The 68830-nt window shown below is 59.0% G+C and overlaps 1 protein-coding gene and 1 pseudogene across 15 annotated transcripts; both read left to right on the top strand.

The window, feature by feature from the left end:
* Positions 1 to 19770: 19770 nt before the first annotated feature.
* On the top strand, positions 19771 to 61716 carry ATP2B3 (ATPase plasma membrane Ca2+ transporting 3). 15 transcript variants are annotated; one of them, XM_069464457.1, is made up of 21 exons: positions 19771 to 19978; positions 25106 to 25303; positions 25447 to 25704; positions 26144 to 26269; positions 26880 to 27005; positions 29554 to 29595; positions 31333 to 31497; positions 32010 to 32224; positions 32900 to 33142; positions 33437 to 33678; positions 35453 to 35687; positions 38303 to 38482; positions 38565 to 38652; positions 39108 to 39214; positions 40102 to 40293; positions 42173 to 42386; positions 43680 to 43891; positions 44760 to 44867; positions 47207 to 47389; positions 51938 to 52024; positions 61396 to 61716. In XM_069464457.1, exons 1-21 carry the CDS (start codon positions 19771 to 19773, stop codon positions 61714 to 61716), a joined length of 3750 nt encoding a protein of 1249 aa, XP_069320558.1. The 15 variants fall into 15 exon arrangements, with proteins under 15 accessions (XP_069320558.1, XP_069320556.1, XP_069320564.1 ...); XM_069464455.1 differs by having other exon boundaries at positions 51938 to 52051; XM_069464463.1 differs by having other exon boundaries at positions 51938 to 52091; positions 61396 to 61421.
* LOC138378341 (uncharacterized) lies at positions 47907 to 49233 on the top strand (annotated as a pseudogene).
* Positions 61717 to 68830: the final 7114 nt, after the last annotated feature.

Here is a 68830-nt window from a genome sequence, read left to right as displayed (position 1 = left end):
CCCCGAGTCCCCCTCACCATCTATCGTGTCCCCCTGATCAATGGTTTCCTGTGGCCCTTACCCAACTGTGTGGGCACATTCACTACCCACCGCTCCCTGTTTTGTGGCCCCTCCTGTATCCCCAGTGCTCAGCCATGGCCTGGCACACTGGATGCCCCGGGGCCCTCTTTGCCCAAGGCAAGAAAGGATTCGAGGCTATGTCCAGGCATCTTCCACCTGCCGCGTGCTCCTGCCCCAAGCCCTGAGCCCCGCACCCTGCCTGCTCTGGGGGCCGATGCTCCCTGTGGACTTGTCACTTCTCTTTCCCACAGGCTCAGCCTCCTTCCTGTGCCCCCTCACCTCGCTGCTCACAGATGGAGACAAAGGCCTGATCTGGGCTCAGAGGCCTCCACTGTCCCTGGAGCTAGAGGCCAGTTGCAGGAGCCAGCCTCCCTTCTGGGGTCTCTGTCCACATACGTGTGCGCGTTTGTGCGTGTGGATGGGTGTCTGTCTCCACTTGTGTGCACAGGTGCATCTGTCCCTGCGTGTCCATCTCTGGGTGCCCACCTGGCTGCAGTCTCTGTGTCCTGCGTAAGGGTATCCCTGCGAGAAGCTTTGGGGATCACCAACTTTGACAATCTCCTATAAGCTCCAGCTTCCCTCTGGGAAAACGCCCTTCGATGTTTGTACTCCCAACAGTTAGTGGATGGTTGCAGGAGATCACCAACGCCTTGGAATCCACCGAGGCCCAAGGACCCCATGATACATACCAGCCACCCAGCTAGTGCCCCACTGTACTGTTGGGGAGACGCACCTAGAGGGCAGGGATCTTCTGAGGTAGCGGCAGCCTGGTGCCCCAGCGCACTCGCAGGTGCCACGGGCCCCCAGTTTCCAGCCGCGCCCACCCCCATGCGGCCGGTGCCCTTGGGAGGCAATGCCAGGCTAGGAAGGGCGGGCACCCCGCGCGTCCTGGGGACAGAAGGGCGCGCACCGGGCGCGTGGCTCCGGAGCCCCGCGGCCCCTGCGCCGCGCACCGCCCCCCGCGCCCGCTCCCTCCTCCCTCCCGCCTCCTCCCCCGGCTCCCCTCCCCCTCCCTCCCTCCCTCCCTCCCTCCCTCCGCGCTCAGAGCTGCGGCTGGAGCCGAGCGCGCCGCGTCGCCCGCCGCCGGTGCGGAGCGTGGCGAGCACTCGGCCGCAGCCCTCGCCCGCCGCGGAGGTTGCGCCCCGCGCCGCTGGCCAGGCTGCCCCGTGCCCGGGCCTTTCCGTCCTTGGAGCGGATCGTTGCCCGCAGGGCGCCCGCCCGCAACGACAGCGCCCGCCGGAGCGGAGGCCGCGGCGGCGGCTGTGCCCATGCCCGGGTAAGTGGTGCCCAGGGCGCGCGGGCGCCGCCGGGGTGGGCGCGGGCGCGGGCGGGGGCGGGAGGCGGCCCGGCAGGTGGCGCCGCGGCAGGTGGGGAACGCGGGTCCCCGCCCGAGGCACCTGCGCCCAGCACCCGGCCTGCGTGTCCTTGCGGCTGAGCGGCCGCGCGTAGCCCGGGCCGAGCCGGCGGGCAGCGCCCCGCACCCTGCGCCCCGCGCCCCGCATCCCGCGCGCAGGCGCGCCCGTGTCTGGACAGCCAGGCCGCCCCGAGCTCGGGCAGGGGCTCCGGGCGGCGCTGCGGGGCGCGGGCCTGGGCAGGAGCCCGCCGGTGTACACGCACCCCCCGAAGCCGAGCGGCGCCCCCGCCCCCCAGCCCTCGCACTGTGTCATCCTCCCCCTCACATGTTCCCACACTGTCCCCTGCACGCCCACACAGCCGCCGGCAGACCCCGCGGCTGGCACAGACGGACGGGGCCAGCAGCCAGCCGCCTGGGGCCACACTTAGGTAACTCCTTCTCCATCCCTCCAGGAATAGCTGTCTTACCCCTCCTCACCTGTGTGACCTTGGCCGGCGGGCTTCTCTTGGGGGGGGGGGGCGGCCTCAGTTTTCTCACAGGTAAAAGCTCCAGCTTTAAGATTCTGGAATTTGAAGCGGCTATTGCTGCATCTCCCCGAGCCTGGAACAATCTGCTTCTCTCTCCAGGACCTGATCGCCTTCCTTCTGTCCGCCACTCTGGGGCTTAGTGGCCTGCCCGGCTGAGGAGGGGTGGGAGGCAGGGCGGGGGCCTGGCATCTGAGCAGGCCGGGACTGGAGGGGATCCTGGAGAGCCCCCAGGGTGAGGGCTCAGTGGCGGTTTGGGAGAGAGTGGAAAGGCTCACCGCTCACTCACTCGCTCAAGGGGCAGGGCAGGGACCAGAGGCCCTCAGCTAGATGCTTGCCATTTCCCAGTGAGGGCACTCCGTCTTTCAAAGATGAGGCCCCGGGGCCTCTAACCTAAAGTGCATCCCCGCCTGCTTAAGGGTCAAGTCCGGCCTGTGCCTGGCTGGCCCCCATCCCAGATCTCCCCCGGCTTCCTGTAAGGACTTAGGTGCCAGCCTGGCAGGCACCCCCTGCACACGCCCCTCATTTGCCCACTAGCTCTGTGCCCTCATCCCCTGCTGTCGCCCTCACTAGTCTGTGAGCATCTTAAGGCAGGGACTGGCTCTCACTCTGCACGGGCTGCTCGAGTGCCCAGCACAGGCCTGGCACCGAGTGGGCACTTGATTTCTGTGTGGCATGTTCATGACCTTGACATCAGTGAATCTGCAGACTCACCGGACAAGAGAGGCTAGGCCTGGATTTTTGTCCCCATTTTTCAGATAGGATAATTGAGGCCCCAAGAAGAAAGGGACTAGACCCTGCATTGACTGCATGGGTGGAGGCCCCTTCCTTAGTGAGCAGGTGCCTGGGACATTCCTGTGGACCTGGGGCATCCCCTAATGATCAGAGGCCAGCCCCCCTTCCTGAGCTCCTCCCACATGCAGGCACGGTTCTAAGCATGTTCCTGGACCCCCCGTCTGAGTCTCATGTCAACCACACGTGCGAGCTGCTGTTTCCATCACCCCCTTTTCGCAGATGAGGAAACTGAGGCCCTGTGGCTTGTGAGAGCAGCACAAGGATGCTGAGGAGAGGGCTGGCTGGTCTGTGCCTGGAGAGCAAGCGGGTTGGAAGGGGCTGGGCAGTTGTGGTCCCAGGCATTGATTGTCCCTGCTGCTGGCCTCAAGGTGGGGGAGGGCCAAGGACACAGCTAGGCTTGGTCAGATCAACCTGGTCTGTGCCCAGCACTACCAGGTGGTTTGAGTGTAGGGGCAGGCGTGCTCTGGCACAGAAGGGGGTAACACAGGCAGATGGCAGTGGGGCGGGCGTGGGAGGGGGCTTTGCACAGAGCCAGGAGAGCCAGTCCTTTGGGGAAGGGAGCCCCCGAGGCAAAGAGCACACGGGGAGAGAGCTGCAACGCCAGGCGGGAGATGCTGCGGCAGGCCACCGAGGGCAAAGAAGGAGGCAAACGAGGCTCTCGCGACAGGAGCTCTGTGCCTGATGGTCTTTGTGACCTTGGCCAAGTCCCTTTTCTGCTCCAGATCCAGGGAGGGTGGGGGTGGGCCTCGGCGGACTCTCTGTGCTGACATTTCAGGATTCCGGCTGGAGCTTCGGAGGTTGAATCATTCACGAACAGAGAGAGGCCAGGCCTGTGAGTCAGTGAGCACTCTCCATCCAGAACATCTTCTCCCGGCCCAGAGAGGCAGCCGAAGGGTGCTGGGGTCAGCGTCGGAGGCCCCCCTGAGCATAGCTTGTGGGGAGGGGGCCCTTGCCTTCCCGGTAGACAGGACGAGCGTGCCCCGGGCCCCCAGGGACTTCTGAGAGCTGAGTCCCAGCTGGGACTCTTGCGGCTGGCAAAGCCAGGCCCAGCCTCCTGCCCCCACTTACAGAGTGAGTTGTCAGCACGCATGTACTCCCTTCTGACTTGAAACTGATGGCTTGTGTATTTCACTGATGGCTGCTGTCTCCATCAGAGGTTACTTATCTCCATCAAGTAATGTCAATAATGACAATAGCAATAATGGCAGTCACCTTGTGCCAGACAATATTCTAAGTGCTTCACAGACTTTCTGTCATTTGAGACAATAACCAAATGAAGCAAGTGCTCATAACATCCTCATTTTGCAGATGATGTGACTGAGGCCCAGAGAGGCTAGGTAACTTGCTCAAGGTCACACAGCCAGTAGGTAGTAAAACCAGGGCTGGAACACAGGCAGTCGGGTTCCAGGGTCTGGTCTGTGTACGCAGCCACTAGTTCTTTCGTCTCTACGAGCGTGTCCTGAACTCGCCAGAACACTGCACTGTTCGTGTGAGCTGAAGGCTGAGGGGGTGACGCTGGGGATTCTCGGGAGGACCCTACAGCTCAGAAGCTGAGCCACCTGTGTCCCCGCTACCTATCCACTGTGAGAATGGACAAAAGGGAGATTTATATCAATCCAAAGCAAATTGGGGAATGACTTGATTTTCAGCAAGTCATCCGTGTGGCCCCTTCAGGGCTCCCCTAAGAAGGAGCAGTCTTAGTGTGTGTAAGTGGCAGCTGATAGATGGGGACCTGGGCTGTGGCACCGAAGGCAGACACTTCAATCTGAGCACCCGCAGCCCCGCTAGTGCCGTCTCTAAGATGGGCCCAGGCGCTGGGCTCTTGCTGTTCCTTTACGGCGGCTGGGCATGGCATGCAGAGACCTGGAACGTGCAGATGGCTCCTCCCTGTCCCCCGTCATTTCTCCAGTCTGGCTGAGCTGGCAGAAGCCAGGCCAAGCGGTGCCCTGCTGGAAAGCCTTCCCCTGCCTGGGCTATTGGGTAGGTGGTGCTGGCGGTGGGCCTGGGTGCAGGCCTGGGGAGAAGGGGCTGCGCCACACGTCGACAGACGGAAGGAAGGAGGCCCTCAAATGTAATGGAATTTGGGCATCCCGGACTGCCCAAGGTTGGGAAGGGGACAGGCCCAAGGTAACACGGCTGACTGGGTGGCAGAACCCAAACCAGAACAAGGCAAGGGTGGAAATGCTCTGGGAATCTTGAGACTGGCAAGGGGCTCTTTTTTGGCCCAGATGTTTCTGGAGACTTGGTTCCAAATCAAAGTTGTGCAAAGGGTTCCTATGTCAGTGTCCTCAGAGAGCACCTTATTTAAAGGGGTCCCGGGGCAGCTTCTGTTGTTCTTAGGTGGGTCCCTCAGTAATCGGCAATCATTTTATTCAAATGAGAAGTTCTTTCCTGAGGCCACAATCTTGAGGCACTTTCTAGAGCTGTCCTGTCAGATGTGGCAGCCACTAGCCACAGTGGCCATTTCATTAAAATTAAGTAAAATCACAATTTCAGTTTCTCAGTTGCCCTGGTCACATTTCAAATGCTCAGTAGCCATATGTGACTGGTGGCTACCATATCAGACCATGCAGGTAGAGAACATTTCCATCACTCTAGAATGTTCTGTCACACAGAGCTGCTTTAGAGTGAACGCAGACCTGAAATCTCACATGGACCCTGAAGCCACCCCCGAGTCCCCTACCCTGTGGCACAGGGTCACTGGCATACAGGCTGACTTTTGGCCAGCCCCCAGGCTCATGCTCCCCCAGAACCACCCAGGAGAGAAGCCCCCAAGGACATTAGAAGAATGGTCCTGTGACGGGCCAGGCTCTGGTCTGAGAGCTTGATGACTGGGGACAAAAGGTGCCAGGCTGGGCTTGGGCGCGTTCCCTCCCAAAATGTGGCCGCCCCAGCCACGCCAGAGGCCACATGTATGAGTGTGATGGGTGTTATTTATTCAACCGTATTCACTGTCGACCAGGCCCTGTGTTTGGTTCAGGAGGTGAACGGAGAGGAAAAATCAAAAGTGCTTCCTGCTTGCGCTTTGCTAAGTGGTCCTCAAAGAATCCCCAGTAACCAGAGTAATAGTGCCAACATGGCTGGGGCCACAAACTGAGTCCCTGCGCCACCCTGCCTGGGCGGCCCTGACCGGCCTCGTCAGGAGCCACACGTGGCTGCCGGCTACCATATGGGCAGTGCAGATAGAGAACATTTCCATCACTCCAGGATGTTCTGCCATGCGACATGGCTTTGGAGTGAATGCCACCCGAGTCCTCATAAGGACCCGGAAGCCACCCCAGCCCCCTCCCTGTGGCTCCGTGAAAGGGAGTGGGCGAGGCGGGTGTGGGCCTGAGAGCCAGGGCCTGCGTCTATGGGGGCAGCACGCGGGCACCCACACCAGCAAGCCTGAGGGAGGCGAGACGTGCTGGGGATGCCCGGATTTGTCCTTGTGCCAACTCTGGTGGCCCTAGCAGGCCCAGCTTGGGGCAAACCCAGATCTGGCCACTGCTTGGTCCTGACCAGGTCCTGACCCTGCCGTGTGCGCTCAGGAAACCGCGGGGAGGACTCGGCGCTGGGGGCTGCAGAGGGAGGGCCCGGCAGCTGCACAGATGGGCAAGGCCTCGTTGCTGTGGTTGTGGTGGTTGTTTTAATAACGTTGACTTCTTCCTATTTAAAAATAATGCTGTTACCATGCGTGCTCTTTATAGAAAATTCATAAAACACAGAGACGCTGAAGACATAGTAACCCCTCCCCCGTCCTATCACCCATATGCGAGCCGGCGTTTCCATTTTATTGGACGTGTTTCTTTACACAGCCTATTTATTTTCACATTACTGTAATTATAGCACGGACTCAATTGTGTAATCTATTTTTTACTTTACGTAAGCATTTTCTTTATTAATATAATCCCTTCCTAAATGAACACTTTTTTCCAAAATGGATATAGTTTAATTTTTTTAAGATTATGAAAGCAGTAAGTGCTTATTGCAAAAATAATGAACTTGAACCCTGCAAAGAAGAAACTCCGAATGATCATTCGATTATTCAACAGATATGTATCAGGCGGTCCTCAGTAATTACAATTTTTAATGGCTGAATAATATTCTCTCAAGAGATTATAATTCGTTTAATTATTTGGCTATTTTTGGAAATCCAGGCAGTGAGATTTGTCTCGCTTTTCTGCGTGAAGCTGCGAAACACTCGCCCTGTCCTGAGCAGGGTATACAGACGGAGCATATTTGGCCGAATTGTTTTCCAAAAGGGCTTTTTCAGCGTGGCAGTGTTAGGAATTTTAATCAAAGAAACTGTCATAAGTATCTAGGTCAAAAATATCTACTTTAGTTTATATTTCTTTAATTACTGGTGAGGGTGACCAGTTTTCCCTGTTTATAAATTGTCATTTTTTGTGTGTGAATTATCTGATCCTAAGCTTTATTTATTGAGGTCTTAGTGTTTCTCTTGTGAAGTTTCAATAAACTTTATACATGAAAACATAGTGACAATTTAACATATTTGTTGCAAATAATTTTAACGTCTTTGTTGCTTGCCTTTTAATTTTTTTCAGGCAAAAGGTAAACATTTTTATCTCACAATTGTTTGTGATTTCTTCCATTGCTTCTAGACTGACAAAATCCCTTACAGAAATTTGAGAGCTATTCATTTCTGGATTTAACATGTGTCTGCATGCATGTGCATGCCGAAGGGGTTGCATTTTTAAGATGTTTCACTCTTTAATGTAGTGGTCGGCAAACCTTCTCTGCAAAGGGCCTCACAGTAAATATTTTCCAGTTTGCAGGTCACACAGTCTCTGTCCTGACTACCCAAGTCTGTGTGGCAACATGAAAGTAGCCATAGGCAATATGCAAATGAATGGGCGTGGCTGTGTTCCAATAAAACTTTATTCACAAGAACATTTGGCTGCTAGATTTGGCACTTGGGCCTCGGTTTGCCCATCCCTGTTTAATCCAAGGGAAATTTGTCTTGGGGAATAGCATGAGGTGAGGACCTAGGGTGTGTCCTTTGCCAGATTTCTAACTAATTGTCCTCATTTCTTTTATCAAATAGTTCCTTGGCTAATTTATGAGGCCTCCTGTAGCATGCACTGACTCTGGTATGTAGTTGGGCCTGTGTGCTTTTTGTACCTGGTATCATTTAATATATGACCTGCTGGCCCCACCTCAATAATCTTAAAGCAAAACAAAACCCCTTTGTTCGTCTTGCTTGCTTCTTCGTTGGTGAATATTAGAAGCATTTTGTCAAATCCCCCTTCCTCCTCCTCCCCAAAATAAAGCATGTGTCTCCGCATTCTCTGGACATGCTCAGATGCTCCCTGGGCCCCGCGCTGGCGGGCTCTCTGCAGCTGCTGTGGGTCCGCCTCTCGTAGGCACTGCGTGGGAGGCAGGTGTAGGCACACCAGAGCCTCCTGATCGGGAGACGGGAAAACAAAGCTGGCAGCGAGGACGAGAGCGGGAGATTGGGGAGTCATTGCTGGCCGTGTCCATTCCGGCCGCTGCTGACCTCAAATGACAGAGCTCTGGCCTTTTTCCTGCTCTTTCAGAAGTCACTTCTTTGGCTTGCCCTGAATGAAGAGGTATGAAAAAGAGCCACCATGGCCACTTTTCCCAACTTACCTGGGAACTTCGTCAGTCCATGGGCTGTCCTGACACTCAGAATTCCCTGCCCTCTGCATTTCAACACCAAACCCTGAACGGAGTTAAGACACATGGGGCAGCCGGCTCCTAACTGAACCTATATTTGCTCAGATTGCTGGTCAGGGGCATGGTGATGGCACAGGACGTGACCTCATGGGGAGGGGCCCTTTCTCCAGATTGGACCAGCCTGGCCGAAACCACTCAGTGCCCTCAGAGCGAAGTGTGGGGAATGTGCGCAGCCCCACTTCCTGGGCAGGGTGAGGGTTCTGGGCTGCATTCAGACTTCCACCTGCCTTGCCCAGCACAGGGGGTCCTTTCCTGTCCCCCGTCCACAGGCCTCAGCTCCATTACTCCAAGAAGAACCCAGGACCAGACACCACAAGTCTTTATTTGGAGCCACAAGCAGCTGGTGCGGGCTCCTCTGGCTCCTGTGACGGGGCAGGCCCTGCAGTTAAGGAGGCTGCCTCCCAACAGCGCCGCGCCTGGTCCAGGAGAGCAGGAAGAGGGGTGTGGGCAGACAGGGGGCTGTCGCCCGGGGCTCGGTCCTTGGTGCCTCTTCCATCCAGTCTGGTCTCTTCCCCATGGCCTGTGGCTCACCTGCCCACAGCATTGCGACCAGCGGTCTAGCCTTTGCACTTAGAACCCTCTGTCTTGGGTGGGAACAGAACAAGAGTGCCCCTTTGCAATCCATCTGTGGACCCAGAGGGTAGGAATGGGCTGGCCTGGGGGCCCCCCAGAGAGGCCCACGTGGCTGTCTGTGTAGGCGGGACAGGGTGATGGGTGGGTGGTTCCAGGCAGAGTCAGGGGCAGGGAGGGGGACCCAGAGGAGGGGCTGGGCTGAATCCCCATGGGCTGTGGGACACACTGAGGGGAAACTCAGAAGCCCACTTTGGCATCGCATCCTGACATGAGAGGGACCCTCCTGCCTCTGCAGGACCCCCACTCCCTCCAGGCACCTCCTGGGCACTGCAGGAGCTTTGTGGCACCTCCTGTGGGCTTTGATGGAAATGCTTCTGGATTTGTATACCAGGTTCCTCAGTCAGAAATAGTCTTTTAGGAGCCAGCAGAGCTCAGGCTGTGTGATTCAGACAGCTGCCAAGCCCTGGGTGCCCTTCAGGTCCTGCGGCCACAGCCAGTGGGGGTTAGCAAGGATGCCGGAGCAGAGGCTGGCAGCCTCTCAGGTGACCCTCCCTAGGTCGCAACTTCTGATGCATCCTCTCTCGGGGGCACTGGCTCTTCCTCCGCCGCTACATTTGGCAGTGGGCATCCTGCCTCGCTCAGCCTGGAAAAGTGGCACCGATGCTTTGGTATGCTACTGCTTTGCATCCGGGTCACAGAAGGGCACCTAGACTTGACTCCCATCTGTAGTCTAAACTCACCTTTTATGTTGCACCCAGCACCCCTGCCCCTGCCTCTTCCAAATGAATGCCAAGGCCAAGACCCCCAGCCCTGAATGCCCAGAGTCCTCACATAGGGACAGTCCCACTCAGCTCTTTCTCCACACTGCGTTGGCTCTCTGGGTGAGTCAGCCAGGTCACTGGGCCTGGTTTAACCTCCGGCCAAGCCGGGTTCACTGAGGGACACAAAGAGGCTCCCTTTGCAAGCAGCTAGAGATCTCCCGGGGGGGCCCTAAGTGAGCGCATACATTTCCAGCCCCTCATGTGGAGCCCTACCTTCCAGATCCTTTTATTAGCCCCTGACCTTGACCCCAACGAGTCCCGCCCAGACTGTCCTCCCAGGGACTTTGGCCTGTTTCCAAAAACCAGATCACCCCCACCAAGATCCACAGTGGAGCCCCCAGGGCTTGTTCCCCAGGAGAACACGTGTGCAGCCTGGTAGTCTCCTTATCTGGTCACTGCCTATCCAAGCTGGAAGGACTCAGCCCCAGGCCTGCAGCCTTGTGGCCTCCAGCTGTCTATAATTTCCTTAATTACCCATTTAGGCCTTGACTGCTTCCGGTGCTGGAACTGGCTCCGGGATTGGAAGCTGGCAGGGACGGGCACCGCGGTACCATGGACAGAGCTGGGGAGGCTTGGGGCACCTCTTGTTCTAGCCATGTGTTCTCTGGCTATGAAAGGCTGGGAGGACAGGGGCCCGGCTACCTCCTGGTCCCCAGACAGGAAGTCTCTGCCCCTCTGTGGGCTGGAGTCTTCCACTGAAGCCGGCCAACGGTATTTCTGGGTCTCTGTGCCACTTCCAAGAGCACAGGCCCGGCCATGCCTGCAGGGCCGTTGGGCGCGGGGCGGCGTGTGCGGAGCGGGCAGGGGCATGGGGCGGGGGCATGCGGCCGCGGCTCCTGCCGCAGTGCAGCTCTGCCCGCACGGCTCTCTGGAATTGGCTCATTAGTGTGGCTATGCTTCCTGCCCACCGGCTGCTCACGCTCCTGCGCTCTCCCCCTCTGCTTCTTGGGCTCTTGCCTTCTCTGGCAGGAAACAAATGACTGTCCCCCAACCCTCAGCATAGAGTTGTGGCCTTGGTAATGAGACTTCAAGGCCCCAGCCAGAAAAGGAGCTTCCAACTTCCCCCTGGCATCCAGGTCCCCAGTGCTGCGAAGGCCACCTGTGCCGGAGTGTTGACTTCTCTCCAGAAACATCCTGGGGAGACAGCAGTGACGCCGGGTCCCGGCAGGCATGCAGGTGACCCCTGAGCTAGGGAAGCATCCGAAGAGGCACGTGGGTTCAGCCCCTGGCCAAGCAGAATGTTCTGGCTTCACAGGTGGAGCCTGTCCTGACCTGTGAACCCGGAGGCCTGCTGGGCTGCGGGACAGCTCAGGGCTCCAGGGCAGGGAGAGGGAGGGGCGCGCGGGCAGGACCGGACTCGACACAGAGCACAAAGAGCATTCTCATCGCTCATCCTCGGGGAGAAGGTCTAACAGGGTAATGCGGCCAGCCCCTGAGGACCTGCCTAGGTGTGGGTGTGGGGACGGGGCCTTGTCCTCACACCAACCCAGTGAGGAGGAATGAGGATCCATTTCACAGATTAACAAGTGAAGGCCTAGAGAACGTGAGTGACTGGAGCCAGCTCACATGGCCAGGCCTCTCAGACTCCAGCGCCTGTATTTTCCAGCCCTGAGGTTTATGGGGACAGATTTCCTGTCCAGTCACTCTGTTGAACTCTTTTAATTGGCTCTAATTATGTGTTCGTTGCCTTTCTGGGGTTTTCTGGGCAGTAACTTGGCAGGAGAGCAATATAGAATCCTCTGGAGCCAGGTCACCTGAGTTCATGTCAGCCTCTGCTCCTTGCTCACTGTGTGACCGTGAGTAAGCGCCTTAGCCACTCTGTTCCTCAGCTGCCTCAGCTTGACCGCGGGGCCGATGACCCCGTGCTGCAGGGCTGTGGCGCAGAGCGAATGCAACGACTGTGGCACAGCACGGGGCTCGCTGTTGCCTGTGAGGGGACTGCCATGCTGTCTCTTGCCTGTGGCTCCATCTTTTCCCTTCTGCTTTGGCCAGGACTTCCAGGACAATGTCAAATGACGGAGGTGAAAGAGAGCCCAGCTTCAGATGGTCACATGCCCCAGGAAAATGTGGAGACTTTGTCAGTCCTGGAGACGCTGGGGAGGCCTCCTGGCTCTCCCAGACGTGGGGCTGGATCTGGGATAGAGGGAAGCCTGGGGCTCCTCTCCGTGCACATCCGAACTACTCAGGCCATGGGTTTGCCTCTTTAACAGAGACCCAGCGTAATGGCTTTGATAAGAGAGAAGTGATTTCTCTCTCGCATAAAAGCCTAGGTAGGCAACCTAGGGCAGTTACGATGACTTCTTGGTCAGGAATCTGGGCTCCTTTGATTGCGTTGCACGTGGATTGCATGTGCAAGATGACACAAGATATCTGCTGCAGCTCCTGTCTCCACATCAGCATTCCAGCCAGCAGGAAGGAGAAGGGGAGAACACATTCCTGCCTTTAAGGACACAGTCCTGAAGTTGTGAAGCCAGAACATTTTCCTTGGCCGGGGGCTGAACCCATGTGCCTCTCGGGATACTTGCCCATTTTGGGGGCCATCCCCAAGCCTGCCTTGGCCCCGCATGGCTCCTGTCTCCCCAGGGTGTTTCTGGAGAGAAGTCGACTTTTGCTCACATCCAGTGGGCCAGGACAGAGTCACGTGGTCATGCATAGCTGCAAGGGAGTTGGGGGAATATAGTCATTAGCTGAATGACAAGACACCTAGCTGAAAATTAAAATATGATGTAGGAAGTCAGGGAATAGGTAGCAAGTCTCTGCCACAACCTTCTGGGGTTCACTAATGGCACACAGCACAGTGGCTGGTGCGCCTTGCTTGTATTTTGTATTGTGGTAAATTACACATAGCATAAAATGTACCGTGTTAACCACTGTTAAGTATGCGGTTCAGTGGCAATAAGCACGCAGTGTTGTGCAGCCGTCACCACCGTCCGTCTACAGACCTTGTTTATCTTCCCAAACCCAAACTCTGTCCCCATGGACACCGACTCCCTGTGCCCCTCCCCCAGCCCTTGGCTCCCGCCACCCCCCTGTCTGTCTCTGTGGATTGGACTGCTTACTCTGGGGACCTCACAGAAGTGGAATCATGCAGTATTTGTCTTTTTGTGACCGGCTGATTTCAGTGAGCACAATGTCCTCGAGGGTCATCCATGTTGTAGCCTGTCTCAGAATTCCCTCCTTTTCGTGGCTGAGTAATATTCTACTGTAAGGATGGGCCACGTTTTGCTCGTCCATTCTTCCCTCTGTGGACACTTGGGTTGCTTCCACCTTTTAGCCATTGTGAGTGATGGTGCTGTGAATCTGGACGGACAAATATGTGTTTGAGTCCTTGCTTTCAGTTCTTTCGCATGCGTACCCAGAAGTGGGACCACTGGGCCCTATGGCAATATTACGTTTAAGTTTTGAGGAGCTGCCACGCTGCTTTCCATAGTGGCTGCACCATTTTACATTCTATAGCAGGGCTTTAGCTGGAGAATTCTAGGCCCCCTGGAGCCTCTGGAGGCAGGCAAACGCGTGGTCCCCGTGGACAGGCATCCGGACGCCCTGGGAGTGGAGTGCTTTACAGCACTTCCGAATGGGATGCTCTGGGCCCAGGACTGTGCGTTTTTAAAGCTCCCTGAGTGGGGCGGCCGGGCAGCTGCTGCTCTAGATTAGACTAAAGCACTGCCCATCGGTTAGCAAGGGATGCTGTAGGAGTGCACCCACCTGAAGGTACAGGCTGAATCGGGTAATGTCCTGGGTCCCTGCCACCTCCAGGAATCTAGACTTGTGTTTCTCCGGGTTCCAGAATCCTCCTTGGCTGGACCCTTATTAGCGGGGACTTCCAATGCCTGGAGTCTGTGCATCTGTGTCTGTCTGCTCGCCTGGTTCTGGAAGGGCAGTGCCCCTTTGGCCTTGCCAGCAGCCCCAGTGTGTCCCCAGGGTGGCCCCTCCGAGGGGCAGAGCTTCAGGCAGGTGGGTGCGTGCGTGAGTGAGGAGGGGCGCCATGGTGATGGTTGACCCTTTTTCTGTTGTTATTGTTTTTGCCCAAAGCTGTTCCAGGCGTGAGAACCACTTGACGTGTGCACAGATTGTACCAGGAACAGGGGGAGGAAGGAACGGAGCAAGTGGGGGGGGGGGGGGCGGGGGAGCCTGTCCCTTTAAATCTGTTTTCTCCGGTTTTGTTTCCTTCTCTTTTCCCATCCTCCTCCCTCCAGCAGCGCAAGTGGTGGAGCTGTGAGGGCCCAGGAGCTGCAGTGACGGCGCCTCTGAAATATTAATGAGGCTGTTCTCAGCCTTGGCTCCTTCCCTCCCCCCACCCTGGCTGCATGCAGGCCTCGTCCTTGGAACCCTCCTTTCCCCTCCCCGGTGGTCGGGGTGGTCGGGTCGCCGAGGTGCCTCAGGCGGAGGGGGTTGCCGGGGTGGGCAGATGTGGGACATCAAGGGTTAAAGGGTCTCCCAGGTGGACACTGGCCACCGCTGCATCTACCTGCCCAGGATCGCACCAGGCCCAGGAGAGGGCAGGTGCCTGCCGGCCAGGGTCCCCTCTTCCTGTGCCCTCTCCCCACCTGCTCCCCAGCTGGTCCCCGAGCCCCACCCTGGGTCTGCAGGTGTGTGGCTGAGCCACCCACTGGGGCAGGCCGGGCACTGCCTGGCCTGTGGGGCCCGGGGCCAGGCCCCTCGTTCTATTCTGCGGGGTCTGGCCTGGGCTCAAGGTGCCTGGAGGTGGAGAGAGGATGGGGACTATCACCGCAAGGAATCCCCACAATGAGTCACGTTGCTGAGCGATGGGTACTTCTAGAAGGCGAGCCCTTGCTAGGTGGTCTGTAGGGAGACGCTGATGTGCCTGGGTAGTTCCCTGGGCTTCCGTCTCTTGCCCTCTGGCCCTGGGTTCTGCTTCCTTCTCACCTCGGAGCCACGGTGTCCTGGGCCTGGCTCTGGCATGGGAGGCGGAGGAGGCAGTGGCACCTGGCGGCACGTGTCCCGTCATCAGCATGAGGACACGTGCCCACACGGACCCCAGCAACTGGGCTGCTGCTGCGCTGGGGCAGCACCTGGGTGAATTCTAATGTGACTTGGAGGACGGTGGGGGGTGTTAGCCCCTTTCCGTTGTCCCCACGTGGAGCAGGTGGCCACCTCAGCACAGGTGGCTAAGACTCACCTCGGGCCCCATGGAAGGCAGGGCCAGGGACCAGGCAAGAGCAGGAGCCTTCCTGAGCCTCAGTTTCCTGCTCTGTAAAATGGGGAGAGTTCTCCCGGCCCCATAGAGCGTCTCTGAGGGTGCTGTGAGGGAAGCTTGTCTGTCAAGGATGTTGCAGGTGCTGGCTCAAAACTCAGCAGCTGGAGTGGGGTCCCGACAGAGGGGAGCCTGGGAACAGAGGTGCCCCCATTCAGGAAGTTCCTAGCTTCCTGGAGGGTCCTGGGCTGCCCAGGGCCTGGGGGCAGTCCAGGGGAGATGAAGCTGGGGTGCCGATTGGAGGTGGCCAGGGAGGGACAGTACAGGGGAAAGGGGAGCCCTGGGTTTCTGCTCAGGGGCGTTGAGTTGCTGGAGGGCAGGTGCTGTTTGGGCCCGCGGGGCGGGCAGGGCATCTGTGCCCCACAGGAGGGAAGGGTCCAGAGGTGGTTGGGTGTTGGGCCTAGACTTAGACCACCCGCTTCAATGCTCCAGCCACCCCCGGAGCTAGCAACCTGTTGGCAGTGACACAGCAAGAGTGAGGCGGGCCAGGGAACCCAACGCAAGTCTCTATTCTCTCCACCCCACGATGCTGGCCAGTTTGTGCCAGGAGGGAGCAAATGCCAGAAGGTCCGAGTCCCCCTGTGTGGAGGCTCTCAATTCAATTAAGCCAATTAAAGTCTGAAAGAAGAAAGAGCACAGAAATGGCGTGTTCCCTTTGGTGCCTACAGACCGTTCTCGGCAGCCAGCCCAGGCCGGAAGCTCCCTTCCGTTCTTTGGCCATTTCAGTGATGGCTGCTGTCCTTATTCAGACTGAGGGGCCATTGCCCAGGCTTACAGAGAATGCAGCAGCCAACAGTCACTCAAAATGGGCCTTGCTTTAACTGATGGCTCCTGTCCGCCCTGTGGCCTGTTGCATTGTGAAGATGAGGAAGGTTAGCAGGAGCGCCCCTGCCCGCCCTGCCCTCCAGGAGGCTAACTCCACCGCCATGGCTCCTGAGCGCCTCCTTCGTGAGCCAGGCCCGTCCCCATCCAGGGCTGCCCACACGCTCGGAACCGCATGTGTCAGAGCTTAGGACCCAGCGAGTGGGAAAGGCGTGCTCCCAGGTCACTGCAGTGCCCAGCAGAGTGGCGTAGGAGCGGGTTGTGGGATTATAGACCCAGCAGCAATCAATCTTGGCTGGGAAACAGGCAGAGACTTTCTGGAGAATGTTCCACTTGAATTGTGACTAAGAGGATTCGTGGGAGGTCGGCAGGTGGAGCGGGGACAGAAGGGCATGCGGTCAGGGCTCGAGCTGGCAGCGCGTGCGGTTGGGGCAGGCGAGGGCAGGAGCGGAGCCGGAAGGCACCGGGAAGCAGGCTGGCCTCAGCTCCATGGGGATGGGGGTTGAAACGGCAGCGGACTGTGGAAAGAGCCTTCTGTAGCAGCAGGGTGGTGACCGGGTGCCCGGCTGGGGGGGCCTATCAGGTGGTAGACGGGACATGGGGCTGGCTTGGTGGGGGATGAAGGATCCTGAGGTGGGGAGGGCCAGGAACCTGACCCCAGGGCAGTGGCAGAGGGGCAGGAGGGTCTCGGCTGCAGGGAGGGGACACAGCTAGGCACCATCAGAAGTCCAGGCCTTGCTCCCCACCCAGTAGCCATACCATGAGTCACTGCGGTCCACTCAGCATCAGCCAGGGGCCACCAGGCCTCGGTGACCTTGCCACCGGCCTCAGGGCAGCCCTGCTCTAAGGAGCAGGCATTTCTATCAGGCCCATGCACCATCTACGAGCCCACCCAACGGGCCATTCACTCTGTCACCCCTTTGAAGCCCACCGGTGCCAAATGGGTGGGACGCCACACCACCTCGGCTTCTAATCCAAGTGGGCGCAGAGGCCAAAAAGCAACGAGATCATCCAACTGGCTTCTCTTCGGAAAGGCCCTAGGCGGCTCGGTGGAGGACGTGCAGGTGCTCTGCGCAGAGGCCTGCCTGCCTACGAGGGCGTCACAGCCTGGGGACCCTGCTCGTGCTTCCACTGGATGGCAGCCCTCGCGCACGGCCCATGCCTGCCTGGGGCCCGCGAAGCCAACTCCCAGGGGGTTTTGTGCCTGCTGGTGACCCTGAGGCTGGCTAAAGCCAGTGTCTACACAGACGAGCCAGATCCCTCCGGTAGCCAGTAAGCAGGGTGGCTGGGGGACAGAGCCTGAACCCGACAGTTGCAGCGAGTTGCTATGGCACAGGGCAGCTGGAGCTCGGGGCTGGAGGAAGGAGAGGGAAGGCGCTCCCGGCAGGGGCACCGTCCTAAGCAAAGGTCCTGGGGTGAGGAGGTGAGGCTGTCTGGAGAGGACGAGAAGTGCAGGTGGCAGTTAAAAGCTGCCATTGTTGCATTGCGCGATCAGAGGTAGAGGACCCAGCTGTCCTCTTGTCTCTGCCACTTCCCTGGCCAAGCCTCAGTTTCCTGCACTGGTGAAAGGGAGAGCAATTCACGCCGCTGCCACCAGGGTGGCTGGGCCACGTGCACACACCGCGGCTGAAGGAGCCCGCGCTGCCTGCTTGCTCAAGCCAGGAGAGCCACGGCCCCACCATCCGCCATCCTCTCCGGGCTTCTGCCCCTCGCCGGCCCCCAGCCCCTGCCCCCACTCCTTCCAGAGAGAGGGATCTAGTCCGTCTCGCTGAAGCCCTGTCCCAGCACACAAGGCCAGCGCCAGGCACAGAGGAGAAGCTCGGTCAATATTTGTCAGGTGGCCAACGGAGGAACGGGCAGGGAGAGATGCGTGGGAGGGGACAGCATGGAGCATTCACGTGTCTGCCATTTTGTTCCCACATCTTCCAGAAGTGAAGGCTGCTCCGTGTGGAGAGTTAACACTTAGGTGCCCAGACTTTTAAAACATGCGTCACTTTGGATGGACATTTTCTGAAGCGCCTTCTCTGCCCCCAGACCTCATGGGCAAGGACTGCCATAGGTGTGCACACCTTTTCTTGACAGCGGAGGCCTCTGCAGGGGCGCATATGGGGAATGGCCCATTGTGTGCCAGAGACTCTGGTCCCAGGTGGCACTCTCTGCTCCCAGCACCCACGAGGGGCTTGTAGGATCCAGCCTGCTGGGCTCGCAGTGACAGGCGTGGGTCTCTCCCGACGGCAGAGGCCACGGACTTGACCATGTCTGTTTTGGCTACCCAAGGGCTTCTCTACCTTTCTTTGGGGCTCTGGGTTATTTGTTTCCGTGGAGAGTTCTAGATCAGAGACCTGGATTGGTGGCTAAGCTCTACTTCCCAGAGGGTCCTTCTGAGCCAGGAGCTTCACCAAAGGTGAGGGGTCGGGCCCACTGAGCCACTCTGGCTGATGCGGAGTCCAAGGCCATGTGCACTGAGACTAGTTCAGTTCCACAAGGACGTGGGGAGCTTAGCACGTGGCCTTGGGGGCTGCGCCCACTTACGCGCAGGCCAGGAAGGAGCTGTGGGGAGAGCAGCTGGGGAGGGCCGTGGCCCAGGCAAGGAAGGACACAGGCCCAGCTGGCCCCACGGGCACCGCCAGACCTACAAAGGCTGCAGGGAGAGCAGCCTGGGCACCGGCAGCTCCTCGGGTGAGGTGAGGGGTGTTGGCACGATGAGGGGGACAGTGAGAGGGACGACAGGGTTGTGATGCTCTGCAGAGGGGGGAGGCGGTGTGGCCTGGCAGCGGGCTGGATGCCTCCAGTGTGGGGAGAACTTAGCTCCTTACTTTGTCATTGGGAGGGAAGAAGCAGGGCTGGGGGGAGGGGGGGGGTCACAGTGCTGTGGGGCAGAGTTGCCAGTGACCTGTGGCTGCTTTTGGCTTTCTCCTGTGTGCCGTCCCCTCTTCCCTCCCCTTTCACTCCCTCTGTCCCCTTCCTCTCCCTCCCTCTCTTCCTCCCTCCCTCCACCCCACTTCGTCCTTCCTTCCTCTCTCCCTCCATCCCTCTCCCCCTCCCTCCCTCTCCCCCTCCCTCCCTCTCCCCCTCCCTCTTTGCCTCTCTCCCCCTCCCTTTGCCCCTCCCTCTGGGCCTCCTCTTCCCTCGCCCCTGGCCCCCCAGGTACCCTCAGGGCCGCAGAAACCCCCTGCACGCTAAGCCTTGACCTGGAGCCCGGCTGGCCCTGCCCATGGCTCGGCCGCTCCCTGGAGCCCTGCGCAGCCCCGGCCTGAAACTGAGCCACTGAGGCCATCCCAGAAGACCAGCAGGGACTTATAGCATGTCAGCGGCACAGGGCGAGTCTTAATCAGGCAAGAGCAGGGAGTAAGACGGGGCACACAAGCGAGGAGCTGGTGGTGGGCACGGGCGTTCGCAGGAGAATCTAACCATACCGGGCACAGCCGGCCACCGATCACTCCCAAGACGCCACCCTCCCTCAGTGTGGGTTCTCAAATGGATCTGGGGGCCCTGAGACCCTCCATATCCCAGCTGGCCGGTGCTGGTGGCAGCAGGGTCCCGACAGGAGGCACCGACACTTGCTCCTTCCCCACCTGGGCAAGCCCTGCCAGCTCTGGGTGCTCACGGTGGAGCCTGGCAGGGCGTGAGAGCCGCTGGCCCAGCCTGGGCGGTGAATTTTGCACTTGGTGAGTCATGGCTCAGGCTGAGCAAAGATTTGCAGAGAATGGTCTGGAAGACTAGACCTCGGTTTTATCCCAACCAAGCCCCCCGGCTTCTTGTCACCTCCTTCTCCCCAGGTGTCCACACTTAGCCGCATCCCCCACCACCACTGCACCTTCCCTGGGCACTGGAACCGCGGGTGGCTGCCTGTCCCTAGCTGCGGCTGAGCTGAGGCTGCGCCTGTGAGAAGGCCCGACAGGCAGGATGGGCGACATGGCCAACAGTTCCATCGAGTTCCACCCCAAGCCCCAGCAGCAGCGGGAGGCCCCCCATGCGGGTGGCTTTGGGTGCACGCTGGCTGAGCTGCGCTCCCTCATGGAGCTGCGAGGGGCTGAGGCGCTGCAGAAGATCCAGGAAGCCTACGGAGACGTCGGCGGGCTCTGCAGGCGGCTGAAGACCTCGCCCACGGAGGGTAAGGCTGTCACCTCCTCCCAGCCGTTGGGGTGTCCTCAGCGCGGTCCTTAGTGCTGAGGCAGGATGGGCTCCAGGGCTCTGCGGCCACTGCAGTAGGTCCCTAGAGGGCTCTGTGGAGAGGAGGCCCCGTGACCCCTGCCCGCGCCCCTCCTCCCGGCCACTTCCCGTGAGTGGGGGATGCTCCGTGCCGAGTGGGGAGGCTGTTGTCCTGGACGGGCGGCTGTTCTCCACAGGGGGAGGGAGGAGATGGGAACTCCGCCAGGCGCGTGAAGGCGGGGTGGGCCCCAAACTGCAACCCCAGAATGGCTTCTGAGGAATGGGGCGGGGCAGGCAGCCTCCTGTTGATGGAGGAGGAAGACACAGCCCCTGTCTGCATATTTGGGGGTTCCCTGTGCGCTCAGCCCTGTGTTCAGTTGGGGGTTCAGAAGAGAAGACTCGGTGCAGGGTTGCAGGGGGCCTCTCCCTGGCACAGGGCCATTTGGGCCAAAGCTGGGGCATTGGGGGAGGCCCCAGAGTGCTGATCAGAAGGGCAAGCCTGAGGCAGCGTAGGTGTCACTGCTACAGTGGGCCTCCAGAAAGCCCAGTGAGCACCCTCTAGAAGGATCTGGGGTGGAGGCCTGACTGCCATTTTTGGTCCTGTCTCTTCCCTGGCTGCTGGGGTCTGCTGTGAGGCAGAGACCGCTGGGGAGCCGGGCCCAGCCACAGAGTCCAGGAGCTGGAGTGTCCCCTGACCCAGCTGGCGCTCGCCTGGCAAGGCTGCTGGGGTTGTCCCAGCCCGGTGCCAGGCCTGCTCCCCGGCCAGCGAGAGTTGACTTGATCAGCAGCCCGTCTCGGTGGCACCTTGGCCCACCCATCTCCTCTGCTCCTGCCTGGGCACGGCCCCCAGCACCTCCAGCCTCCTGCCCTGCCCCCGCCCTGCTTGGAGACTGGATGCTCTGGCCTCGGGTGTCTGTGCGCTGGGTGGCGCGTAGGCCGGAGGGAGGAGTGGAGAGGGAGGGGTGGCCCGTGGTCCAAGCCAGGAACCCGAGGTGGAGTGGCCTTCCCAGGGTCTGCCTGGGTCTCCCTCGCTTTGTGCTGTGGAGCTAACGCGCCCACGGACACCCTGCCTCACCCGCCACGCGCGCCAGCCGGGTGCAGCGTGCTGTCAAGGCAGATGGCTCGGCGCCGGGCCAGAGGATCTCTTTCCTTCCCTCCTCCTTGCCCGCCCCCTGAGGACTCGAGCTCGGAAGAGGCTAGGGTGGAGGGCCATTTAGCCACAAGGGCTCTGGCCGCTCCCAGATCAAAGGAAGCAGATGGGCTTCAGCTGGCAGCCCTTCCCTCGTCTGTCAGGCCTTGTTAAATATTTAAAATGTCAAGGCCCCTGGGAACCTGCCCGATGCTGCCACAGAGCGGGAGCTCGCTCGGGCCTGTGGAGGGGGCGGGCACGGAGAAGGGCAGGTGCACAGGTAGGCGCCCCAGGCCCTGACTGGCTTCTGAGCACCCGGGCGCCCGTGGCCACAGTGGAGGGAGCCACCAGGCCTGGGGCTGCTGCCTGAAGAATGAGTGGCACGAGGACCGGCCCCTCCTCTCTCCAACCCTGGCGGCCCTCAAGGTCCTCAAGCCCGAGCTGTCTGGGTGCCAAGAGCAGGTGACTCTGGCTCCCCATATGCCCTCGGCCCAACCACGAGCCTGAGGCAGGCATGGGGTCCTCGACAGGCCTGCTGCCTTGGCCCCAGAGTTCCCCCGCAGCCACCGGCCCCTCACTGCTGCTCAGACACAATGCACCCGGGCCCTGCGCCAAGCCCCTGGCAAGGTGGGCACACTTGGGGGTGCCCAGGAGGCAGGCAGGCACCCCCATGTAGGTGCTTTACAGAGGGCAGGAGGCCAGGGAGGTGCGTGGGGCATTGCAGGAGGGGGACTTTGTCTTCACATCAGTCCGCTCCGCCCAGCCTTCGTAAAGAGATCCGAGAGGGTTCTAGAAGCCATCCTGAATTCTCCTCCTGTTGGCCAGGAAACCTGGGTCTTAGGCCGAGCCCAGCGGTGGGCTTGCCAGGGGGACCTGGCCCCCACCCCTTCCCCGGCCTGGTCTCCACAGGCAGTCATGGAAAGCAGGGGGCGGATTAGCTGGGATCCGACACGATATGGTCCTAATCCAATTCCGATGGCATCTGGCCTCTGCTCTGGGCAGGCTGCCCATCTGTGTCCAGGCCAGCCGGCCGCCCCCGCCCCCACAGCCTGGACCCGGGCGGCCCCCAGGCTGCTGAGCAGGCACTTGCTTGGAAGCAGAGGGGCCGCAGCTGCCTTTTGCCCCCCACGGTGGGTGCTGCTTCGGCGGCAGCTGTCAGGAGCCCCGAGCCCACAGGAAGACCGAGGCCACAGGACCTGGCTGAGGGCAGCTGCCTGGTGTAGGACAAGGAGGGAGAAGCCGCAAGGGCGAGTCAAGGCCAAGGCAGAGGCTGATGGAGGGGCACGGAGGGAGCTCCTGGTGCGTGGCTGGGGCACGCAGGAGACAGACTCGCATGGTGCCGTGGGGACCCGTGGGCTCTCTAGAGGCTGCGGTGGGCCTGTGTCCCTCTCCGCGGGCTCCAGGCTAGAGCAGCGGAGGGCCTGGGTGTCTGGGAGACTGAGAGTTTGGGTGCATCTCTAGCGCCAACCCCACCTTTCACAGTCCCTGCGGTTCAAGGAGACAGGCCCCAATCTGGAGTGAGCCACAGGCCCTGCGGTTGGGCCCCTGGTCCACAGCCCCCTCTCCTGCCACCTCAGGAGGTGAGGTCCCTAGTTTCTCCCAGATGCCCAACTGAGGAAGCTGGAGAGACTGCGGGCCTCCAAAAAGAGGCCTTTGGCCCCCGCAGAAACCCGAGCCGGCCAGCTGGGCCCAGGTACAATGAGGCCAGTGGGAGAAAGGCAGGGACAGCTGCGGATCTTCTGGGTGGGGAGGACGTGCCAAGGCGGAGCCGGCCGCGGGCTCCTGCCTGTCAGTCTTCCCACCTCGGCAGGGCCCTGCCCCTCGCCGCCCCAGAGCCCCACGGTTAGCACTTCCTCGCCCCCCATCATCTGGGGCTGGGTCTCGCGTGCCCTCCCAAGCCTGCGGAGAGCACCCCGTGGGCCCGGCCAGGCCCTTCTGGTCGCTCCTGTTCCCACAGCAGGTAGTAAGGGTAACGCCAGCTACTCAGGTCTGGGAGCTGCAAGCTGCTGTCCGCCCACTAGGGGTCAGTGTAGGGCTGGTCCCTTGGAGGGGACAAAGAGGCAGTGGAGCACTGCGGGCTGTGGGAGCACGGAGAGGGTGAAGTCTGACGGCTTAGGACAGGGCCAAGGGATGGAGTCCAGGCTTGGAGGCCCGTGGCCCGGATGCCAGTCATACGTGGAAGCTTCCAGTACCTTCAGACACGGTGCCTTGGTCCAGGCCAGGGTAGACTGAGAAGCTGAGCCCCCTTGTGTGTGTGGATTCTGAGCCCCTCTGAGACCAGGCCGTCACAGGCCGGCTCACCAGCCTCAGCGCAGAGCCCCAGGAAGGGAGCCTGCCGCCCCAGCCCTCGCAGCCACGACATCCGCCCGGGGTGCGTGAGTGGCCTCCTGGGGCTCCAGAGCTATGGTTGAGGCCCTCTCAGCCCCTGGGAGGTTGCATCGAGGTGCCTCGTCTGCTTAGCACTCAGAGGGACCCACTGGAACTGGCCACCCCACCCTTCACCCTCTTTGTCCTTGACCTGGGGTTGCCGTGCCATCAGCATGAACCATTGACAATCTCATCAGCCCCAGCCTCCCCACCCCTTGTCCTCAGGGATGACAGGTGACAGAATTAGGTAAGGAGGGGTGGTTCTGATTGGGAGGCCAAGGCTAATTTGGGGACTCCTGAGGAAGCTGGTCACCAAATCTGCCAGAGTGGCTCTGGGTGTAATTCAAGTCACCGTTTAGATGCCAGCCTAGGGGGGTTGGTTCCCCAGGCACAGCTGAGAGTGAGATGTCACATGACATGGTGAGGCCAAGCAAGACCCAGAAAAGGCTGCAAGAGCTCTCTCAGTCCCCGCCCTCACTGCTGTGACTTCTGGTTCCCCCTAGCCCAGGCTGTGCCCGTCTCCTCTCCTCACATGACACATCAGTCCCCCTCTTTGGGTCTCTGAACCCAAGAACTTGCATTCCCCTGCTAGCCCTCATGTTCCCTCTCCTCTGCTCCTTCCCTGAGAAACTTCTGGAAAGCAGGCCTCCACTCCCTGTCTCCAGCAGCCACTCCTCTGTCCTCCTCAGCAGCCATGGGCACCATGGGCCGCTGCACGCTTTTGGAGACTCCCGTCGCCCTTGGCCCTGGCCCTGCCCCCCTTCCAGGCTCTTCCCAGCCCCGCAGGTTATACTGCGTGACCCTGCCAGTATTTGGGTCCAGCTGCCAGTGGCGGTGGGGGTGTGGCCAAGGCCCGGCGGCTGTCCAGTTCTCAGGGTGTCCGTGTCCTGGAAGCGCATTCCCACCGTGCACACCCACTCTGAAGAAGATGTGGAGCCCGGATGTTAGGAGCCAGACAGATCTGTCCCGACAGGAGGAAAAGCCCCTTCAGAGAGGGCCCTGGCCAAGTCTTTGGCATCTGGTCAGAAGCCGGGTCGTGCCAACCCCACCTCCCTTGACTGGTGGCCCTCCCACATCTCCACTAAAGTCCCCCCGACACATGCTGTCCCTCGGGGGGTGGTTGGCTGCTCTTTCTCCTGTCCGGTTCCCTCCGCGTCCCCCATCAGCTATCATCACCTTCCTCCGAATCCCCCTCAGAGGTAGTCTGGAGGTGGCACAGGACAGCGCAGAGACTGGGAGCGTGGATGAGGGAGGTGCGTGGCCTCGGGTCAGGTCCCAGCCGTAGTCGGGTAGCCTCCTGGGCCTGTTTTCTCATCTGTGTGTCAGGTGGAGGGTGGCAGCCCTTCCACCCCAGCTAGCAGCCCTACCTCGTGCCAGGGGCTCCCCATGGTGGCAGCCGGAGGGGCCGCACGCTCTCTGCGCGCGCACGCCCCCAAGGCTCTGCAGAAAGGCTCGCAGTGCCAGGCCTGTGCGGGTGTCGCCCTCTTGGAGCTGACAGTCTGGGCGAAGCAGACACTGGCCAGGAGCAGGGCGCCTGGCACGCAAGGCCAGCGGGCCCACTGTCTCTTTCTGTGCTTCTTGGGCGCCCCGCAGGCCTGGCGGACAACACCAATGACTTGGAGAAGCGCAGGCAGATCTATGGGCAGAACTTCATCCCTCCCAAGCAGCCCAAGACCTTCCTTCAGTTGGTGTGGGAGGCCCTGCAGGATGTGACCCTCATCATCCTGGAGGTGGCCGCCATCGTCTCCCTGGGCCTGTCGTTCTATGCACCGCCCGGGGAGGAGAGTGAAGGTGAGGGCAGGGGCCTGGCTGGAAGGAGGGGGAGGACTGAGACCTAAGATGAGGGGAGGCTCACAGGATGTCCCAATCCCAGTGGCAGGGCTCGTGGGCTCACATGATTCTCCACGTTTTCCTTGCCTTGGTCGTCGGCACAGCCTGCGGGAACGTGTCAGGTGGGGCGGAAGACGAGGGCGAGGCTGAGGCTGGCTGGATCGAAGGCGCTGCCATCCTGCTGTCTGTCATTTGTGTGGTGCTGGTCACGGCCTTCAACGACTGGAGCAAGGAGAAGCAGTTCCGAGGCCTACAGAGCCGAATTGAGCAGGAGCAGAAGTTCACGGTCATCCGGAACGGGCAGCTCCTCCAGGTCCCTGTGGCCGCACTGGTGGTGGGGGACATTGCCCAGGTCAAGTACGGTGAGTGTGCCAATCTCCACCCACCCTGCCAAGGAAGCCTGCTCTCGGTTCTGGGAGGGTGGCCCGGAGGAGACCACCCCAGTGCAGGCTCTGTCCCCAGGGGCATGTGTGCCTTCACCTGCAGGAGGCCGGAGCCGGGGCGCATGGGGAGCGTGAGGCAGGGCGGAGAGGGGGAGTTTCAGACACGACAGCACTCCAGCAAGCGGGCTGTTCCCGCCACGAAGGAGGCAAATGTCCCCATTCCCTGGGAGCTGGATGACACGGTTAGGTGGGGGTGGTTGCCCCCAGAAAGGCAGAGGAGGAAGGAAGAGGTCTCCCAAGTCCCTTTCCCGAGTGGCCCATAGATCAGGTGGGACCTGCCCGGCAGCGGGGGCAGGTGGTGGGGAGAAAGGCCCCACACACCCACGGCCTCTGGTCCCGGCCGCCGGCCGTCCCTTAGGAGACCTGCTGCCTGCTGACGGCGTGCTCATCCAGGGCAACGACCTCAAGCTGGACGAGAGCTCCCTGACGGGGGAGTCGGACCATGTGCGCAAGTCCGCCGACAAAGACCCCATGCTGCTCTCAGGTGAGGACCACCTTCCCGACCGGCCTAGCGTCAAGTCGCCTTCAAAGCCATTTGGCCCAGCACCCGAGTCCAAGCCAGCCTGCCAGGCCGGCCTCAGCCAGGGCCTCCCTGAAAGCCCTTCCAGGCAGGGAGTCTGAGGACTCCACCCACCGCGAGGCCTGGCAGCGGCAGCTCCGGCCACAGGGCGAGGCAGTCGGCCTTCTCAGCCAGGGGGGCCCTTGGTGCTGACCGGGAAGCCCCAGGAGGAGAGGCTTCCTGGGGGTCAGCACAGTGCCACACTCCCCCCAAATCCAGAGCCTGCGGAAGACCCGTGGGGCAGTGCTCCTCCCCAGAAGGCCCTGACTTAGCCCAGCGTTTATCCCCGTGGGAAAGACAGTGGCAAACAGGACAGGATGGCTGGAGGCCCTAGGTGGGCCCCAAGAACGGCTCCTCATGCTTCTGAGTGACCCCCTCCTTCTCTGTGGGCCAGGGAGGGCCTCCAGCCTAGACTTTGGGTCAACACGGTGTCTGGTGGCCTCTGGTGCGGAGTCCCTGCTTCTGTGGGTGCTGAACATGTCTTCCACCAGGGGGTGCAAACTCCCATCTCACTCTCTCTGTGTTGCTCCGCCAGGCACTCATGTTATGGAGGGTTCTGGAAGGATGGTGGTGACGGCCGTCGGTGTGAACTCCCAGACAGGCATCATCTTCACCTTGCTTGGAGCTGGTGGAGAAGAGGAGGAGAAGAAGGATAAGAAAGGTACGACAACACGGCTGCCTGTCGCCACGGCCTGCGCTCAGTGGGTAGGAGGCCACGCCCTGTCTTCGAGCCTTTTCGGGGACTGCTCTTCGGAGGTTTCCCCTGGGGAGCCAGCAGGCTGGGCCCCCCCCCCAGTTCTGTGTACGGGTAGCTTTCCTTAGCCCACTGTCCCCCTAAGGCTTTGGGAGCACGTGCCTGGGGCAAAGGACCGTGCCCCGCCTGGACAGGAGCGGGGCCAGCGCCCACTGGGGAGCCGAGGACCCCAGGCCTGCATGGCAGCCAGGGAAACGGGCCCGGAAGTCAGAGGCAGAGCCGCCCGAGCGCGACGAGGACGGGCTGGGGCACAGCAGTGTCTGGGGGCTGCCTGCAGCATGCCCCCGGGCCCCCTTGCTCTGGCCTGGGCTTGCCCGCAGGCGTCTCCCGCAGCCGGTACCAGGTAGGAGCAGGTTTCCATATGTGTGCCCCGCGCGGGAGAGCTCTGCTTCCTGCCCGAAGCCTCCAGCGGGCACCTGGGCCGGTGAGCTGGGGAGGGGTCATCAGCCAAGGTTTGGATGGGGACAGGCGAGCCTAAGGAAGGCTGGGCCCTGGGCCACCTCGAGAAGCTTCCTCCTCCTGGAGGCGGTGAGGGAGGAGCTGGGTAAGCTGCTGTTGCCTAGAAGTTTCCGTAGGCTCTGCCTCCTGGCAGCCTGGGCCTGTGTCTCCCTGCGTGGGCACCTCTGCCACACAGCCCTCTTCTTTGTCATCCCAGCCCCCTGTCCCTGCAGTGAGTGCCCTAGGGGTGCACAGGCCGATAGGCAGGCCCTGGGCCTATCTGGCCCTCTGGGCTGGGCTGGAGTCCCCGGGCCTCTCTCTAGGGAAGCCCAGTTGACCCTGCCTGGTGGCCTCATCCGCAGCTGGTTGGCAAGGAGCCTCTTCCATACCAGACCCTCCAAGGCCCTGTCCCTTGGCCTAATGGAACCTATACTCTCAGTGGCTCCTGCACCTTCTTCCCAGTCTCCTCACCTCCTGCTCTGTCCCTTAAATGCTGGTGTCCTTCCCACCTTGGTCCCTCTCCTCTTCGAACGTGACCAGACCCATCCAGCCCCTCCTAGGCCCCTTCCCCGCCCCAGCACCCTCAGGCAGGGCGGGTCCTGGAGAGGGGCCCTGGAGGAGCAGCAGCAGCACGGGCAGCTCCCCACTTCCCCTCCCCGTTGTGGCCTCCATGGCCCCTTTCCACCCGCTACCCCTTATTTCTTACCTTTTGACCTTGACTCCTATGTACCCTTCTCCTCCACGTGTCCTCCTTCGCCTCGTCACCGTCCCTCCGCTGCTGCCCGCTCTGTGCCAGGCCCAGTCGTCGTCTTCCCCCAGCGCTCATCGCACACCCCTCCCTCCTCCAGAGCCCCCGCCCCCCGCCCACCTGCAGGCGGGCTCTGTAGTCCCTCCTTCCTCTGGGCCCCATGGCCAGCATCTCCCTTGTTGTGCTGGATTGTCACTGTGCTGTCATCATATGTCTATGGGTGTCTTCCCTGCCCCCCAGAAGTCTCTTGCACCTTTGAACTGCCCCCCTCAGCCCCTACAGGGGCCCTGGGCATCTCCCCCTCCCTGACCTCTCATGCCACTTGGGTCCCCAGGGACATGAGATATTGGGTGATGACTGACAGGTCAGCCCATAAGCCCCTCCTGCTCTGGCTGATTCATCTCTGGATCCAGGGCCATTGTAGACGTGGCCCCCGAAGAGCTCCTCTAACTGCAGCCCTCAGAAGGGCTGTCCAGCACCATGGCCCCTAGCAGGGCTGCGGCCACCACCGAAGCCCCTGGGCGGGTCCCCCTGGTGCCTGGCCTGTCCGATGCGCACACTCTCTCCAGTGCTGCGGGGCACAGGCGCTCAGCCCTGCCCTCCTGCGCAGTGCCCTGGGCTACAAGGGAGCTTTGCCCTAGTTAACCAATGGCCTAGGGGGACCTGGCAGGGGCCCGAGGCCTAGCAGAGTCCCAGGTCTCATTCCTTTATCCCTTCAAGGCGCACGCTGAGATTCCCGCTGGCAGTGGTTGCGGGGAAATCCAGTCCCTAGGCTAGGGTGGCAGGGTGCTGGCTGCCCAGCTATGGGGACTTAGGAACCATTTAAGCGAACCCCTTGAGCAGGCTCTGGGGAAGCGACATCCCGACTGGAGGAGGACCCTGCTTCTTGGAAACCTCCTGCTACCAGCCACACGTGACCCTGGACCTGTCAAGGACTGACTTTAGGGGTTCTCTGTGGGGCTGGATCAAGGCCCAGGGGCAGCCCCAGCCAGCGAGCTGTCTTGCTCAGGAATCCTGGAGCTCTGTGGGGACTGTGTGTGGGGAGGTGGTGACAGGATGAGCCTGGAGAGGACAGGGCATTGAGAAGGTGCCACCTTGGGCGGCAAGCAGTCAGGGCCACCAGCAATCAGGCCGCTCCTTCTGCTCCCTCCCCCTTTGCCACGTGGCCCCGAGGCTGTCCTCCGTGTGTGCCTGTGTGTGTATGTGCGCATGCGTGCGCCACGTGGATGTTCTCAAGCCTTCGTGTCTGTCATCCCTCTTCCATTGTAGGCAAGCAGCAGGATGGGGCGATGGAGAGTAGCCAGACCAAAGGTAACGCGCGCCGCTGCTGGGGCGGCCGCTTGGAGCCCTGGGGGTGGGGCTGATGGGGGGGAGGGGCCGCCAGCCTCGGTGGCAGGAGCAGCACTTGGAGACCAGGTGAGTGGGCTCCACAGTCCCATCTTGGCGCAGGGGGAGGAGAGGGCACACCCCTGGAGCTGCTCCAGGCGTCCCGTCCACAGACACTGATGGAGGCTCAGACCGGCCACCTAGAGGATGGCCGCCCGTCCATCACCGTAGCCCAAGTGTCTCCGTGCCTTAGCCCAGCAAGTGCATAGAGATCACCTGTACGTGAGCACCCTCGGGCCACTTTGGCCAGATGAGGAAACTGGAGTACAGAGCAGGTGACTTTCCCCAAGCTCTGCATCCCAGTCAGTGGGGCCAGAGCAGGGGGACAGGTCGGCTCCCCTCCAGCTGAGCCTGTGGGCCAAGGAGACAGAGAAGCCAGCCAAGGGTTAGAGGCCTGGCTCTGCTGCCAGCCCGGCTGCCTGGCAGGTGTGGACACTCTGTGGACAGGCCTGTGTCCGGCTGTGAGACACAGGCAGCAGAAGTGGCTGGATGGCAGGTGGTGGCCCACGGAAGACAGAAGATGTCAGGTCAAATCAGCGAGCAATTCTAGGTACGGAGAACCCAAAGATGGATAAAGCATGGCCCAGGCCCTCTGGAAGGTCGCAGCACAGAGAGAGGAACACAGGGACGATACTCAAGTGTCGTATGCTGTGGTCTCACCCAGGGACCCAGGGACCATAACAGGGTCAGACAAGCCACTTGGAGCTTAGAGGATAACTGGGATTGGGAGGGTTAGGGGCAGGGGATGGCCTAATGGCTGGAGCCCTGGGTTAAGGGGGGGTGGCCCAGCTGTGTGGGGCCAGTGTGTCCCTGAGGCGCTGGGAGGAAAGAGCCATGGTGAGTGGCCTCAGGCCACCAGGTGAGGAGGAGACAAGAGGTGAGGGCAGTAGTGCCAAGTGCCCCATTGGGCGGGGCACAAGGACAGGACGGGGAACCCCTGGGTTGCCGGCTGGGGCCGGGGCACAGGAAGCAGGTAGGGGCGGACATGATTACTTCGGCAGTCGTCAGGACCCTGAGGCTGTGGAGTTGGTGGGGAGGGAGGTGACAGAGGCAGAGGGGTGGGGAGGACAGGGGAACAGAGCTGGGGGACATGCCACTTCAAAGGCAGCAAGGATGAGGAGCACAGGACCCTCAGGGCAGGAGTGAGGGGGCCGCCTGCTCTAGGGGAGGCAACCGGACAGGCAGGCGAGGCTTGCCCAGGGGGAGACTGCTGAGAGGAGAGACGGCTTGGAGGCTCCTAGGCCCCTCTGACTAGAGCGGACAGGTGGCTTGGACACCGGTGGGCAGATGAGTCAGCTCAGGATTCTGGAACATTCCTTGGGCTACAGGCCTCTGCTCTCAGGTATTGAGATTGGGGTGTTCCAGGACTGGTCACCCTGTCTGTGTGCCCAAGTACCTGGTGCTCGTGTCTGCCCTCCCTTCCCCCGAGAGAACCGTCTCTCTGTCCCACCTAGGACAGCGCTGGAGCCACCCCATCTATCCCGGGAGGGCCCGGGCTTGGGAGGGAGAGAAGGAAGCCGTGTTTAACTTGGAAATTAGAGAACACCATTGAATCCCGTGTGCTCTCATACGGTGTGGCATGTCTTTCCCCATGAAAGCCCCTCGTAGTCTCTTTACCCCAGCCAGGCCCTAACCTTGGCCGTGGGATTCCTCTATGTGCAGCTAAGAAGCAGGATGGGGCAGTTGCCATGGAAATGCAGCCCCTGAAGAGCGCGGAGGGCGGGGAGATGGAGGAGCGGGAGAAGAAGAAAGCCAACGTGCCCAAGAAGGAGAAGTCGGTCCTTCAGGGGAAGCTCACGAAGCTGGCCGTGCAGATCGGGAAAGCAGGTAGGGACCGGGCGTGGAGGTCACCAGGCTCCTGCAGGTGAGCTGGAAGGGATGTGGCAGGTGATGTGTGGGCCAGGAAGCCAGCGGGGACAGGCTAGGGCCAGAGATGGCCATCAGGGCCTGGCCCAGCCCTCCCCGGTACACATAAATTCCAAACCCTCCACTAAGGCCCCGGGGCACACGCATCACTCACGTGACCGCCCACCTCCCCCCCCACCCCCCCCCCCCCCCCGGGCTCCCCACCCCAGGCTCCAGGCTCTGCCTGGGGCACAGTCAAAAGGCAGCCAGCTGTCTGGCACCCCGACTTCTGAGGGTGGGTCGAAGCGTGCTGGCCCTCCCCAACCATGCTTCTCCTGCCATTTGGGGACCCCAGCAGAGGCAAGCAGGCCCCTCGCTCACCCTGCAGAGCCACGTCCCTCAGCCATTAGGAAAGGCCCTGACCTGGCTCGTACCTCTTCTTCCCTCTTCCTCCCTGCCTCCCTCACCCCTTCCTGCCCCACCCTCTGCGGCAGGGCTCGTGATGTCCGCCATCACCGTCATCATCCTGGTCCTCTACTTTGTGATTGAGACCTTTGTCGTGGACGGCCGGGCATGGCTGGCAGAGTGCACACCGGTCTACGTGCAGTACTTCGTGAAGTTCTTCATCATTGGTGTCACTGTGCTGGTTGTGGCTGTCCCAGAGGGCCTGCCTCTTGCTGTCACCATCTCCTTAGCTTACTCTGTCAAGGTAATAACAGTACTTACAGCTGATACCATTATACAGGCCCAGAAACTGGGATAGGAAGTGGGTAGGCACTGGGGCCGCAGTGAGGACTGGGGACAGTTTGGGATCCCACAGAGGAGGGGAGGCGCTGGGCAGGGACTTCAGGGGCGCTTGCTACTCCGGTAGCACAGACGCCTTCCCCTCCCAGGTTCCTGGGCACAGAGAGATGAGCCTGGAGTTTGGCATCTGAAGATGCAGGCAGGGGAAAGACGGGCGCTGGGGACTTGAGGGTGGAGGTCGAGGTGCCAGTGCTGCTTGCAGAGGCCGGGCAAGGAGGCAGTGGGCAGAGTGTGTGGGGGCCGGGCTGGGGTTGGGGAGCCGCAGGGCCAGCGGGCGAGTGACAGGGGCTCTGGGCAGGGGAGGACCCAGGTGAGCTCCCCCAGGTGGATGAGAGTCCTGAGGTCTTACAGGCCCGTGCCCTCGGTTTGGCTGCCACCCTGCAGCCAGTCCGTGCAGTGCCTTCCAGCCTTGCTGTCAGCCCCGTGCTGACTAAAGTCCCCAATGGGCTGTTAGTGCCCCACGTGGAGCTGGCTGAGCAGAGCAGAGTCGCCCCCGATGTCTGTGTTGACCGTCTCTTGCTCCACCCACCTGAGGAGTGAACAACCCCAGCACCCCCACCCCCGTCTGCGCCCTTTGCAGAAAATGATGAAGGATAACAACTTGGTACGCCACCTGGATGCCTGCGAGACCATGGGCAACGCCACAGCCATCTGCTCAGACAAGACGGGCACACTCACCACCAACCGTATGACCGTGGTCCAGTCCTACCTAGGGGACACCCATTACAAAGAGGTTCCAGCCCCCAACGCCCTGACCCCCAAGATCCTCGACCTCCTGGTCCACGCCATCTCCATCAACAGTGCCTACACCACCAAAATACTAGTGAGCCTGGCAGGGGTAGGGCTGGGGGGGCGAGGGGCTCACTAGCCTCCCTTAAGAACCCTTGCCCAGTGCCACATGGTCTCTGGGGTGCTGGGCACCCCCCTCCCCATCCCTGGCCTGCAGATTCTGGAAGGCCCTTCCAAGCATGTTGAATGATGGGAAGGCTGCCCATCCAGTCCGCACGGGAGGCCCTCCTCTGCTCCCTGCTCCCACACCCTGAGCCGTGCGGGCCCCGGGGGCAGCCGGGGATGGTCTTGGGGGCCCGGTGCCATGCTGGCTCTCCTCGCCCCGCAGCCTCCGGAGAAGGAAGGCGCTCTCCCACGCCAAGTGGGCAATAAGACGGAGTGCGCTCTGCTGGGCTTCGTCTTGGACCTGAAGCGGGACTTCCAGCCCGTGCGGGAGCAGATTCCGGAAGACAAGCTCTACAAAGTGTACACCTTCAACTCGGTCCGCAAGTCCATGAGCACGGCCATCCGCATGCCCGACGGCGGCTTCCGCCTCTTCAGCAAGGGGGCCTCAGAGATCCTGCTCAAAAAGTGAGTGGTTGAAAGGAAGGGGCCAGGGCCACGGCTGGGGGTAGGTAGCCAAGGGGCATGTATGCAGTTTCTTTGTTTGTTGTCCTGGTGGAATAAATGGTCAGAACAATGACCAGTTTCACCACTTTAAAGTGGACAGTTCGGTGGCATTAAGTACATTCACAACGTTGTACAGCTGTCACCACCATCCAATTCCAAAACATGGTCATCACCCCAAAAGCAACCCCATCCCCATTAGCAGTCCTTCCCCATCCGCCACCCCAGCTGGCACCCAGTCATCTGCTGTCTGTCCCTAGGGATTGGCCCATTCCAGACATTTCATGGAAATGGAGTCACACACTATGTGGTCTTTTGTGCCTGGCTTCTTCTTAGTGTACAGTTTTCAGGGTTCACCCATGTGTCAGCACGTCATTGCTTTTTAAGGCTGCATCCTATTCCACTGTCTGCACGGCCCACTTTTTGTTTATCCATCTGTCTGTCCATCCGTGGCCACTTGACTTGTTCCCACACTTACGTTATTGTCAGTAATGCTGCTGTGAACATGCTTGTGTGACTTTCTGACCGAACACCCGTGTCAGTCCCCTCGGGTATGGAGCCAGGAGTAGAATTTCTGGGTCATATGGGAACTCTATGTTTAACTTTTTGAGGCGCCACCAAACTGTTTCCCACAGAGGGGACACCATTCTCCATTGCCACCAGCAACGCACCAAAGGCTCCAGTTTCTCACCCTCATCAAGACTGATTTTCTGATACTATGACAGTGGTGCTAGCAGTTGTCCTAGTAGCTGTGAGGTGGCATCTCATGGTGGTTTTGAGTTGCACTTCCCTGGTGACTAATGACATTGAGCATCTTTTCATGTGCTTAGTGGCCATTTGTATGTCTTCTCTGGAGAAGTGTCTATTTAAGTCCTTTGCTCGTTTTTGAGTTATTTGTCTTTTCATCGTTGAGTTGCAAGAGCTCTTTACATGTCCCGGACACTAGGTCCTTATGAGATATGTGACTGTGGGCTGCCTTTGCACTCTCACGATAGCGTCCTTAGATGCACGCATGCTTTAAAATTGCGAGGAAGTCCAGTTGATCTATTTCTTGCTGTTGCTTATGTGGGTCTTCTTTTAGAGGTGGTGGAAACGTTCTGGAATTAGATAGCAGCGCTGGTCGCACCGCTCTGTGACTACATGAAAACCCATTGAATTGTCCACTTTAAATGGGCAGGTTGCGTGGTGTGTGAACTATACCTTAATAAAGCTGGTAAAACAAAGGGAGGGGGAACAAGCAACGTCACCTCCCGGCACCTGGCTTTTCCCCACTCCATCTCATTTCCTTCTGCCCCAGCCCAGTCACGCCAGCTCCTTCTTCAGCAGCCTGGCACGCCAGCCCCATTCACTTCCCCTATCTGCCTCTCGGGCCCTCAGCTCCCTTGTGCCCTCCTGTCCCCATCTGAATCCACCCAGTCCGGCCCCATCTGAGAGGCTCCTGGGGTTATCAGAGCTGCCTTGTCACGTCCCCACTCCATGGTGACAGCTGATTGCCTATGTGCCACACCCTTGTCCCAGTGAGTCCACGGGGAGCTGCCATGGCCTCGCTTAGCACTCCTTGGCTTGCAGCTAAATCTCCCCAATCTGCCTCTCGCCACATGGCCCTGTCCCCACGTCTCTCTGTGTCCTCTCCTCTTTTTACAAGGATACCGTCATTAGCTAGGCTCACCCCTAATCCAGCGTGACCGGCACTGTTTCCTCTTGTTCTCTCGCGGCCTCCGGCTCGCCCCCTACCTAGGTGCACCAACATCTTAAACAGCAACGGTGAACTCCGAGGCTTTCGTCCTCGGGACCGGGATGACATGGTGAAGAAGATCATCGAGCCGATGGCCTGTGATGGCCTCCGCACCATCTGCATCGCCTACCGGGACTTCTCTGCAGGCCAGGAGCCTGACTGGGACGACGAGAACGAGGTCGTGGGTGATCTCACCTGCATCGCTGTCGTGGGCATCGAGGACCCCGTGCGGCCGGAGGTAGACAGCCCCTTGTCTGTGAGCGTCCCTGGTCACTGTGCGCTCTGCTGGAGGTTGTCCGGATGGGTGGCAGGCGCCTTTCCTCACGTCCGGCTTCCACAGTGGGTATCTGGACACAGAAATCAGGGAGGGGGCGCCCCTCCTCGCCTCCCCAGCGTCATAGTAGAGAAAGGCTAGGTGTGGCGTCAGCGGCAGAGCCTCGGGGATCCGGGGATCCGGGGATCCTCCAGAGGGCGTGGCCGTCGTGCCCCAGATGAGACCCTCCTAGTGCACTTGAGCCCTCTTCCTGGGCGCTCTCACCCTGGCACCCACACAGAGCCTCTGTCCTGTCCTGCCCCCTCCTGTGTGGCCTATGGGCCCAGCTCAGGCTCCACCTTCTACCAGGCAAGAGAGGGTGGCAGTGGGAGCGATTCCTGCAGGACTGATGGGCTGGCGGGGTGGAGCCCGAGGGGCACAGGTCAGGGCACACGGTGGGCAGTTCCCAGTTGAGGGTTTTCTTGGGGCCACGTGAGGTTCAGGGCCTCCCTGTGGAGGTGTAAAGTGGGCAGGCAGGAGTGGAGAGCTCAAAGCAAAGGTCCTGGCTGGAGAGAGATTCCGGAAGCATCTTTCTATGGGTGAGATCCCCAGGGCGGGCAGCTGCAGCAGAGGCCAATGCAAGAGCAGAGCAAGGAGGACAGGTGAGGCCGGTCATGGCCTTGACATCAGGAGGTCATTTTCTTGTGCTTGAAAGATGGCAGACCCTCGAGAGGGCAAGAGCGTGCAGGGCAGCAGGCCTGGAGGGAGTGTGAGGCGTGGAGCTGCAGACAGCTGGCAGGAGGGTACACAGGCCACGGTGCTTGGAGGTGCGGGATGGCCACGGCCACAGGGGGCACAGGAAGCCTGGCGCCCAGGCTGAGTTCGTGCCAGAGTGGGGACTGTTGGCAACTTCTCCAGCACCCAGATGAGAAAGGACAGCGTGTCCCCTGAGGGAGAGGTCGGAGAGGTCGCTTCTGGAGGTGGGGGCCTTTGTGTCCCCCAGAGCTGCTCAGCCACTATTTTCGGCGCAGAGCCCCTGCTTCTCAGGCTCGTCATGGCCACTTGGTGGCAGCAGAGGGCGGCCTCCGGACGCTTCAGGGACTGGTTCAAAGGGGAGTCGTCTCCTTGTGGCTCATGGTCTTGCTGTCCAGCACCCCAAGATCCTCAAAGGGCAGAAAGTGTCCCTGTGCCGGAAGAAAGGACACACGTTCCGGGGTGCGGGTACAAGTCCCTCACGGCACCCGGGCTCTTCCCGGGCAGTCTTCGCTGAAGGATCACTGGGTCACTCTGTCACAGCCTGAAGTGGGCCCCCCCCTTCTCGCCCACACTCTCTCCCTGGCTGAGATCACATTCCCCCGCCAGCCTCGGGGGCCACCAGCATGCTGGGGACTCTCAGGTGACTGTCCTCCCCTGGGGTCTCCCAGCTACCATCCTCAGCCCCCCACTGCCTGGCTCCTGCTCCTGCGTGTCCCCTACCTGCCTGGGCTCCCTGGGCCGAGGGCTGGGCCCGACCTCCTAATCCACCTCCCGAGGCCTGAACCTCCTCTCCCTCCTCGCCCCTCCCCTCACTGTCACTTCCCCCTCAGTGGCATCATCTGCCCCACCCTGTCTCGCTCCCCTCTGAGCCTGAAAAGCCAAGTACCTCCTCATTCATTTGGGAACCGTCCTCCCCATCCCTCCATCACTGAACAGGGCCACCACCTCCGGGCTGGTCTCCGGGCTTGCCGCTCTCAACCCACTTCAGCCTGTTTTCCACTCAGCGCTAGTGGGATCTTTCTCCTTCCCTTGCTCCAGAATCTAACATGATACAGGTGGCCCCCAACTTTCTTAACGACTTTTGACTCGGTGGGCGTCAGTGCTCCTTCAGTCCCTGTGTGGCCGTTGCTTCCCGCTCAGTAAATCGTACGAGATATTCAACACTCTGCCACAAAACAGGCTTTGCATGAGATGATCTCGCACCACTTAGGCTAGCGTAAGTGTTCTGAGCACATTTAAGGCAGGCCGGGCTAAGCTGTGATCTATTAAATGTGTTCTCCAGTTCTGATGTTTTCAACTGACGATGCTTTCTCAGGATGTGAGCCCGCCATAAATTGAGGACATCTGTATTTGAAAACCGAAATGCATGTTGCATAACCAAAACAGTGCTCCACTTTCCCTGCCTTATCATGGAAACCTACAGCTCTAATGAAAAGATTAATTCTGAGAAAAATACCTTAGGTTTTATATTGTTAAAAAAAAATGGAGGCAAGTGAGAGAGGCGCCCCAAGCTTGGCCGCAAGCCAGGTGCTTGCCCTGAGTCGGGGCCCTGCTGGCCATCGGGGCGCCGGCGCGGTGGCTGGGGCGGGAGGCACCTGCGTTGCTCTGTAGGGCTGACACAGCCACCTCGCCGGCCTGCCGGGTGCGCCGGGTGCACAGCTTAGCACTGTGGCTAAGCTGCGTGGCAGGGCAGCCCCGTCATCCTCTGTGCTGCCTCGCTTTAGCACCACTGTCACTCTGCTGGACCTCGGCCACCCACAGATCCGAGTGGAGGAAGGGGTGCAGCCTGGATTCTACACATATGTGGCCTTGAGGGCCCCACCCACTTCTCTCGTCTCTTCCAGGTCCCTGAAGCTATCCGCAAATGCCAGCGTGCTGGCATCACGGTCCGCATGGTGACTGGGGACAACATCAACACGGCGAGGGCCATCGCGGCCAAGTGCGGCATCATCCAGCCCGGGGAGGACTTCCTGTGCCTGGAGGGGAAGGAGTTCAACCGGCGGATCCGCAACGAGAAAGGCGAGGTAGCTCCCCACTGCGCCCAGACCGGCCCCCCCGCCCCCCACCCCCCACCCCAGCGCTGCAGCCTCCGTGTGCCTCCCCCAGATAGAGCAGGAGCGGCTGGACAAGGTGTGGCCCAAGCTGAGGGTGCTCGCCCGCTCGTCTCCCACCGACAAGCACACTCTGGTCAAAGGTAAAAGAGCCTCTTGCCCTGACCCTGCTGCTCCGGGTTAAGGGGCTGAACGGAAAATGCCCAAGCAAGGTGGGCCCACAGAGGCTGGCCCCTCCTCGTAACAGATGGGGAAACTGAGGCCCAGGAGCAGGAGACACTTAGCCAAGCCACACGGTGCTGGGTCCCTCCCTTCTACCAAATCACACACCCAGTGTCATCTCCTATCCCCTGAACAAGTGAGCCAGTCTCACTGGGTGACAGGGATGGGGGAGGGGCAGAGGGACGGGGCTGTCCAGTTAAGGCCTGGGGACTTGACACCACAAGCGACAGGAAGCACAGAGTATTGGAACGGTAGCGCAGGCAAAATCCCAAGGGGTTTTCAGAGCCAGCCCCAATCCCCCAGCTCCCTGGGCTGGGCCACGCAGGGCTGCGGTGACAGATGGCAACACCCTGCCCTGCCCCACTCTGTGTTCCAGGGATTATCGACAGCACCACCGGCGAGCAGCGGCAGGTGGTGGCTGTGACCGGGGATGGCACCAATGATGGGCCGGCCCTCAAAAAGGCGGACGTGGGCTTCGCCATGGTGAGCCACACGGTGTCAGCCCAGCTCCCCGCAGCGGGTGGGCCTGTGTCCAGCTCGTGGCCATTAGCTGTACCAGAAAGTGGGAGCCAGTACTGGGGCGGGTTGCAGAGTGCCAGAATGTTCTTTCTCTCACACCCTGTCCACTAGGGCCTGTGTGGGCTCTGCCAGTCAGGAGACACGTGTGCCGTTTGTTTAAGAGTATTTGGTGTGACGCCCAAGGTGACGGTGGGGCCCAGCCGTACGGCACAGGGGAAGGGGAGCAGCGGGCGGGGAGCCCCTCTCCCCACCCTACCGACAAGGAGCACCCCCCACTGGCCACAGTCAGCTCGGCCCCTTCCCAGCACTCATACCCAGGGGCCTGTGAGCACCAAGCTGAGCTTCGTGGGGCTGGCGGCTGTCACAGGGCCAGGCCTGGGGTGGGGACAGGGCTGAGCGCTTTGCATGGCTGTAGCTGCACTTGCGTCGGAGTGTTGGGCCGGGGTCCTCCTGCAAACGCTGTGTGGACCAAGAGGACAGGTTCCTCCTCGCCCAAGGCATCCGCGTCCAGGACTTCCAGGGGCTCCTTAGGTAGCAGCCTCTCTAGAGCACTAAGAAGGGACTGCAGGCTGCTTGGTGGCCACGTGGCAGCAGCTGGGCCTGGTGTGTGAGTCTGTGTTGATGGCCATGTTGTCAGCACACTGTTTATGAGCAAAGCCTCCCTGTGACCCCCTGCTGTTTGTGGTAGAAAACACGTTGGATACACACCAGTGCTGTTCTCAGCTGGGGGGCCTTATTTGGAAGGGAACGGCAGGGAACCAGGCCAGGTGGGCTGGGTGATGGAGGGGGACTGGGGCAGGGGCCCCACGGAAAATCTGTGTGTGTGTGTGTGTGTGTGTGTCACCGCCCAGGGCATCGCAGGGACTGACGTGGCCAAGGAGGCCTCTGACATCATCCTGACTGATGACAACTTCACCAGCATCGTCAAGGCGGTGATGTGGGGCCGCAACGTCTACGACAGCATCTCTAAGTTCCTGCAGTTCCAGCTGACGGTCAACGTGGTGGCCGTGATCGTGGCCTTCACGGGCGCCTGCATTACTCAGGTGGGCATCGGGAGCTGCTGTGGCCTGACAAGGACAAAGGGCTCCCGCCCGTGGCCCAGTGGGCCCGCAGGAGGCCGCTGGTTTCCAAAGGCGGTGACTGAGGCTAAATTGCCCAGGCCTGAGGGCCACGTTGGAAGAACGAATTTTTTTCTTTGCTACAGATTTTTTTATTGAGATCAAATTCACAGACAAAAAATTTACCATTTTAGAGTACACAAGCCAGTGGGGCGGTAGTATATTTACAGTGTTATGCAGTCATTATTTCTATCTAGTTCCGGAACATTCTCCTCAGTCCCAAAGGAAGTCCCATCCCCATTAGCAGTCACTCTCTAGTCCCCTCTCCAGCCCCCGGCAACCGCCAATCTCCTTGGGACATCTAATAGCAGCAGGCCGAATAGTGTGTGGCCTTTTGTGTCTGGCGTCTCACGTAGCACAGGCTTTCAAGGTCCATCCACCTGGTGGCACAGGCAGAACGTCATTCCTTTGGTGGCCACATCACGCTCCATTGTATGGATGTGCCGCATTCTGTCTACGCATCCAGCAGCCAGTGGGCACGGGGTCATTTCCACCTTTTGGCTGTGGTGACTGGTGCTGCTGGGACGTCGTGTATGGGTTTCTGTGTGGAGGTGTGTTGTCAGTTGCCCTGGCCCGAGACCTGGGAGTGGAGACGCCAGGTCACGTGGGAGCTCTAGGGTGCAGCCTTGGTGGAGCCTCCCCCGCCTTTCTCCCCACGGGCCAGTGCCCAGAATTTACTCGTCCCCCATTAGAGAGGGTTAAGTTTGTGGTTGACAGGTAGTTAAATTACTTACTGATCAACTTAGTCCTTTCAAAGATTTTTTAAAATTGAGATAACAGTCACATAACATAAACTTCACCATGATAACCATTTTAAAAATCTATAATTGAGGCTGGACTCAGTGGCTCACGCCTGTAATCCTAGCACTCTGGGAGGCCGAGGCGGGAGGATCGCTCGAGGTCAGGAGTTCGAGACCAGCCTGAGCAAGAGCGAGACCCCATCTCTACTAAAAAGAGAAAGAAATTATCTGGACAGCTAAAAATATATATAGAAAAAATTAGCCGGGCATGGTGGCGCATGCCTGTAGTCCCAGCTTCTCGGGAGGCTGAGGCAGGAGGATCGCTTGAGCCCAGGAGTCTGAGGTTGCTGTGAGCTAGGCTGACGCCACGGCACTCTAGCCTGGGCAACAGAGCAAGACTCTGTCTCAAAAAAAAGTCTATAATTAGTGGTTTCTAGTAAATTCCCAGCGTTGCCCAACCATTACCCCATCTACTCCTAGAACACTCTCCTCACTCCAAAAGGAGGCCTTGACCCCATTAGCAGTCACTGTCTACCCCCGTCCCAGCCCCTGGCAGCCACTCATCTGCTTTCTCTCTCTATGGATTTGTCAGTTCTGGAAGTTTCATGGGAATAGAATGGTACAATACATGGCCTTCTGTGTCTGGCTTCTGAGAGGCTGATTTTTAACCAACAACTCAGAGGAGCTGAAGAGAAGGAAAGTCCAGTTCAGAGTTTCTGCCTCCTTCTGCCCCATGGGTGTAGGGAACAAGGAGAGCACCCCTCATTCTGTCCCAGATCCAGAGCCCCATCGTCGGGCTGTTTTGTGGCTTGGGGTTTTTCACCTCCCGTGAAGGGTTTGGAGCACACCTTGTAGATTGCTGCCTCCAGCTGAGACAAGAAGGGAGGTGACATTGGAAAGCCCAGCAAACGCCTCCGCTCTCCTAAAGACAACACAGGGATGGAGACGCCATGTTTTTATGGATGTGAAATTCTGGTGACACTGACCCCACGCTGAGTTTCTCCGGGAGCTGCGGGGTTTCCGGGCCCAGGCCTTCCGGAAGGGTGACTGCCTCCTCTCCACAGGACTCTCCTCTCAAAGCCGTGCAGATGTTGTGGGTGAACTTGATCATGGACACATTTGCCTCCCTGGCCCTGGCAACAGAGCCGCCCACCGAGTCGCTGCTGCTGCGGAAGCCCTACGGCCGGGACAAGCCCCTCATCTCTCGCACCATGATGAAGAACATCCTGGGCCACGCCGTCTACCAGCTCACCATCATCTTCACGCTGCTCTTCGTCGGTGGGTGGGCTGTGCACGGTCCATCGCGATCGCGGGCGGGGGGTGGGCATGCAGGGGGACTTTGGGTGGGGCTGGCTGGGGAGCGGGAAGGAGCAGGAGAGCCTGCGACCCTCAGCGCTCGCCGGCTGCGCCATCCCGGCTCCCTCACAGCAGGGAGCGGTTCCAGTGTCCTGAGATCTTGTCCACTGCGCAGGCAAAGTGTCTCTTCCTCCACCCAGCCCCAGATCCACTCACCCGCGCACCCCAGGACTGTCTCTCCAGGGACAGTGACCGGCGTGCTGTGCTGGGAGTTGTGGGAGGACGAGGGGAGAAGAGGGAAAGGAGAGAGTAAAGGAGGGGGAGGGGGAGGGGGAGGGAGGGGTGGCCAGGCTCCAGGTGAGGTGGCCAGGGGCTCAGGAAGCAGGAAGGGGGGGCAGGGGAGAGACGGGATGGAGGATGGAACCCTGGGAGAAGAACGGGGACCCCAAGCCCTGGCCACTGGCCTTGCAGACCGGCCAGGGAGGGTGGAGGGTGCACCGCTGAGAGAAGCAAATCCTCTGGCGCAACGTTGTCGCCTCCTTGGCTGCCTCTGGCCTCTGCCAGCACCGGTGGTGGCTCTCCTGAAGGGCGGTTTGTCAGTTTGCTTGTGGCCTTATGTCAGTCAGGGGCGCTGTCCAGTCTCTCGTGACCCTTGACTGTGTGGTCCCATATCCACATGAGGCTCTTAGAAAGGGCTGGAATCGGGGGTCATCTGTCACTACCCTCTGGGGCCTAGCGTGGCTCAGCTTTCAGGGTGCGTCCCGGGGTGTGCAGGGACAATGTCTGCGAAGGGGCGGGACCCACAGGATGAGGGGGACCCAGATGTCAGTATCTGGGGCTCCTCTGGGGAGCCCCTTCTCTGATTTCTTGGAGCGGAAGGCTCCCATCGCCTGCCCAGGGCCTAACTCCTGCTGCCCCGTCCCAGGAGCCAGGCAGAGCTGAGAGATTTCCTCCGGCTCGGGTCTGAATGTCCTCACTACCGCCCTCACGGTTTCAGTGCCAGCACCCTGGGTCCAGCCCCTGGCCTGGCGGGGTCTCGGGATTCTGCTTCAGTCTGGGGTCTGGCTTCCTTGGGCCTCGAGCTCGAATCTGTCACCCTCTGGGATGAGGGACTCACGTGAGGAGCCACACAATTGTCTTGCTCCGGAGTGATGTGGCCCCGGTCACGCGCTGAGACAACCGTGCTGGGAACATGGCGCGGCGCCTGCCGGGGGACGCGGGCTGGGCTGCCCCGCACCGGCCTCCGCTGCCCTCACGCGCGCCCTCGGCTTCCAGGGGAGCTCTTCTTTGACATCGACAGCGGGAGGAACGCGCCCCTGCACTCGCCGCCCTCGGAGCACTACACCATCATCTTCAACACCTTCGTCATGATGCAGCTCTTCAACGAGATCAACGCCCGCAAGATCCACGGCGAGAGGAACGTGTTCGACGGCATCTTCAGCAACCCCATCTTCTGCACCATCGTCCTGGGCACCTTTGCCATCCAGGTTAGGAGGGCAACTCCACTCTCGGCCCCGTGTCTCCCCCCGAGGTGGCTTCCCTGCCCCTCCTGACTTCCCCTCTCAGCGTTCGTCTTCCAAACGTCACCGGGCTTGCCCTGGCGTCACCTGGCTGCCTTCGGCACAGCCAACTCTTCTCATAGGTGCTGTAGGGAAGGCCAATAGATCAGGAGGCGCAAACCACTGAAAGACAGTTGATTACTCACAGAGCCCACAAGGAGGACGCATGCCACAGCACGGGGGCCACAGGGAAAGCAGCAGTTAGGAGGCAGGACTGTGGACAGGAGCCTTACTGTGGCTTCCTCAGGAAGGAATGGGTAAGGCAGGAAGCAGGCTCGGGACTGGCGAGTGTGCGTCAGCGCAGCCTGTCCTGGGCATAAGGGCACTGCCTGTGTGTGAGAGTCTGGCAGGAGGTGGCTGCGGTGTGGGCTCCGGATTGGGTGGTTTGCAGTTGAAGCAAGGAGGCAGGAGCCCGAGGCTGGGTGACTCGGGCATGTGCTGGGGTCTCCAGAACAAGGCGTGCCTGGCCTTTGCACGCAGGGCAGGTGTCAGTGGGTGCCTAGCCCTGGCAGGGCAGGGACGCCGCCGAAGGGGCTGCAGCTGCTCCATCCCGGCACCCTCGGCCTCGGGTCAGCCCGTGCCTTCCTTAGGCGCTTGCCAATGGGGAGATGAAGGCAAAGAGGCCAGAGAAAGGACAGCCAGGCCCTCTGCCTGGGAGCGCCCATCTGCCCCAGGGAGCAACAGCCCTCTGACTCCCCCCAGGACGGCCAGGCCTCCAAGGGGCAGGGCCGGCCTAGAGGACGAGGGCGGCCTGGGAGCCGCTGCTGGACCTGCCTTTCCCCACCGTCCTCTGCAGATTGTCATCGTCCAGTTCGGCGGGAAGCCCTTCAGCTGCTCCCCGCTGTCCACAGAACAGTGGCTCTGGTGCCTGTTTGTTGGTGTTGGGGAGCTGGTCTGGGGACAGGTGAGTGTCTGCCTGGTCAGCTTTCTCCACCCTGCCCCGCTTCCGGTCTTCTCTGCGGGCGGCACCAGCGACGGCCCCATTGCCCTAACTCCTGCTCCAGGAGGGTGCACCGCGGGCTCAGGCCTGTGATGCACCATGACCCAGGGTGGCAAGGCCACAAGTGACAATATCAGCAGAAGGAATGCAAAGGACACTGGCCAGGACGTCACAGGGCCCCAGAAAACCAGCCACCACTCCCCTTTCCATGATAGAAGCCAAAAATCGACCCTTCAAACTGAGTGGCTTAGAAAATCCCCACGTATTTGACATTAAACAACCCCTGCTAAATAATCCACGGGGCAAAGAGCAAGTGTCTCGAGGAATTAGGAACTATTAACGATCTGACGGAAAGTGACAGAACCGCACATTCAGTCCCGTGGGCCGCAGCTGAAGCCACACACAGGGAGAAGTTTATAGACCTGTTAGATCAGGAAGGAACAGGCTGGTACACGAGAGGCCTCTGAAAGCATTTCTCTGGAGTTCTAGAAAGTTCTAGAAAGTTCTAGGAAGCTGGGTCCAGAATCCACCTCTCTCTGTGTCTTAATCACCTTGGCTGCCATAACAAAATACCATAGACTGGATGGCTTAAACACCAGCATTTATTTTCTTGAAGTTCCAGAAGCTGAAAGTCCAAGATCAGGGAGTCAGCAGGGTCAGTTCCCAGGGAGGGGTCCGTGCTGGCTTGCAGACTGTCGTCTTCTCACTGTGTGCTCTCTTAAGGGCGCTAACCCCGTCAGAGCAGGGCCCCGCCCTGATGACCTCATTTACCCTGATCACTTCCTTACTCCACATACAGCCACACTGAGGGTTAGGGCTTCAACTCATGAACTTAGGGAAGGACACAATTCAGTCTGTAGCATTCTGGGTTTTGTTTCTCCATCCGCTGGTGTTCCCCTGAGCCAGCCATAGGGGCTGCTGCCCTCTTGCCGGTCCCCAGCGTTAATGTCCTCATGGATGGCCCACCTCGTTCCTCCGTGTCATTTTCAGAATTGTCCTCTTTCTGTCCACCACTGCACACACCTCACCTCGCAGCCACACTTGGACCTGGTCACTCCATGCAGTCCCCTCAGTTCCCACAACCTGGGCTCGAAGCACAGCTCGGGGGAGCCAGCCCACTTCGTGACCGTCAAGCTCCCAGGCCACAGGCCTTCTGGTTCCACCGGGTCGCCTGGCCTCCCCCCCAGGAACATGGCACCAGCCTGGAGCTTGGCCTCTCAGGACTATCAAGTGGTCCTTTTAGTTTTTTAACTCTTTTCAACTAAAACAATAAAACATGTTCAAGTGGAAAAAACTCAATAGAAAGGAATCTCTGTGAACAGGTCCTCGAGTCCCCTGCTGGCCACATTTGATGAAGACACTTGCTCAGGCACATAAGATGGACAGGACATTTTGTTCTAGAACTCTAGGTGCCTGTCACCCCTTGCTGCGGCTTCCCCTGTGTCCTTCTAGACTGTTCCCCTCCTTCCCAGTGGCCTACAAAATGCAAAGCCTCTCTTCACTCCTGTGGGGCTCTTCCTGCCCCTGCCCTTTCCAGCTGTCACCCTCCTTGTCACCTTGCTCTTCCTCCCCAGTCCCCAGCGGGCCCTTCTCTAGGCCTGTCTTCCCCCAGGAGATGCCCTCTCCAGGAGACACCGGGCAAGAGCTTCCAGGTTTCCCCTCCCGGGGGAGTTGTGAAGACAGCGCTTAATTCTCCGGGCAAGGATGTGGGACAACACGCATGGAGTATTGCCACCCAGGGAAGCTCCCCTGGGCCGAGGTGTCCTTGGCTTTCCTTGGGGTCAGTCACAGGGGCATGCAGTGCTCACGTGGCTGGCCTTAGTCTCCAGCCCTCTGAAGGTTGAGGCAACACCCCAGGGCCCAAGACCCCCACCATAAGTCACACTGTTCACGTAGACTGTGGGTCACAGCCCAAGGCCCCCCAGTAAACAACGCTCCCCTCAGGCAGCATGTTCTAGGGGCTTGGTGACCCCCTCCCGGGAGCCGGGGGTCCTCGGCACACACTCCTGGGATACGCTGCCCAACCCTGAGGCCAAGTCCCCGGGGCTGCTCTTGCTTTGCTTCTTTGCTGGACTTGAAAAACAACCCCTTCAGAGGAAGGAGGCGGAAGGTGGCACCGGGCAAGCGCAGCCTCGGGGGTCAGGGTGGGGTGTCCCATGCCTGCGTCTGCGATGCCTGGGGGTGGGTATGGATGCCGGCCTCAGCCCTCCATGGAAGGAGTTGGAAGTCTGGGTCCCTCCCCAGCCCCAGGCCTGCTCTCACAGCCACCTCTGCTTGCTGTCCCTCGGCTGTGGCTCCCCCAGGTCATCGCCACCATCCCCACCAGCCAGCTCAAGTGCCTGAAGGAAGCGGGGCACGGGCCCGGGAAGGACGAGATGACCGACGAGGAGCTGGCCGAGGGGGAGGAAGAGATCGACCACGCCGAGCGCGAGCTCCGCCGGGGCCAGATCCTCTGGTTCCGGGGCCTCAACAGGATTCAGACGCAGGTAAGCGCCGCGCCGCCGCGAGCGAGCACGAAGCAGAGATCGGGCAGGCTGAGCCCGGGCCCGCCCTTTGCTCTTGCGCCAGGGTGGCAAAAGCAGTTGCTAGTCTGCCCTCTGCCATCTCCAGGCGTGCCCGCCGGTGCCTGTCCCTGACACCTCCCTCAGAGCCCGGGTGCCCCCCGTAGCTGGTGCAGGTGCCAACTAAAGGCCAGTGACTAGTGACTGTCTCTCAGGGGCACGGAGCAGCACTGTCCACAGAACTGCCAGGCCTCGCTGTACTTGGTGGGAGCTGCCCCAGGTCATAGGCAAGTGACGTTCTTGGGAAGAGATGCTCACGTCCAGTAGCCTTTGGCGAGCTCGCTGTTCGCTGGATTATACCGTAAATACCATGGACAGACTTCATTTGGGACGTGGACTCCGGCCACCGAGCTGGTCCTTTCTGTTCATCCAAATCTCTAAACACTGGGGCTGCTCAAGGCCGAGGCCGTCAGCGACAGCCCTCTGTAAAGTCCGAGGCCACATGTACCGCCCAGCAGCAGGCACTGGCGAAGGCTTCGCGAGAGCCCACGTGCCAGAACTACCCCTGCACTCTGGCCCCGTCTCTTCCCCGCCAACCTTCTTGCCGGAATGTTCCAGACTTGCTGTCTCCCCACATCCTTCCTTCTAGCTCCCTCATGATCCCACTACGGACTGGCCTCTGCCCACCCCTCCCCAGAAACGGTCCTCATCAGGGTCTACAAGGCCTCCTTCCGGCTCCTGGGGCTGGGCCGTCCTGCTGTCGTTCCTGCCTGCCGCCATCTTCCCTTCTGTGTCACTGCTCCTTGTCCTTGTCGCCTGGCGCCGTTGCTCACCCTGCTGCAGCCTTTACGCGCTAAAATTCCTGGTCAGGAGGAAGAGCCTGCGGGGGCCCCCCCTGTGCCCCAGGCCCTCTCCCGCTGCAGCCCCTCTCCTGGCAGCCTCCGCACACCGCCTCCTCCTGCAAGGCCTGGGCCACCTCCTCTCAGGGACACTCGTCATTCCCTGCCCCTCCATGCTCTGTCCAGGACCCCCAGTCCCACTTCTCCTCCCTGGGGTCCTGCCAGAATGAAGGCCACCACCATGCACCCAGCCGTGCAGCCCAAGCCTGCTTAGGCCACCAGCACCAGCTAAGGTGGGACCACCCAGCTGCCCCCGTTGGCAGTCTGTGTAGGCAACTCCCTGGGGCAGGATCTGAGGCCACACCCCTCCTTAGTGTCTGTCTCCAACCTGTCCGTCACACATCGCCAATAGCTTGTCCCAAGGAATCTTCCGCGCGACTTGCCCAAGGCTGTCCTCGGTGCCCTGGGTCCCGTGTTCCCTCCCAGTGGTCTCAGCAGGCCCAGCCTTGGGGCCTCCCTCCTCTCCTCCCAGGTCCCGGCCTCCCACCTGCTCTGCCCCTCCATGCCACCCTCCACACTGGGCCCCTGTAGCCTCACTCCGCTGTCCTGAGGATGAAGCCCAGACTCCCGAGCATGGCCCGCAAGCCCCTGCCTCCTGGCATCACCCACTCCTCCCACAGCCCTGCAACCCTGGCTGCCTTTGCACATGTGCACCCTGCTTGCCTCCGTGCTGGCCACCGCCTGGGCCCCAGGCCTCCCCAGCTCCCACTGTTTCCCCTTGGGGCCCCCTCCTGACACTGCAAAAGTCTGCTCAAAGGCCGCCAGCCTTGCGAAGCCTTCTCAAGCTCCACTCTCTCCTGCCACCATGGGCCATCTGTGCTCCCACCCCAGGAGCACTGGAGTCCGGCCGTATCAGAATGCCCTGGGGAACTTTCCAGAGCTGCAGAGTCCTCAGGCCCACCCCCAGAGACCAGGATCCTGCAGGGCTAGGTGAGGTGGACCAAAGAACTCCATGTTGAAGGAGCTCCCCAGGGGTCCAAGGGCTTCTCCAGCTGAGATCCAGAGGGGTGGGCATCCTGAGCACCTACCCTGGCGTGGCCAGGGAAGGATGTCTTAGATCTGAACTCTGAGCAGCGTTGCCTTAGCCCTGGCCGGGCCGGAACTCAGAGAGTGCCCAGGAGAAGAAGGGAGCAGCCTTTGCAGCCACACAGCCTGTGTCTCCTCTGCCAAGGTGGGGTGCTAAGGCCTCGAGCACAGTGTCTGGGACAGGCCAGGTAGTTTCTCCTAGTTACCTGCAACACACATTTATGTGCTAAGTCTAAAACACGTCCCCCCCCCCAGTGCCCTCCTGACTGCTCAACTGTGCCATCTACGAGACTGTGCCTGTGAGCCACCAGCTGCCCCCCAGATGGGCTTTCGTCCCTCTCACCCCTGTCCTGCTGCAGAGCTGCCCAAGCTGGAGGCGGGACACAGCAGGACCTTGCTCCTGGCAGACCATTTCACTTCTGTCGATGCAGCCTAGGGCCGCGTTGGCTCTTCCAGCAATTGAGACAGCAGCCCTGCCCTGATCTGAGGCCACCTATGTTGTCTCGTGTCTTCTGTGTGCTAGTAGAAGTGGGGTCCCATCAGTTGGAGTTCCAGGCTGTTCCAACTGTCAGTGCCCACGTAGATGCTGGCTGGTCGGGTCCCTGCTTTACATAGGAGGAAGGGGGCCCAGAGAGAAGCGATGTGCCCAGTGTCACACAATGAGAGCAAGCGCTGGCCGGGGCCCCAGTCTGCTGTGTTCCCAGAGCGCACTCCTCTTCCCTCAGGAAAGCCACGCTGATTCTTCCGTGGGATCTTGAGCCCCATGGCTTTTCAGTTTGACTTTGTCACGTTGAAGTCACTGTGCTTCTCAAGAATTCTGAACCAATCAGTTATTTTAGCTCAACTTTTTAAGAGCGCCTGCTCTCTTTGATTCAAAATACCTGCTTGAAAAACATGAACAAAGCCAGGGAGAGAGTCCTCAGGTCGTATGTGTGCCCCAAGCCAAGGAAACATTTTCAAGGCAGCTGGCCCCAGATTGCTGCACATCGTGACCCCCCAAAGCTGCTCCCCACATTTCGGAGGCATTTTGTGACCTGCTACCTGCTGTCACCACCGTCCCATACTAACATAGCAGCACACCAGACTGACAGGGTTTCATTCCAGAACAGAAGAGAGTCCTTCAAACCCAGAACACATAGCAGCTTTTGGAAGTGCGCATGACTCGATCTCTTTTTTTGCCTTCCATGACAAGCCAATGACAAGCTTCATCGGCGACTGGGCCTCGTTGCTGGCCCCGTGTGTGGGCTTCTCGGGGTGGGGGGAAGTGGCGATTGCAGTGTTTCCACAGCCAGGTGAGGCCAATGTGATTCCAAGGCGGGAAACCATCTTTCCCGTCCCTCATCCCTTTTGCCGCAGTAACAGTCCTCTCTCGAGGAGACCTGTGTCCGTTGCCTTAGGAACATCTAAATCTAGACAGGAATACCCCCCAAGAGACCGCGACGCCATCGCATCAGTCATCCTCCTTCCATGCGCTGACACCCTCGGCACGGGGCTAAGCCACCGCGCATGCTCAGTATGCGTTCCTCACTCGCAGTTGGTGGCCGCGAGGTTCCCCTTGTCGCCAGCGAGCAGGATGTGCCGGGCGGAAGGGGGCTGGCTGGGCAGTGCGTCCGAGGACTGCAGTGGTGCACGTCCTCGTTCAGTTGGTGTGGGGAAGTCTGAGCACTCGAGCTGCCTTCTTTCAAGAAGCTCTGGCCCGTGTCAGACACCCGGCTGAACCTGGTGACTGCCACGTAGCCCCTGCCCTGCTTCGCTGCTCGCTTCATCCGGTGAGGTCCCATGCCGGTCAAGGGCGGGGGCGGGAAACCCAAAGACACTGGGCCAAGGGAGGCAGGTTCATCCACAAGGCTCCCCCGTGGGTCGCAGTTTCTGCAGACCCACTTCCCTTTCAACTTCTAGGAAGCTTAAAGAGTGGGGACACAGCAGAGGCCACCTTGGCCCCCCAGTCCTTTCTCCCTCTCTGCCTGTGGGTCTGCGGGAATTTCCTTCTAAGTCCGTTCTTTTGCTGAGGCTCTAAGGGGCACCCCCCATCCAGTGAGTTGGATGGGCTGCGGAAGCCACAGTGGTGGCGCCCCTTCCCGCAGAGCAAGGTGGGCCACCTCGCCTAGAATGACCGAGGACAGTGATTCCTGACGGGCCCAGGGAAGGGCCACCTGCGCCCCGTGCCACGCACGGGGAGCCTTGTTTCTAATGGGAGCATGTCATATCCCTCAGGTGTGTTGGGGCGGAAAGAAAGGTTGAGAACTACGAAGTAGGATAACAAAGTATGGCCAGACACAGGTACTTCCTGACGAGTGGCTTGTCATGAGCATATCGTGAATGCAAATGACTCGGAAGTGTTTGCAGTGTGCCCCCGATGTGTAACACCCCCCAGTCTTGTGCCCACTAATCATTTGCTCAGCAAACCCTCTCTTGGCGGATGACACAGGCTGGCCTCGGGCAGGGCCCTGTCAAACGCACGCCAGCTCCCAGCGAGCGGGGCGCGCCCACCTGGGGCTTTGCTGTCACGATATGTGCCCAGCGTGGCCCCGTCCTCACCCAGCCCTCCCCCGAGCAGTAGCCCGGACAACAGTGCAAGCCGAACTTTATCTCATTTTCTCTCCCACAGATGGAGGTAGTGAGTACCTTCAAGAGAAGCGGTTCATTTCAGGGTGCTGTGCGCCGGCGGTCGTCAGTCCTCAGCCAGCTCCATGACGTAACCAATCTTTCTACCCCCACTCACGCGCTTCTCTCCGCCGCCAATCCCGCCGGCGCTGCTGGGAGTGAGTCTTGACTGCCCTCTCCTCTCATAAACGGCATCTCTGGGGAAGAAAAGGCCTCCCCACCTCTGCCTTCTCTCTTTTCCAGTCTCGCATTTCCGCTCACCGTGGCTTTTCCGCTCTCTCTTCACCGCCCTGTCCAGTCCTTCCCGCCCAGACGGTGTTGTCGCTCCAAAGCCATACTCTCTTATGAAACGTGCCGGCCCGTGGCACTTCCGGACCTCCCGTTCTTTGCTTTGTTTGGACTTTTGCTTTGCGTTTAGTGCTCCTTCTGCCATTGGTTTTCTTTTCTTGAACTTGTCTGCCTTTGCTGATGGTTCTTCATGAACTTCGGCTGCTCCTGGTGGCGTGTGGTGTCGGGCTGGGGCCTTGCTCGGCGTTCTGTGGTGCAGGCCGCCCTCCCGGGGCTGGGGGGGGACGCACGTGCCCTGCCGGCATCATTTGCAGGGGAAGAATCCAGCCCACTTACTCGGGGACTAAAGTGGCAGCTTCCAGCATTCTCCTTGAGGTGGTTTCCAAAGGATGCTGCTGTCACCTGTCCCCATGGGGGCTTGGTGCTGGCCAATTGCTCCTGCACAGGTGGTGCCTGCCCCATAGGCCCTTGTCCCGAGCCACCGGATGTTAGAGATGTCCTGGGAACTGGAGCTCAGAGGCTGCTCACGCCCCCTTGCCACTTGTTCCCAAAGCACCTTCGCTCTTTCCAAACAGGCCTCGGGACTGGAAGGTCTTAGCCTGATCTGGTCTGCCCTCCCCTCCTTCCTCTGAGAAGCCGGGAGAAATCCTTTCCCTTCGATGTGGTTCAGTGAAAAGTTGCCACCACGCTGGTCACATTATAGAGAGAACACAGGGAGCATCCTAAGGAGGTAGAGACGTCCACAGTTGCTCACATCTTCTTACGGAGACAAGGGACGGCCACTAGACTGCTGAACCCGCCACCCCACTGTTCCTCCAACAGGAGAGAACGCAGGAGGCTGCGTGGGCCCCACGCGGGGTGGCCTGATCTTGGTAACACACTCAAGAGATTTTAAAAACCAAACAGTCAAGCTTCGAGTACGAGCGCAGAGCCTTTGCGGGGATGTGGGTCCTTTCCTTCCAGCCCCGCAGCTCTCTCCCTCGAGAGCGCCAGCGCCTTCCCCATCGCACTCTTCGCGCTTGATTTCTTTCTTTTTTCATTTTGGTTTATTGGCTTTTTTTTTTTTTTTTTTAGGAACTGGTGAGAGGTCCCTGGTTGGGGGGGCGTCCCTCCTCTTGCTTAAGCTGTCGTTTCACGCCACTCTGCCCTTTAAGGAAGGGACAAGATCTGCCCCATCCCTGCGGGGCAAGCTTGTCCCCCTTGGGAACACGTGCACACACGCTCACCCCTTCCCCAAACCACAGGCCACGCACACCTCCAGCTTGCTTCCACACTCACTGGGCCACCCACCCAGCTCACAAATATTGGCTGACACCGTCGCCATCGGGCTGGCGAGCACACAGACTGGGGCCCAGACGGGCCTCGCCGCCACCCTTTCCCCCAGAGAGGCTGGCAGGGCCCAGGTGGGCAGCATCACTCTCCTTCCTCGGAGCAGAGGGGCGAGAGCAGGCCCGGGTATGCCCCGAGGGATGCACACGGATCTGCCCGCACCCCTTCCTCGCCCTTGACTTCCTCCGTGTGTTTCTTTGCCATCTCTCTCTGTGCTTCCTGTCCGTCTATCTGTCCATCTGCCCGTTTGTTGAGTTAAGGGGAAAAGCAGCCAACATGGCCCTGCTCCAAACGTCCCTCAAGCCTTCTGCACAGCTCTGGCCTTGTCCCCACCCAGGGCCAGCCCTGCATCGCTCCCATGAGGCCTGTGTCTCTTCGCTGCCTCGGGATCCCTCCCACTCCCTCCCACTCCCTCCCTGGGGGTGGCCATTCTCTCCTCTCTTCCTCGGCTCCTAGGACTTCCTTCCTCCCTTGCTTCCTTCCTTCCACGGCCATCTGTCCCCCTCCTCCCCATCTCCGGAGCCCAGCAGTGCCCGGTAAGTACAGTGGCAGAGACACCACCCTCCTGCTGTTTGCAAGCCATTCCACGGGGGACCCAAGCAGTGGCTGGCCAGGGGGAGGGCAGCTGTCCCTTGTACAGTGTGTGCTGCCAGCAGAAGGCACAGGACTGACAGAAAGACTCCCCCGGTTGAGCGGCAGCACCTCAGAAACACTCTGCTGTGGAGGAAGATGCTGGTTGGGGACCCTGGCAATGCCAAGGGGGATGTGCCTGCTTCGAGAAGCCACCGACCAAAACTGCTTCCTGCCGTCATCACTGGGCAGCAGATTGGTTTAGAACTCAGAACCCAAGCCCCACCGTAGGCAGCCAGGCCTGGCAGTGTCAGCCCTCACCCTCTCCCTGGGCCTTTCTAGTGGACAGGAGCTGCTCCGAAAGAAGGCAGGGTAAAGGCCATGATGGAGCTGCCCTAGACAACAGGCAGCACTGTGCGAGATGCTGTGGTCACAGGCTGCCCCACCTAGGCTGGAAAGTTCCTTACGTCATGAGGTTTCCTAAGGAAAACCTGTGGTTTTGTACATGTGGAATTTTCCATCCTCTTCGCCTGCTCCCGGGCCTCTCTGCCTTTCAGCCGCCAGGAGTCAGGGGGCCTTTCAGGGATCCGAACCTGCAGCCGTCACCACCCTGGAGGGGCCTCCTATTCGAAGCCATTCCCACTGAGGACCTCAGGCTCTCCAGGTGTTGATAGGTGACAACCTCAGGGTCAATGCAGGAAGTAGCCAAGGATGTCCCCCGAGCCCGGGATGAGTAGGACCCTTGGGGCTCAGTGCTTCCAAATTCGAGGCCTCCCCGCCCTTCCCAGCCTCCCACGCCACATGTGCACACTCGCCTTTGCTGCTCCTGAACTCAGAAGTCCCAACACTGACCCCACTTCCTCCTCTGCCCCCACTGTGGGACTCGCAGCTCAGAGCCATTTGTCCTCCCCTGCCCAGCCTGGTGGCTGCCCCTTCACGGCCGTTTTGTTTCCCATCCTTCCCGCCCAGGGTGTAGTGCCTTCCCCTTCACAGCTGCCACGTCATTTCACGTGACCTGGGCCCTGGCACAACCACTTTAAGCCTTTTGGAGACTAGGGGCGCAGAATCCGCTTCCCACGCAAGCGCACACGCGCCGACGCTGCAGCAAGCCCGGCGGCGCTCACGCAGCTGGACGTGTCTGCGGCCGGGTGGGAACGGGAGGGTGCGTGATCATTTGGAAAACCCCACTGAAGCCTCTTGAAAGTGCTTTTGTGTCTGTTTTCCACTGGGACACACAGACACACCCCAGCCCTTCTCCAGCCATGCACCCGAAGTCTGTTCCCCCCCATTCCAGCCGGCTGCCAAGCCCGGCCTGTCCTTCCTGCAGTGACGCTGCACCTCCATACTCAGATGTTCACTGTCGCAGTAATTCACAAGATGGCCCCTGACCCGCCCAGCAAAGGGGTAGGGGCAGGGGACTGGCCATGAGTTTGGTCCAGTGTGGCCAGAGGGGGTCCCTCGGGGCCATTTAGTTCTGATTAACCATGCCGGCAACAGGTGTCAGCAGCCGCTTTATTTCAACTGGGTTTTGCAACATGAAAACCTGGCGTCCGAAGGGGCCAAGCTGGCAGAGTGAGCCTTCATGGCTTCGACACAACTTTCCAGAGCCCAGGGAGGGGGGTTCACTACACACGCACGGCCCCACGGTGGCAGGAGCTTGGCGAAGTGAAAGCAGTCTTGTTCTCTGCAGTTTGCTCCTTTCTCAGGAAGTTTGTTCACTTTAAGCCAAATCTCCCTACTTGGGTTTCTGGAAATAGTGTATTGGCATTTGCCTCAGATAGTTAGTGCATACAGTGCCTGGGCCCCTGCACTGAGAACCCTGCCCTGCCCAAGCCGTCCTGGAACCGCGGGCTCTGCTACAGGGGAGCGACATCCAGGCAGTCCCTAAAGCACACACCAGAATGCAGCCCCAGGAAGTCCCCGGAACCCCTGATCCAAGTCCCTCCCCCATAGACACTTCGAGTGCCAGGCTGAGAGCCAGGGCAAGGGCTTGGGGGGCTTCCTCCTACGTGCTCTTCTGTGCGACCACCTGAGACTTGCCGTGCCCGGGTCGGAGAGCGGCTGGGGTGCTGCTGCCGGGAGCGCGTGTCTGGGCTCGCACGGGCCGGGCGCTTGAGTGTGCACACGGGTGGGCGTTTGCTGTCCCAGCTTGCCAACATACACAAAGCCGTGTGTGTGGTTTCCGCTTTGTTGTTCGATCCCTCGGTGAAAGAGTCAACTCTGGAGTTTGCATTTTTATTTTTCCTAATTCAAGCATGGGACATCCCCAAGGGGAGGAAAGGGGCCTTGCACACAGGGAAGTGAGGCCGAAGCCGTCTCTTCCTCAACGTTCAGCCTTTCTATGCTTGGCTTCTCGTTGCCTGAGTGGACTGACGTATCGTATCGCCACAGGCTCTTGCGACACCTTCTTATGTGGCTTTCACGTTGTGATTCACCCCCACACCTACAGGGAGTGTTTCGGCCTTAGAAGCCCTACAGTTCCTGGCAAGCAGTTCCCGTGGTCTCTCTGGCTGCTGTGTTCATAATTTGCTCTAAGTTCAACACCCAGATGCCGGGGAGCTGATGAGCCCCCGGCTCCCGAGGAAGGTTCTGGACTAGTGGTTGGTGCGGAGCGGTGGGAAGGCAGGGAAGGAGCTGGCCAGAAGGTCCCCCCGGCGTAGCAGCAGCAGCCAGGGCTTGTTTCTGCCGGGGAGTTGGAAGGGGCGAGACGGTGTCAGGCACTTTCCGTTCTTACTGTTGTCATCATGGTTCAGAAGCCTTTGCTTTTACTTTTCTCTTCTTTTCCTTCCCTTTTCCATTCCTTTCGGCGGGGTGCTGCTGCCCAGCCCCTCGCCTGTCTCCCTGCTTCCGCAGCCCTCTGCACCCCTGCGTCCCCGCCCGCACTGCCAGCTGCAGCGCCCGGAGGCCTGCGCAGGGCACTAGCATGCACGTGCACAGCCGCGCACCGCACCCTTCTGCTTCGGCTCCGCATGGCCGGGGATGGGCCCTGCTGTCGGTCTGCAGCGTCACCCGCCCTGCGTGAGGCTCAGAACTGCTCATCTGTGCAGGTCAGGAGCCTGGGCCAAGGCCACAGCGCCCAGCGCGTCTCCCCGGGCAGCACATAAGGAACAGAGAAGCGAGCTAAGTGCAGACGGCCACAGCCTCAGAGGGGACGCAAGCTGGGAGCGGGGCTCGGGCTGGGGGAGGGACGGGCTACGCAGGGAAAAGGGCAGGCATCATGTCCCCAGGGGGATTGTGTGCCACTCAAAGGAGACAGAGGAGGGATTGTAGGATGTGTGGGACACTTGAAGGGAGAAGAAGAGGCAGAAACAGCTGCCGGGTGCGGGGAGGGGGGCTCCTGAGCGGGAATGTGCCGAGGCTGCGGGCATACGACAGGACTGCGGGGCCCCTCTGAGGGCACACGGCTAGAGGGGGCTGGCATTGGTGGAGGCCGTGACATGCTAAGAGCTCAGGCCGGGCTGTGGGGGTGGGGGTGGAGTGGCGGGCCCTGGATGGCATCTGAAGGCAGTGACAGAGGCCGGGGCCTGTGGAGTTTGACACACAGCTCAGCCACCCGAGTCTGGAGCTCGAGACGAGAGACGCCTTAGCCGACAGGTGGCATGGACTGAGGGGGCCTCTCGTGTTGGGGGCCGGGACAACGGGGGCTGCAAAGTGGCTGGAGCAGAGCCATGATAGGGAGCACAGAAGTGTGGCAGAGGGAGATGGCAGGAGGCTACTAGGAGGTGGGACACTCAGATGAGATAGGAAGCCACTCAAGAGTCCCCTGGCCCAGCCTGGCCCTCTCTGTCTCCCTAGATGCCTCCTCCATAACCCGGGGAGGGGGCATATTTCCTAGAGCGTGCCTTTATCTCTTTGCTGTTTAAGTTGTCCTTCAGTATGATGGCTTTCAGGGGTACAGTTTGATGAATTTGCGCACAATCAGGACCCAGGCCAGTTTCATCAGCTACTAGAATGTTTGGAGCAGGTGGAGGAGCAACAGGGACTCAGCAGCCAGAGCGAGCTTGGAAATTCCATCTGGAGAAGGGACGTCAGCCCTGCAGTCAGGTGTGAGGAAGGATCGGGGGACCAGGCAGACAAGGTCTCTGAGGGGGCTGTGGGTCCCCAGGGGCCTCCAGGACCCGAGGTGGGACATGGCATCAGCAGTGAAGGTGAGGAGAGGCCCAGGTGTGGGCCCACAGGACACAGTGACGTATGGCACATAGGGTCAGGGGATCGAGGTGTCTCTGAGGTGTGGCCGGAGCCCTGTACTAGGATGGGAAGGCCGGCGAGGAGCAGAGTCAGGCCAGGGCCACACTAAGAGTCCTCCTCAGGCCTCCTGAAATCGGAGAGGTCACTTAAGCCGCCTGCAGGTGGCGCCCAGGAAACAGCGGCAGGCGCAGCGATCTGGCAGGCCAGGCAGAGGTGGGCCCCGGCTGCAGACACAGAGCTGGACGTGGTGCACACGGTCTCTGCGGTGTCCGACAGCTTGAGGGTGGCAAGGGAGCCCCAGGCTGGGGGCAGAGCTGGAGGTCATGCAGGGGCCCGAGGAGAAGAGGCCAGTGCCCCGGGCAGTGGGACAGGTGCGGGCTCTGCTTAGGCTTGGTCGTGCTTTTGCTGGAACACGCTAAACTCTGGCTGGTGGCAGGATGGAAGCCTAGGGCCATGGGGGTGCCCTCGAGCACCCGTAGAGGAGCTCAGCCCTCCAGGACGGGCCTCTCTTAGAGATGCTTGCTGGTTTCCATGGAACCAATTTCCCAGAAATTGACTGGGCCTCTCAGCGTTGGGGTGGGCTGAAGACACCCCATCATAAGACCGAAACCAACACGTTTTCTAACAGTGCAAGGTCAGAATGCGAGGAAAACAGAAGCCGGAGAGAAGCCAACTCACAGTGGCGCAGGCCAGGCTTAGCACCCGGACAGCAGGGTGTCAGAGGGGTCTTCCCGTGCCACGACCGTGCACTCACTCGTGCCTTCCCCAAGTGTTGGCCGAGGCCCACTCTGTGCCAGGCAGATGACACGGGAGGAGCACGCTGGAGGAGCCTCGCAATCAGAGTAGTGGTAGCAGCAGAAGTGGAGGCCTGTGGAGGACCGCTGGCCGTGTGGCATTGGACTTCGGGGTTTAGCCAGGTGCAGTGAGACCTGTACGTAGGTGTGAGCAGGGGCCTGGCCTGATCACGTGCCCCAGGTCCTAATGAGGCCACTTGCTCATCAAGGAGAAGAGTGTGGCCAAAGTCTCAGTGCAGACTTACCACACACATCCCCAGGGTCAAGGGTGTGCAGCTTTCTCTCTTTCCTGTGACTTGACGGGTACAGCCAACAGCTGGAATAGGTGACCTCCCGGGTGGCTTCCACACCACAATCCCGCACCAAAAAAAGGCCTAAATGATGCGGCAACATCTGCGTTGGGTACAAAAAGTGCATTCTGTTTCTTTTCATTAAAAATATCAAACGATTCTCAATTTCTGTGTTCCCCGTCTCAGAAACCAGTGTGGGGAGAACGGCTGACCACCTGTGACCGGGCAGCTGTGGCTTCCCCAGGTCCAGAGAGAATCCTAACTGCATTTCAGATATGGCACTCAAAATTCCGAGTTAAGGGAGCTTTTTGGCGTACTGTTTTGCACTCGAAAGACTCTGGGTTGCCTCATTCAAACACTTAGGAGCACTGTGCTTGCCTGGCTGAGCTGTTGGCCCCAAGGCCCAACTCTGGCGGGCTGGAAGGGACTCACTGTCTAACTAGGGGGTGGCAGACTTTTCCTGTGAAGGGCCAGAGAGTAAATACGTTTTGCTGTTCAGGCCAGGTCTCTGTTGCAGCTACGCAGCTCTGCCCGTAGAGTGTGAAAGCAGCCATAGACAATACATAGGCAAGTGGGCATGATTGTGTACCGATAAAACTTTATTTGCAGAAACAGGCAGAGGGCCAGAGTTAGCCCTCAGGCCATAGTTCGCCAACAAACCATATTCCAAAACCTTAGACCTTGAAATGACTTTAGAACTCATAACGTGTCCACCCACTCACACAGGGAGGACTGGCCGGTGCTGGGCGGACTCTGGTGTCCCGCCTGGCAGCCAGCACTCTTTCCACTGTCCCCTACAGGAAGGGCCACTGGGCTGACTTTGCTTTGACAGTACAGGGTCAGCTTGCATTGGCAGCTGTGCCGACACACTGGGTCACCCAAGGCTCCTAGAAGCAGCCCAGACTGGGGGGCCAGGGAGGGAGCACAGAGAGGCAGCAGCTCCGTGCCGTGTGAGCCGAGACCTGAGGCCGTGTGTGAATAAAGGTGGAGGAGCCAGGGGAAGGAGGGGTTGATTCTTGGAGCAGGGCCTGCAAGAGGTGCAGGGGGCTGCAGTGGCGGAGGAATCTGGGGCACGGTGGGGAGTGGGGACAGCCAGAGAGCAATGTATAGAGGAGCCAGAGGAGGGAGAATTCAGCAAATTCCCCGAGGACGAGGCCAGAGGGGCAGGTAGCATCAGATCGCAAAGGGGTACTGGCAGCAGGGACCACCCAATCAGGCCCAATCAGATGCGTCTGGCTGTGAGGTGGCAAAGAACACAGGTAGGGGCACGGGGGCTGTAAGGAGACCACAGAGGCTTCTGAGCAGGGACAGGCTTGGTGGGTGCAAATTAAAAGTGGCCATTTTTGGTCAGGGATGCCTCCAGGTGGGGGACTGGCGGGCTCTTGGGCCTGGAGCCCTGTGGAGGGGCCTGGGGCACCAGGGACAGAGGAGGGAGCAGCCAGTGAGCTGGGGAACTGGGTTGTGGTCCCTGGGGAAGACCCACTCAAGAAAGGCCGGCCATGTTCACAGGCTGGAACTTGCTCTTCCCAGAAGGTACTTTGGACTTTCTGGTAAGACAGAGGAGAGAGCCCACTCTCCAGCATTCTCTCCTTCTTGAATCATCTTTCTTTTCTACCAAATTGGAACTGATATTGGGCAGAGACCCCAGGGCCCACCTAAGCCAGTCCTCCACCCGGGGCAGGGAATAGGGAGGTAGTGCATTGCTCTTGAGTTCCGAAATAGCTGCCCAAATCAGCCTAGAGAAAGCCACTGTCATTTGTCCTGCATGCGGATCAGTTGACAAGACCAAGGCCCAGACCTGAAAACCTCCCGCACAGCCAGGCAGAGGCACCCCGTTCCGTAGCCACCCTCCACTGGGTGGACATTTATCATGCGAGACCCCTGGCCATTGACGTGGGTGGAGCCACCAGCACCAGCCAGCCACTGACCGTCTCCTTCCTTCCTTTCTCCTCTTCCCTCCCCGCTCCCACCTCGGGCCCCTGTCACCCCGCCTCCTGCTCCAGATCCGGGTGGTGAAAGCGTTCCGTAGCTCGCTCTATGAAGGCCTAGAGAAACCGGAGTCCAAGACCTCCATTCATAACTTCATGGCAACGCCCGAGTTTCTGATCAATGACTACACCCACAACATCCCGCTCATCGATGACACGGACGTGGACGAGAACGAGGAGCGCCTGCGGGCCCCCCCGCCCCCATCCCCCAACCAGAACAACAATGCCATAGACAGCGGCATCTACCTGACCACGCATGTCACCAAGTCAGCTACCTCTTCAGCGTTCTCTTCCAGTCCTGGGAGCCCGCTCCACAGCATGGAGACGTCCCTCTAACCAGAACTCGTCTCGGCACACGCACACACGCACACTCGGGCTCACACGCAGTCACACGCGCGCACACACACACACACACACACACAGAGGGGGACCCACACACCTGCAAATGAGGGGAACGACTATGGTGGCTGAAGACTTGTCTTGCGGGGCATTTGCAAGAAGCCAAACCCATTCAATAAGGGTGCAGCCTGCCACGGGCTTCACATCAGGGACGAGGGCCGGGGCGGAGGAAGAAGAGGAGGAGGAAGGGGAGGTTCTTCATCTGAAGGGGAAGAAGGAGAAAGTGGACAGTGAGAAGAGCTGTGTTCCCCACCCTTTTTCTATGGCTTCTTTTTTAAGGAACACTCCAATTCCACCATGTGTTCGCCGCGGGGCTGTGTGGGGGGCAGGGACGGGGGCGCTGCCTTGGGTTTCCTGGGAGCTTTGTTGCACCCATGCGGGAGCAATGGGATCAACATACTCATACAAAAAAAAGTCGAGCTCTCTGCGTGGCCATGAAGGATGCCACTACCCAGACAGGCCACCAGAGGGAGCCAGCTGCAACCGTACCTACAACCGCAAAGCAAGCCATCCCCAGAGTAAACTACACACGTGTGCGGTGTGCATGTGTGCGTGTGTGCGTATATACACGGCAAGATGCGCATTTCCAGAATAGGGAACTGTTATTGGCATGATACTTCCATTCCTCTGACCAGGCATTTTCATTTTGAAATTTCATTATTGAATGTAGCAAGTTTTTTTTTTTTTTTTTTTTTTTTCAGGGAACTAGACTGCAAGAATATCTTCTTGGTTAATATATTTTTGTCCCCAATGGCCCTGCCCACCCCTCAGAACCCCACCCTTACCCTTCGGGCCTCCCGTTACAGTCGGAGCATCTGCACTTTGCGAGCCCTGCCTATGGAGGAGAAAAAACTTTCAATGGAATTTTTTATTTAAAAGGAAAATACCAAAGTACTGATGAGAATGATCCTCTCCAGTAGGTGGAAGGGGAAGTTTTGTTTTCAGCTTCCTTTGCTTTCGACTCCAATTCCAAGTCCTTAATTCTGGCTGGTGGCTTCCTTTATCCACACCCCCAATTTCAAGAGCATGAAGCGCTGTGTGCGAGCTTCGGGTCCTGTCCCTGCCCCCACGCCGTCTGACCCGATGGGCCCCAGAACCTTGGGAGCAGCCTCAGTAGGGCACAGAGACAGATCACCCCAGTGCCAGGTCCCGGGGACCGGGAAGAGAGATCATCAAAACCCAAGCGGAGCTGGCCCTGTCCCCCTCGGCTCCTCTGACCACGCTTCCTCTTTTGCTTTGCAAATGCCAAGAAGCCCTTGCTAGACTGCTTCAGTGTCTGTGGTAGCACAGGAGGTGCCACACGTCAAAGCTTCTGATCCCTCTCTTCTTGTCCAGATGACAAGTTTAACCCATGAGGGCAGGACACAGAAGCAAAGCCCCTTGGAGCAATGGCATTTTATTGCTGTCACTCCCGTCACACCCATGGCTCTTTCTCCTGAGCCCATCGCGGCTGAGCAACAGGTCCCAAAGGGGAGCCTGTCCTGGCAGTGTGGGCACCCAGCAGGGCAAGCCTCAGTTTCCCCCAAATGGGGGAAGTGCAGAGTAGGCAGAGAGGAGAGAGAGAGGGTCCCAGCTTTTGCTGCCCTCCTGAGGAAGTTGAGAGGGACAGGCCTCTTCCTAACGGAAGGCCAGTCCTCCCCTCTGCCCCAGGTTCCAAGTATGGACACTCACAGTTGACAGCAGCGAGGCAGGTGGCACCTTGCCCATGAGGTTCCATTACCTTCTGGACTCAGCTGTCATTTTTTGCAGGGAGGTGGTCGGAGCAGTTAGGATCAGGGCGGATGCGGACTGGCCCTCAGGAACTGAGCCCCTCCTGCTCTGCCCCGGCGGGCTTGTCTCACCCCCACGGGCGTCCGCACAAAGCCAGACGGACACGTGCTCTGTCCCTGCCCTTAACATTAACACCATGTCACCCCTGAGCAGGAGTAGTCAAATCTCGGGCAAAAGACTTTCAGTTAGAAAAGAAAACCCCACCTTAAAACGCCAGCTACAGATAACTCAAAGCCATCCCTTTTTTCTAAAGGGCACATTGAGAATGTTACCCAACTGTAAATTGCTCCCTGATGTCCTTGTTTAAAGAACAACAACAACGAAAAGGGCAACTCGGTTTGTTGAGGGTCTTTGTGTTCCTAAACGAGAAATAAAATTCGAAATGTCTAAATTGAAGCAGCTAAGCTGTGTAATGCTACACTCACGCGCTCCTTCCCGTTCTCCGCTGTAGACACAGGATAGAAACAGTGGCTGACTATACCGCAAAGCAAACCCTCGCTGCTGCTGTGCAAAGCTGCCTGATGTAAACGTCGGCTGTGTGGCCCCAGGTGGCCTTCGTGCTGGCGGGGACTCAGAAAAGGGGCACCCGCGTGAGCTCAGATCTGCTCTGGAGCCGGGTGGTGCGCGGGCCAAGGGCTTCTCTTTATAAAGCATCATGTTATCCCGAATGGCTTGGTCAACTGTGTTCAGTTAATAAATACGTTTTACATTTTTATCTGCTTGTTATAAAGATGAACAACAACAAAAAAAATCTTCACGAGGAAGACCAGATGCATAATAATTTAAAGTCTGTAGTTGAATTTCCTAATTTAAAGACTAGACCAAAATTTCTGTGTATAAAAAAAATGAAAAGCTCCTACATCCTGGTCTGGGTAACGTGTGTGATTTATTATCTGGCGAATCCTGGTACAGAACGAAACAGAGGTGTCCACGCCACTTCGCCAGAGCTGGAGAGGCCGCAGCGGGGAGCGGCAGCCTGGCCAGGTCCTCATGCCTGTTCGGCGGTGGCGCTCCAGGGCCAGAGCTGTCACCGTGTGCACATGAAAAGGCCGTGGTGACCGTCCAGGCCAGCATCCTCACATGAGGGCGGGGGCAGGGGCCCTCAGCAATTGTGACGATTCAGCGCGAGCACAGCCACCCAAATGTCAGAACACTAACATACACGCACACGCCCTATTTTTTTTTACTGTGGTAAAAGATAATATATAACAAAATGTGCCATGTTACCGCAAAGTTAGGTGCACAGCCCGGTGCTGCTCAGCCATCCCCAGCGTCCATCCGCAGACCGTGTTCACCTTCCCAAACCCAAACTCTGCCCCCATGAACACCGACTCCCTGTGCCCCTCCCCGACCCCTGGCACCCACCATTGTGCTTTCCAGCCCTGCGAGTCTGACTACTCGAGGCGCCTCCCAGAAGTAGAATCACACAGTATTTGCACCGGCTCATTCCATGGAGCACAATGTCCTCATGGGTGCCCCGTGCTGGGGCCCGTGTCAGCATTTCTTCCTGTTCAAGGGTGAGTCGTGTCCCATTGCCTGGAGAGACCGCATCTGTGTGTCCATGCTTCCCCCCTCGGACACTCGGGTTGCTTTCACGGTTTAGCTATTATGAATAACGCCGCTGTGAACGTGGTGTCAACATGTCGCTTCGAGGCCCTGCTTTTAATTCCTTCGGGTCTATACCCAGAAGAGGAATTGCTGGATCATATGGTAGCTCTATGTTTAATTTTTCAAGAAACCACCATGCTGTTTTCCATGGCAGCTGCACCATTTTACATTCCCATGAGCAGTGCATGAGACTTCCAATAATAAACTTCATTTCACTCACTCACTCCACGTGCTGCATCCCGGAGCTCCCAGCTACCTCCGAACACGCATGCGTGTGGACACCGTGCTCCGCGGCGCCGCCCCTGCTTAAGCCGGGAAGAGCCAGGAAGATAGTTCCGTGGCTGGGACTTGCAAACGACCCAAGGGCGCTAAGACTTCCCTCACCTCATGTCATCAGATTCCTCTTTCTCTGCTCTGAACATCACCCTTTAAGGTTTGGCAGCCCCAGAAGACACATTTCCAGGGAAGCTGCCAAGAGAAGAGAAAAAATGGCTTCAAAGTTCCCTCCAACTACCAGAGTCCATGCTTCCAAAACAGGTGAGAAGACCAATAGCAGAGCACCCTTGTTTTATTGGTGTGCAAGTACATCTTGAACCACAGGTTAAGTAAGTCTGGATTGGGCCAAACTCCACATGGAGACAGCTGGCACCTCAGGGAGAGGTGTCATGCTCCCCAAAAGACCGAGAATTTGCGTTGGCAGAATGCTCTTTCCCACGGACTTCTATCAAGTATGACGCAGGTTCCTATGCAAAAAAAAAAAACAAAAACCTGGCACTTAGCCAAATGGCTTGGGGCAAGAGAGCAGGACAGCCAAGCCCTGCGAGCCCGAGCCGGTGTACGTGTGCCCTGTGGCTGCGGTAACAAAGGGCCACAAGCCAGAGTTCCAAAATCGGGGCATCGGCAGGGTCGTGCTCCCGGTGGAGGCTCTAGGGGAGACCCTGTTCCAGGTCCCTCTTAGCTTCTGGCGTTGCCAGTGACACGGCATTCCTCGGCTTGTACGTGCATCTCCCCGTGTACATCATCCCACATACCGGCCTCCGTCTGCACATGGCCTTCTCTGCTGCTTGTTTTCAATAAACAGCAAAAGCTTCATCCTTGCCCACGTCACGGCTCAGCGTGTGCTGGGAGGCTTTCCTGCCTGGCTCCACTTCAGAAGCAATTCAGGTACGGAGGTTGTTCCCAACTTGCAATTGTGTCATCTCAGAGTCCTTTGTTCCTAGAAGTTCAGATGAGAAAACAAATGGAAACAACACACTTGCTCTTAAGTGCTCATGGTGACACCGGTGGCGTGTCCACGTGCCCTCCCAGACATGAATAGAAAGCACAGTACCCTAGTGTAATTACTGGGCGCTGATTTTCTCCACCACAAGGACTGTGTGTTATTTCAGGCAACTACTATGTTCTTTATTGGTTTTACATTTTAACATTCCACCAAAAAAGAGAGCGTGGGCTCTGGAGTGAGAACTCTGGTTCTGTCACCAGCTAGGTGTGTGACTTGTGCCAATGGATGCCTCCCTCAGTTACCTCGTGTGTAAAATTTAATAATAATAATCATCTGCCTTGTGGGCTTGAGCATCAGATGAGTTAGTTAATACACATAAAAGAGACTTAGAACCGTGGCCAGCACACGGCCCTCAGTAAGCGCAAGTTACTGTTTTCACCAGACACGGCGTGGCCACCGCCGGCTGCCTCATCACCCCAGCCCTGCGCTCCACAGCAGTGAGCAGGAGGCGTGCGTACTAGGCACGTTGGACACTGTGCCGGTCATCGTCACACTCGCAATCATTTCTTCCGAAAGAGAGAAGCACAGCTCAGAGAAGCCGCATAACACACTCCGCGTTGCGCAGCTGCTGGGACTTAGCCACGCTCCTTGCAGCAGAACATCATGTGGCCCATTCCTGAATTTTAAATCAAAAATGCTGGTGGGAAATCTTGTGGTCTTAGGGAAAATGTTTTCTTAAGAAATTATTTATTTTTGGCCGGGCGCGGTGGCTCACGCCTATAATCCTAGCACTCTGGGAGGCCGAGGCGGGTGGATTGTTTGAGCTCAGGAGTTCGAGACCAGCCTGAGCAAGAGTGAGACCCCGTCTCTACTAAAAAAAAAATAGAAAGAAATTAGCTGGACAACTAAAAATATATAGAAAAAATGAGCCGGGCATGGTGGCGCATGCCTGTAGTCCCAGCTACTCGGGAGGCTGAGGCAGAAGGATCACTTGAGCCCAGGAGTTTGAGGTTGCTGTGAGCTAGGCTGACACCATGGCACTCACTCTAGCCCGGGCAACAGAGCGAGACTCTGTCTCAAAAAAAAAAAAAGAAAAGAAAAGAAAAAAAGAAAAAAGAAAGGAAAAAAAAGAAAAAGGAAAAAAAGAAGGAAAAAAAAGAAGAAAAAAGAAGAAGAAAAAAAGAAGAAAAAAAAGAAAGTATTTATTTTTAATTGACTCAGTGTAACTGTCCATATTTCTGGAACACAGTTTCATGTCTCGATACATGTTTGCACCGCAGGGTAAACAGTGTATCCATCACCTCATACACTTACCCTCTTGCCGTGAGAGCTCTCGCTGGCTACTTTGTAACAGACGGTATTGACTGTTAACCATGGCGGGCACACTGTGAAATAGACAACAGAACTTACTCCCAGTATCAAATAACTTCGAGGGGGGCCAACCCCTCCCCAGTCTCTGGTAACCATTTCTCTGCTCTCTGCTTCTAGAATATCAACTTTGTTTTTTTAGATTCCCCTATGAGTACAGTCATGTAGTATTTGTCTTTCTGTACCTGGCTTATTTCACTTACCATAATGTCCTCCAGGTCCATCCATGTTGTGGCAAATGACAGGATTTCACTCTTCTTGTGGCTGAATAGTATTCCATTGTGTACAGATGTCACCATTTCTTTGCCCACTCATCTGTCAACAGACGCTTAGGTCATCCCGTATCGTGGCTGTTGTGAACAGTGCTACAGTGACCATGGGAGTGCAGACATCTCCCTGACACACTGATTTCCTTCCCTTTGGATATATGCCCAGCAGTGAGACTGCTAGATCACACGGTAGTTCTATTTTTAATTTTTTGAGGAATCATCATACTGTTTTACGTAGCGGGCACGCTAATTTACATTCCCCCCAACAGTCAGCAAGGGTGCCCTTTTCCCCACACCCTCACCGAGACTTCTTATCTTTTGTCTTTTTGATAACAGCCATTCTAACAGATGTGAGGTGATATGTCATCATGGCTTTGATTTGCATTTCCCTGGTGATTGGTGATGTTGAACATTTTTTCATATACCTGTTGGCCAGTTGTATGTCTTCTCTTGAGAAATGTCTATTCAAGCTTTTTGCCCATTTTTAAATCAAGTTATTTGTTTTTCTTTGCGGTTGAGTCATTTGAGTTCCTTATATATTCTGGATATTAACCCCTTGTCAGATGTACAGTTTTGTAAATATTTTCTCCCATTCTGGACCTTGTCTCTTTACTCTGTTAATAGTTTTCTTTCCTCTGCGGAAGCTTTTTAGTGTGATGTAGTCCCATTTGTCTATTTTTGCTTTTGTTGACTGTGCTTTTGAGATCTTATGTAAGAAATCCTTGCCTAGCCCAATGTCGTGAAGCATTTCCCCTATGTTTTCTTCTAGTAGTTTCCTAGTTTCGGGCTTTACGTTTAAGTCTTTCATCCATTT

This window comes from Eulemur rufifrons, chromosome 30 (assembly GCF_041146395.1).
Source record: "Eulemur rufifrons isolate Redbay chromosome 30, OSU_ERuf_1, whole genome shotgun sequence".
Lineage (NCBI taxonomy): Eukaryota > Metazoa > Chordata > Mammalia > Primates > Lemuridae > Eulemur > Eulemur rufifrons.
This window is presented reverse-complemented; position numbering and strand designations above follow the sequence as displayed.

Coding starts and splice junctions, on each gene's coding strand:
- ATP2B3 (XM_069464455.1), top strand. CDS start 19,771: ATGGGCGACATGGCCAACAGTTCCATCGAGTTCCACCCCAAGCCCCAG. Junction 26,270..26,879: donor AGACCCCATGCTGCTCTCAG/GTGAGGACCACC, acceptor TTGCTCCGCCAG/GCACTCATGTTATGGAGGGT. Junction 44,868..47,206: donor GGGAGCTGGTCTGGGGACAG/GTGAGTGTCTGC, acceptor TGGCTCCCCCAG/GTCATCGCCACCATCCCCAC.